At 38.4% G+C, this 72,089-nt stretch overlaps 1 long non-coding RNA gene and 1 pseudogene across 1 annotated transcript; one reads left to right on the forward strand and one right to left on the reverse strand.

The window, feature by feature from the left end:
- Positions 1-31,607: 31,607 nt before the first annotated feature.
- LOC118483760 lies at positions 31,608-38,068 on the reverse strand. The gene is made up of 3 exons (XR_004871407.1): positions 37,575-38,068; positions 36,954-37,477; positions 31,608-35,900 (listed from the first exon to the last, which is right to left on the reverse strand). It is a non-coding gene; the product is annotated as an uncharacterized LOC118483760 (long non-coding RNA).
- A 635-nt stretch (positions 38,069-38,703) lies between these two features.
- On the forward strand, positions 38,704-46,285 carry LOC118484021 (annotated as a pseudogene).
- Positions 46,286-72,089: the final 25,804 nt, after the last annotated feature.

The raw sequence follows: 72,089 nt of genomic DNA on the forward strand, positions 1-72,089 counted from the left end.
TATCGGTCCAGATAAGCGGTTCGAGAAGTTGTCCGGATAAGCGGGCCTGATCCAGTCGGATAAGCGGTTCAGATGTCCGAATAAGCGAGCCTGAACCGGTCGAATGAGCGGTTCAACCGTCCGGATGAGCGATCCAAATACGTACGAATAAGCGATCCGACCAGACGAGCGATCCTTGATTTGGTCCGGATAAGCGATTTCAGAGTAGTCCGATCGAGCGGTCCATAATCAAATCCACATTTCACCCAGTTAAACTTTAAATTTTGATCCGAAACTTTCCAGGATTTGTCACGGTACTATTTTGCACAATCCCTGAGATTTTGAACGAATTCCGACCGTGAAATCTTCCCGAATTAGAAAAAGAAGATGTAGAAGTAAGAAAAAGTGACAAAAACCGGCTGATTTCTGTAGAGAACCTCCTCCTGTGCTCTGATACCAATTGTAGGATCGTGTGCTGACCCGAACGAGTCGTTCAGAGGCTTTCTCCTTGGTTTCAGGTGCGGAATAACAAGAAACTAAGGTAGAAACAGCAGGAAAATCACTTTTAACTACTTGTTTATAGATTTCAAACGTTTACAGCTCAAATCTCGCACCGGCAGAGCTTCGGCACGATTTCTACACTTCGTTACAACTGAGATCGCCTTTTGGACTATATATAGAGTGCTGGGACCGCTTATTGGACATGGTCCAATGAGCGGTCCATGTTGTTGACACTAAAGCGGTCCAACACACAAGCCATATTAGCGGTCCAAGCTGGTTTGCCGTTCGAGCGGTCCAAACATGTCCGCTCGAGCGGTCCAAACTCTTAATGGTCCAATGAGCGATCCATGAACCTAAATTTGACTCTAAGAGCGACCCAACTATCTAAAACCTATACAATCTCACTATTTCTCGTATTTCGAGCCCAGATCAAACGTTCTAAGACAATGACTCGATACAAGACGTAATCAGCAGATGTAGTGCACCAACAAAGGTAATTCCGCACGGAATTACCAGTGGGTAATTCCGCACGAAATTAACTATCCTAATTTCGCTTGGTCATGTAATCTCGTTTGGAACATGTAATTTCGTGTGAATCATATTTCCGCTTGAGTCTGTTCAAGCGGAATTAGTTGTCTATATATAGGTGCTAGATCGTGTCATTTCGTACGGAATTAGTTCCGGTGAGCCGAAGTGCTGCCGAAGTGTCTACAGAGTTGTAAACCGTGTGTTTTCAATAAAATAGACAGTTAATAGTGATTCTGGTGTTACACAAGCTAAATGAAGACTATTTCAATGAATTCCGCCTCTGATATAGTCTGAGAACACTTCTGATCGACTCGTTTGGTCGGCAACTCGGTCCTACAGATTTCTTACAAATACTAATACAAGTACCTATATAAACAAGTCAAGCTTATATGTATGTTAAAATTGAATATTAAAATAGAATATTATTATTCATCATCATCTTTATCATTGCATTAAAGCACATCCAAACAATCCGTAAGTTTTATTTCATAATTAGATTCAAAAAGCACATTTAAAAAGCACAATGAGATATAATATCATCCATTCTTAAGTAAATAAAGACTCCATCAACAATCAAAGTTTAAGGTTAAAATCAAAACCCTTTGAACCAACAAAGAAAAATTAACCAATCTTGTTTTTTATCCTTTTCTTCTTGATTGTAACACAGAATTAAAAGAACTTATGCTTGACTTTTTTTGTTTCTTTCCTTTATCATGAAAAATAAATGAACTCCTTTTGCTTTTTATCAAGCAATTTTGTAATTTCAATTCAAAACTAATTCTACCAACTTAGCTTTTGGAAACCATGCACATGACCACCTATGTTTCAACACACAATTTAATCCATGCAAACCCACTTGATTGTCTTCAAGTTCGACCAGATACAACGATCGACCTACTAAATATTTAGTCGAATTTTCCTTTAAATATCCGTCTAAAATCGGGCCGGTCTAAGTCTGTTGTATAAATTTCCGATCGGAAAACCCGTTCTTGGTTCCCCAATCCTACGTATGAGATAAAGAAAGCACATCCAAACAATCAGATTCAGAAAGTCTATTCTGGCATTCTCTTTATTATCAAACATTCTTATCAAGTTATCATACAGAATGGTTATCAAATATTATCAACATCAAATAAAATCAAATCAAATACATATGAATCAAATACCTTTTATACCGAGCAAATGTGCTCTAACCCTAGAATATGATCCTTGTCTCGTATCACCGCAAAGGTTGCACTGGAATTTCCATTTTCCTCCGACGGCACCATATTTTTTTATTTTAGTGACATATGTCCACAGCGGAGGTTCTTCTACAGTAGATGATGATCCATGTGTTGTAGAGATGATGATCAGACTTGTTTCTTCGTGAATGATCAGACTTGTTGTACACTAGTATGTGAATGTTTAGAAAGTTGAATTAAAAGGCCGTTGCGTATATAATTATAAAGGCCGACCTTATGTATTTTGAAGTTAAAAGGGTTAAAACCCTAAATATTTTAGGAAATGTCCCCGATACTCTATTTTGGAAGTACCCAATATCAGGTACGGTTTTGTAGAAGTCCCCAATATCCGGGTACGTTTAGGAAACGTCCCCGAGCCATCCCCGGGACGGTTACTCGATGCAATATGCCGTCCTCGTGCTTCATAGGGTACCGAGGCCCATTTTTCATGTTTATTAACAACCTCCCACGCCTCAACATGATGAAAACCACTCGGATATTTTGATTGGTAATCTTTTAAAGCCCTTGTCATGACTTCAATGTCATCACACCCGCTACCACGTATACAATCCTCCATAATATAATAAATAAAAACTAAATTATGAAAAAAATTTAATGTTATAAAAATATATTATAAAGTAAAAAAAAATAAAAATTATACCGCTTGATGCCAAAGGCCGTTGACGTAGTTCAAAGGAACCATTTTGAATGTACTTGATAAACGATTCGTGTACTTCCGCCAACCGTTGCGTTGTAACGCTCGAGAACTTTTCTCCAAAGACTGTCTGATTTTTTGTTAGTTGCCTTTTTGGATGTTTAAAAAGCAATAAACCCATGCCTAGGCTAAGGCCTCTTCTTGTTTTTTCAATCAAGATTGACGCTCCACCTTTCCTCCCTTTTCTTTCGGCTCATTTGTTTTACCAACATCTTCGTCTTCCACCTCATATATATTCTTCTTCGTCTTCGCCAACTTCTTCATCCAAATGTAGTGTTTCGGGGACAACCTGTACATCTTGGTCTTCATTGTCATCGTAGATCGAAAGCGAGCGCTCGACATTCTCTCTTAGTGATTGAATTGGTGGGCTCCTAAATACAAACAAGTTGAATGAATTTTACGCTTCCATGGAATATTTATACATGCCGGGTGCGACCATTGTTGTACCGCGTGGGTGTGAAAATAATTGTGGCGGAAAATTAGGTTGGGACTGGTTTTGTAAAAAGTCGGTTGTGAAGCTTGGGGGTAAAAAAATTGAGGTTGAGAGTGTCACACCCCAATCGATGGCGGAAACATCGGAGTGAGACGAAAACTAGATTGCAAGAGGCTTCATAACGCTATTTGTGTCAAGTATTTAATAAATTATTTTTTTACATTGCTTGAACTAGAATAAAACAAATTCGAATTTACGTCCAGTATAAAAAGAAATAAAATTTCATTTCATTAATGACGGTTTAATACAAAGTTTGGAAACAAAATACAACATGTTTGAAAACAAGGTACGATACATCAAGTATTAAAGTTTAAGTGCGTTTCTAGGAAATCCTACCAGATTCCTTTCATCATCAATCCTGCAACATGTATTAAAAGCATAGATCAATACAAAAGTATTAGCGAGCATACAAGTTTGAATAAAAGTATAAGTACAAAAGTTTGTTTCAATCCAACATGGCAACTTGTATTCACGTCCTAACTAGCACACATAGACAATCTAAACATAACGAATAGCATGGATACACAAATTAAAAATTGACATGCATAAACAATCTAAACACATCAAATGGCATGGAAATACAAGTTGAAGCTATCATGCATAAACCTCCTAAGTATAACGAGTAACGTGTTCGTTGGAATGCACAATTGCGTATGTTTGATTGTACAAAGTGGATTTGTTAATTAATACATGTTACACCCAAAAGTGCATAAAGCGTAAAAAGGGGTCGAGTATGCTCACAGTTTCGCAACGCATTCCATGTCTCGTGGAGAGTTGAAGAGTTTAAGGATGGGACACCGAGGAAACCTTTCAATTCTTGAAGAACACGAGTCTTGTTTTCGCATAAGTAAAGAATTAGAGCGTTAGAAGTTATAAAAGTGTCGACATAAAATAACATATTCGTTTATATTTACTTTATAAACTTCATTAGAGTTTCGATACATTTTATTGGTGTTTTGGCTATAATATATATATATATATATATATATATATTCATGAAAATCGGGCAGAGTTTCCTCTGTTTGTGGAGGATCCCGACAACACAAGTTGTCGCTTATGTTTGTCAAACCACAACAATAATCAACGCAATATCAAAATATATAAAATTTCCATCGATGTATCAAAACATAATTAATCAATAAGTGTATCGTATCGAACTCGGTTTTAACCTAGATAACATATACAAACAATATAAATAACTTAATAAAATTTACGTCATTAAAAGTTTACCGAGCTCGCGTTGACTGTGTTTGACCTCAGCTGTCCGGAGTTGACTGAGCGTGTAACAACTCTCACTAAAATTAATACTTAGGATAATAATTATCTATTAAGGAAACCCTAATTGAAAAACCCAAGTAATTCCGCATAAACCCTAAAATTTTCATAACAATCGGAATCAGGATCAGGGCCCCTAAAACTCAAGGGGGGGGGGGGGGTAAACCCTAGCTGATAATTATCTTAAAATTCTTGCTGTAGAAGTAAAATTCGTTTTGTTTGTCAACTCATCTAGGCTATCTGGGACACGAAACACCCTAGGCTAGAAAATAGACCCGTCGCGCCACGCGACGGGTGCCCTTGTTCCTGTCGCGACACGCGAGGGGGGGCATTTTTCAGATATAAATAGGGGATGTTGGCACTTGAAATTTTCTGTTACTTCGACGTCCAAATTCCCATCAGACGCTGAGTTATAGTTCGATTACTACACAACACACACTAATCACGAATCACTGCTGCCGCAATCAGGGTAATAACTCGATCGCTATTACGATTCAACGTCCGATCGATTATAACTATCCAACGATTGTTTAAGTGCCGCTCAAATTGAGTTCATACTTTGTTATTCATCGTGATTTCGACTTGAATGTTTGAGTGTTGTTCAAATTTGGACTATACTCTGTCATTCGTTGTGAATCCGCTGAATTGTTAAGTATTGCACTTATAAATTGTTGTGAGGGTTTAATCTCGTGAATTGTCGTAACTGCTGTATTAGTTACTAACCCGTTTGTGTGTGCATTGTTATTTAAATTAGGTTAATCAATGCTAATCAGTAGGCTTATACTCTGCTCGTAAATCTACAAAGTGAGTCATTCTCTTTTTATCAACTGTTTTACAATACTCCAAATTATTTTCCCAAAGTTATAATTACAGGGATTAAGTCTTTGTAATCACCAAATTACAGCCGGTATGTGGGGTATTGTGCACATTACTAGTGTTATCAGTTTAGGTGAGCGTACCTAATTCATGAAACGTCACTTTTAGGTGAACGGACCTAATAGTGATTGACGTCACTTGTGGGTGAACGGACCCAACAGTGATATGACCACAATCACCGAAACGAGTCGAGTGACAAATACTGTGGGTAGTTGGTTGATATCAGAAACATTGTAGTCGCTCTTAATACTGTAAATTATAACTAACTATGATTTTACATAAACAAGAATGATTCACTCAGTATTTCCCCGCTGACAAAACCTTTTTCAAACATGTTTCAGGTGATCTGTTGTGATCCAAGAAAAGTGCCGTGAAGCACTACAAGCTCAGAGAAGTGGCTCAATGTGAATAAATAAAGAAACATGTTTTGAGAAATAAAGATTTCCCTGTGAAATCATCTTATTGTAAAGTATGGGATTTTATCCCTAGAACTTTATATAATATATTAAACGGGCAGTTTTAGTATTAAAAGATCCTGTATTAAAAGACTTCTGCTGTCACCTGAATTAGATACCACGGGATTCCTGCCTCGCGGCTCTTGAACCGGGTTAAACTAGGGTCGAGGGCCGTGACAGGAAAAGGTGGTATCAGAGCCACCGATCGAGCCACTGATTTAAGCCTATTACTAATTTAAAGTAAAGTATTTAACAAAATACTTAATTTTATTAATTGCCATTCTGTGATTATGTGTTTTATTAACTGGTTGTTTGTTAGCTACAGTATGGGTAAACAAAAGCTTTCTGCTATCTACCACAAATTAGACACTACACCCACAGAAAAAGGAACCTCTCCCTCCAAACCCCCAGCATATCTAAAAGAAGGAATTTTTGTCCGTAAAGCAAATTATGAAAATCCTCTTACCCCAAAGAAAAGAAATTCAATTCTTAGGAAGGGTCAGGAGAAAATAAAGAAACCCCAAGCTAAGAAAGTGAGGTTTAATCTGGAAATCCAGGAATTTGTTACTAGTCCACCTTGGGAGGACGAATTAGATGAAAAATGGGAAAATCTTTATATGCTAGCTACCGTAGCAGAAAATGCAAACCTCTAAAATACCAATAGGCCTAATCTAGTAGAAAATCACTACTCCGTAAATAAATAAATCAAATCCTAGTGTGTTCTTTTTCCTGATTATCCTTTGTATAAATTGGTATGCAATAAAACTTCAATGTTTATTTGTTAAACTTTGTTCCAAAGTTTTAACTTAACATTTTTGTGCATTTTTCATATATGCTATCCAGCATAAATGAGATATCGGAAGCATTTCAGAATCTCAACCTCTACCCAGTACCAATTGAAGTCTCCCACGACTTTACTGGTTATATTGCTGACATAGAGGAACCTCTGGAATTCCAAGCTCCACCGCTGGAAAAAGCCAAACCTAAAAAGAAAAGAAGATATGTAGGATGGAGAAAAGTGCGCAGGAGGAAGCCAGCCACTAGGAGACTTCCCAAAATAGAAAATCCCATAGACAAAGGAAAAGGAATTGAGACCGGAGAGATTTCTAAACCAGTAGAGATAGAAATAAGACAAGACATTAAGCAAAAGAGAATAGAGATCGGAGAGAGTTCGAAACAACCGGAAGAAATCACATTTCAAGACGAAATAGACCGTCTACTACCGAATTGTGATGTCATAGAACCTATCAACAATAATCTCTACTCTTACCCTGCCACAGCCCAATTTCCAATAAACTTAGAACCAACTATTCCAGACCCACTAATCCACACACGACCTTTAGGCCAAATGGAAGAATGGTGGACAAATGACTGGCAATTCCAAAATATGATCAATAGTCCCTATACTTTACTTCCTCAATTTGATCCAGAACCTATCCCCAACCCGCCAATGAGCTATGAAAACCTGGCTGAACTTCATCAGTTTGGTGAAGAACTGATAGGTACAGGGAATAGGATCCGGGAAATAGGGGAACAAATCTCCTGGAAGTACGACGAGAGGGAGCGTCACTACTGAACTGCCAGTTGATTAAAGAATAGTGGGGTTGGAAAGTCTGTCTGTGTAATAATAGTAATAGTGAAATCTAACTTTGTAAAATGGGAAATAAAACATTGTAAGAAAGATAGTGTGTATTGACGCCTATATAATCTATCAAACAAAGTAGAAGTCGAGAAAATCGACAATTTTGGTTATAGATATGTGTTGTAAGGTTTTATGTGTTTATGTGTAATTGCTTTGTTATATCTAACTAGCAATTATTTGACACTAATAAATTACACTTATACTAATTATCAGATGGAAAACGCTAGTAATGAACCAGTTAATGAAGAGAATCAATCTGAGCAAAATCAGGAAAACCAGTATATGACTAAACAAGATATTGAAAATATCATCACTCAAGGGATAGCTAATGTTATTCCTGCAATCATGGCTGCTGCTCAGAAACCTGTTGAACCGCAACAAATCATTCCTAGTAAACGTACCCAGGAGGACAATTTTAGCCATAGTGTAAATGGAGGCGGCAATCATGACAACAATAATCCACGACAGGCTCCACCTCCTAAGAAAATGAAAGCTGCAACGTCTGGTTGCACTTACAAAGAATTTCTTGCTTGCAAACCTGTTGAATTTGCAGGTAACGAAGGAGCAACTGTAGTACTGCGTTGGTTAGAGAAAACCGAAGCATTAATTGCAATAAGTAAATGTACCGAAGAAGATCAAGTTATGTATGTGTCGAATTTGTTCAAAGAAGGGGCGTTAGAGTGGTTGAACACTGTATTGCAAGCAAAAGGAAGAAAGGTGGCCTATGCAATAAACTGGGAAGAATTTAAGAGTCTGGTAGAAAGAAAATTCTGTCCCGAATACGAAAAGAAACAAATGGCAAACAAGTTCCTGAGTCATCGTATGATAGGCGTAGATTGTCGGGGATATACTTCAACATTCTTCGAATATGCGAGAGTGGTACCTACCCTGGCTTCACCAGAACCGGTACTCATTTCCCGTTATATTTGGGGATTAATCGGAGAAATCCGTAACATCGTTAAAGCTGCGAGACCACGCACTATTGACGATGCTGTGGAGTTAGCTAATACCTTAACCGATGAACTGGTACGCACAAGAGAAGAAGATCGAAAGAAAGAATTGGCTCAAAAGATTACCCAAGGATTTCGTGTGGGTAATAATAATAATAAGTTTAAGAAGAAAGGAATGAGGCAATCCGCAAATCCGCCTTTTTGCAGAAATTGCAAAAAGAACCATTTTGGAAGATGCAATGTAATCTGCAACTTTTGTAAAGTTACAGGACATCGTGAAGAAAATTGTAGAAAGAAGACAACAGTCTGTTTTAACTGCGGAGAAACCGGACATTTTAGACCAGAATGTCCTAAGTTAGTTAAACCAACAGACAATAAAGCCAAACAAGCCGACGGAGCTACTAAGAAGAATGCACGAGCATTCCAGTTGACCACTCAAGAAGCTGAACTCATCCCAGATGTGATAGCTGGTACGTTCTTAGTTCATGACGTATTTGCAAAAGTATTATTTGACTCTGGTGCAAACCAAAGTTTTATCAATACTTCATTCTGCCAAGCTTTTAACTTACCCTTAACTACCCTTAGGCAGATCTTTACAGTCGAAACGGCAGACGGAAATTCTATTAACATAGATAAAGTTTTGCAAGAAGGAAAATTAGAACTTTTAGGCTATAAGTTTTCTGCAAACCTGTTACCTATGAAATTAGCCGGATTCGATGTGGTATTAGGAATGGATTGGTTAATAGCCAACCATGCTCGAATCCTTTGTGATAAGAATTCCGTAGAAATCCGTACTCCCACAGGAGAGGTAATTTTGGTTACAGGTGATAGACCTCGAAAGCCACTGAAATTCATTTCAGTAATGAAGTTGGCTAGTTATTCAAGAAAACAAGAAATGGTGTATATGATTTCTGTAATCATTAACACTAAAAGTAAGGAACTCCAGGACATCCCTATAGTCTCAGAATACCCAGATGTCTTTCCAGAAGAATTACCTGGGTTACCACCCGATAGAGAAGTAGAATTTAGAATCCATCTAATTCCAGGAACTACACCAATAGCCAAGGCACCTTATCGATTAGCACCCACTGAAATGCTAGAACTGAAAAAACAGTTAGATGAATTACTAAGCAAAGGGTTTATACAACCTAGTTCATCCCCATGGGGAGCTCCAGTGTTGTTAGTTAAGAAAAAGGACGGATCCATGAGAATGTGTATCGATTATAGGGAACTAAATAAAGTTACAATTAAGAATCGATATCCATTACCTAGGATTGACGATCTCTTTGATCAACTTCAAGGCGCTAGGTATTTTTCTAAGATAGACTTGCGCTCTGGATATCATCAATTGAAGATACAAGAGGAAGACATACCTAAAATTGCTTTTAGAACTAGGTATGGACATTATGAGTTTACAGTTATGCCCTTTGGACTAACAAATGCTCCAGCATCATTTATGGACATGATGAATCGGATCTGTAAACCATACTTGGATAAATTTGTAATCGTTTTCATTGACGATATAATTATTTATTCCAAAAGTCAGGAAGAACATTGTAAGCACCTACATGCACTCTTAACTTTGTTAAGAAAAGAAAAGCTTTATGCCAAATTCTCAAAATGTGAATTTTGGCTACAAGAAGTGCAATTTTTAGGTCACATGGTGAATCGCGAAGGAATTCACGTAGATCCTGCTAAAATAGAAGCAATCATCAAATGGAAGGTCCCGCAAACAGCTATGGAAATTAGAAGTTTTCTAGGCTTAGCTGGATACTACAGGCGATTTATTAAGGATTTCTCTAAGATAGCTGTACCTTTGACTAAGCTGACCTGTAAAGCCGTTAAGTTTAAATGGGGACCTAGACAAGAAGAAGCTTTTAAAATTTTAAAGCACCGATTGACAAATGCTCCAATTTTAGCTTTACCCGAAGGAACAGAAGATTTTGAAGTATATTGTGATGCTTCAAAATTAGGATTCGGATGTGTGTTGATGCAACGCAAAAAAGGTAATTGCATATTGTAACACCTCGAAAATTTACGTCCAATAATGTATTGACACGTGTCATAGACTTTGCATATGCAAAAACAAACTTTAGAGGGACTAAAGTTGACAAACGGTGAAAACTATGGAACGTAAGGGTCCAAAGTGTCAACAATGGATAAATAGACTCTATAATAACCCTACATAATGTTTATAACCTTAAACGGATGGATCATGGATCATACGAAGCGGAAATTGCACAAAAGTGAGGAATTACAAACTATAGGGGCTAAAAGTGTCAACATGTTGAATTTATACCTCTGAGTGAACTTTTGGCAGACCCGAAGCTTTGTAATGCTAAAATATACTCACTAGAATATGTGGTAAAAATTTCATGAAGTTTCGTTATCGTATGAGAAAGTTATGGCCAAAACCGTACTTGAGGGGTTAAAAGCGTCAACGTCGAATTTCATGGCTTTTCGGGTGAGCGCAAAGTTATCCGAGGACATTACCATGTTGGTAAATGTCCCAAGGTTCTTAAAAACCAGATTTGAGGGTTTACGAGTCAAGATTCATAGCCAAAACCTCGCGTGCAAAGACAGGGACCAAAGCTGCCATTTTTAATCAAAGTTTGGCAGCCCAGGTGCAACTTTTTGCGATCAGCTGCTGTTGAGTCCAAATTCTGAGTGCTTGACAGCTGGTATCACCTCCATTTCCCCCCAATAGATGGACATGCAATATGGGACACTTGGTAGCCTCTCATAACCTCTAAAACTCCTTAAAATCTGATCAAAGGCATCACATTTTGAGTTCTTGTAATAGTAACAAGAACACTCACAACTTCAAGAATTCACAAGGCTTCTCCAGGGATAATCTAATCGACAAGGCAGCCTCCTAGTGTTATCTAAGCTTCATTAGAACCTTTGTAAGCCTTCATATCATCCTCTAATCCGTTCTAGCATAGATTATTAGTTAAAAGTCAAACCGTTGTTCATATAGTTTGACTTTTCGATTAAACGAGTTTGGCTCTGTCATTTCTCAAATTGAAACCACTTATAAGTTGGTATTTATGTGGGAAACAAACCCTCAAAAGGGTATTCTCTGATTCCCACTCTAAGCATGCTATTTGTCGAGTCAAAGGTGTTCTTAAAAAGTCAACAGAAATCGTTTTTGCGAAATATAGCATAAATGGTAATGTGGATGACATGCAATCAGTTTGATCATCAAAAATAAATTATAATGAATATAAGAATGTGTTTTATCATAATCAACTCGACAATCTTTAGTATGAACACGAATCGGAACCGAAAGTCTTGCAAAACGACTTTTTCGTTGACTCTCGATTCGGATCCGTGCATGCATGTTTGAGATCTGTATTAGAGTTTATTTTTGACCATTTTTATTTAAGTTCAACTCTCTGGAATTTTTACAACTTAAGTCTATGCTTAACCGATCCATATGCATGTTTCCGATTATGCTTAAAAGTTGACTATTTTGCCCTTTTTGATATAAAACGTGATTTTTGGAAAAGTGAAAGAGTAGAAATCTTTATTATTAATTTATAAACTTGCACCGAAAATTTGAGGTCAGTTGGTGGTCCAGATTTTGAGTTATGGCCGATAGCGTAAAACTATATCTTTATGTTTAATAAACGGCGCATTTAGCGTATAACCTATTTAAGGCCACTTTTCGATATAAAACTTTTTACCCACTGATGTTATATAATATTCTGGGATTTTTGAAGATTTTTAATTAATTTTTGGCTGATCGGATCATACGTCGCTAAGTCGATTCGGTTAATGCCGGTTTTGACCGTTTAAGCCATAAAATGAGTTTTATACATTCTTTTGACCCCAAACCTTTTTCTACTGATTTTATTTGTTAAATAAATTATTTTGAGCATTCTGAAAATATAAAAATCTCAGCTTTCTTTTAAAAACCCGGAAACGGCTCTAAATCGCATTTTTAGCGTTTTTAGCGCATTGTAAGCGTTATACTCATATTAAACATATAAGACTCATACCTACTGATGTATTTAGCATATTTTCATATAATAACAGTAAGTATAAGATTTTGAACTCAGATTTCCAGTTTTGTCGTTTTTAGCCCTTGTGAAATTACTAAAATACCCCTACGGTGCATAGTTTGATTTTAAATGATAAGTTTTGTCTACGGGTCATACCCTACTGTTATAACATGACAAATTAAGTATATTTACTGTATAATTCAGACCCGTAACTCAGATTTCCAAATTGACTCTTTTATAATCTTTTAAATGACCAAAATGCCCTTATGAGGCATAAATTGAGTTTAAATTTGTTCGGGGCATAATAGAACATAACTTGCTGATATTATATCATATTTAAAGCATATTATCTCAGGGAACTTGCATATGACTCCTATACCTACCCGTAACGCTCTTTTAGCGCTCGGTTCGGTTTATGTAACTAGTTTGCATAAATTGACCGAAGCGGGTCAAACGTTATCATTTCTGTCTCAAAATCCAGAGTGTATTTAGTATACCCATATTATACAAGTATTCAAACTTGTCGGGTCTAAATCACGTTCTATCCGGTCTTCGCTTAATCATGCGCTTGAACCGTATATTTCCTTAAAACTAACCGGTCTAAGCTTAGGCTTAATTAAAGACCCGTTAGTATTCTAATTGGTTATTTATACCATCGTTCCAGACTAGAGCCTTCCGGTAAATCGTACCTACGCTTACTTAAGTGAATACGGCTGAGTTATTATAATTCTTGCTATTTAAGACAGGAGCTAGCTCAGGTAAATACTCTTAACTTATTTTCCCTATTACGGGCTTGGGATACGGTAATATAAATACCGCATGGTCAGGTATGGGATTCGAAGACCAATGTGTCGGGAAATCCAAATAACCTGTTTTAATTCGTATTGCTTGACTGAAACATTGGGGGTTAATGCGACCGTGTCCTGGATATCCTTGACTCATTAATTACAATGGCCACGACCTAAGCACGGGGCGTAGGCATACACCTGACAGATGCTTTATGCTTATTAATTGATTATACCCAATACGGGATTCCCAATAGGGGAATAGTGGTGTGTCGGTTAATCTTGAACCGGCATAGGACCGGGCCCCGCATGTAGAGCAAGTTATGTAAAACTGATAACATGAGATATAGTTTGTCCCAAGTATAAAAGATTAATCTTGCCTTGTGCATCTTAATCGAGTGTCAAAATAGTTTTGTGCTTTGTGCGCCTAAACCAATTTTCATAAACTCTTTTCAAATGAGTCAGTTGAGTGTATTTACCAGTGAAAACTGACGTATTTTCCAAAGTCTAAGTGACAGGTACAAGTACGTAATAGGCTGGAAGCTGCTCAGGGCGTTAATAAGGAATCTTGCAAGTTCTAGGCGTCTAAAGTCTGTTGAACAATATTTAAGTTTTAAGATCCGCCTGTGGATCCTCTACTTTCCGTTGTAATACTTGATATTACTTTATATTCGGATCGTATTATATTTATCTTTTGCTTCCGCTGTGCATTCATATATTGTGTTGTTTAACTATGATGTTATCAACTACGTCACGATACCCCCCACCGGGCCCACCGGTGACACGTGGAGATCGGGGTGTGACACATATGCCTCCAGACATTTGAAGAAGCACGAGGAAAATTATGCGACTCACGACTTAGAATTAGGAGCTATAATTTTTGCCCTTAAGATTTGGAGACATTATCTGTATGGAAGTAAGTTTGCTATTTATACAGATCATAAAAGTTTAAGATACATATTTGGGCAAAAAGAGCTAAATATGAGGCAAAGAAGATGGATGGAAATCCTAAGCGATTACGACTGTGATATTCAATATCACGAAGGAAAGGCGAACGTAGTTGCAGATGCCTTAAGTCGTAAGTATCATGAAAAGCAAAAGCGAGTCTGTGCCCTTAGATTAAATCTACAAATAGATTTAATGAAACAATTGAATAACGTTCAGGAAACAGCAATCAAGGACGATTCTGAAGGAATGAAAGGTTACCTAAAGGAATTAGAGCAAGGAAAGGATGGAATTTGGAGATTCCACAAGAAACGAATTTGGGTACCTAAGCAGGGAGAATTAAGAAATAAGATTTTAGAAGAAGCTCATAAATCTAGGTATACTGTACACCCAGGAAACAATAAGATGTATCAGAATTTAAGGAATAATTTCTGGTGGATAGGAATGAAAAAGGATATAGCTGAATACGTATCTAAGTGTCTTACTTGTTCACAAGTTAAGGCTGAACACCAGACACCTTCAGGATTACTACAACAGTTAGAAATGCCTATATGGAAATGGGAACTCATAACAATGGATTTTGTTACTAAGTTACCCAAAACCAGAAAAAGTAATGATGCGATTTGGGTAATTGTGGATCGATTAACCAAATCAGCTCACTTTCTACCAATGAAAGAAACCTTTAGCATGGAAAGATTGGCCAAGTTGTACGTAGATGAAGTAGTATCCTTACATGGAGTTCCACTCTCCATTATCTCAGATAGGGATAGTCGTTTCACTTCCCATTTCTGGACTAGTTTTCAGAAAGCAATGGGAACCCGACTAAATCTGAGTACCGCATATCATCCACAAACCGACGGACAAAGTGAAAGGACAATACAAACTTTGGAAGACATGCTCAGAGCATGTGTAATAGATTTTGGTGGTAGTTGGGATAACCATTTACCTTTAATTGAATTCTCCTATAACAATAGTTATCATTCAAGCATTGAAACTGCTCCATTCGAAGCACTGTATGGACGCAAGTGCAGAACTCCAGTTTGTTGGGCAGAAATAGGAGAAAGTCAATTATCAGGTCCTGAGATTGTACAAGAAACTACTGACAAGATAACTCAGATCAAGGAAAGACTGAAAACGGTTCGAGATCGTCAGAAAAGCTATGCAGACAATCGTCGCAAATCATTAGAATTTCAAGTCGGAGACAAAGTACTATTGAAAGTTTCCCCTTGGAAAGGAGTAGTACGATTTGGTAAGAAAGGGAAGCTGAGTCCAAGCTCAGTCAAAGTCAAATGGAATTCAAAGAGAAGACCGGAATACACTTGGGAGCTAGAATCAGAAATGAAGCGCAAATATCCTTATCTATTCCAGTAAATCTCGAGGACGAGATTTTTCTTAAGGTGGGGAGGATGTAACAACTCTCACTAAAATTAATACTTAGGATAATAATTATCTATTAAGGAAACCCTAATTGAAAAACCCAAGTAATTCCTCATAAACCCTAAAATTTTCATAACAATCGGAATCAGGATCAGGGCCCCTAAAACTCAAGGGGGGGTAAACCCTAGCTGATAATTATCTTAAAATTCTTGCTGTAGAAGTAACATTCGTTTTGTTTGTCAACTCATCTAGGCTATCTGGGACACAAAACACCCTAGGCTAGAAAATAGACCCGTCGCGCCACGCGACGGGTGCCCTTGTTCCTGTCGCGACACGCGAGGGGGGCATTTTTCAGATATAAATAGGGGATGTTGGCACTTGAAATTTTCTGTTACTTCGACGTCCAAATTCCCATCAGACGCTGAGTTATAGTTCGATTACTACACAACACACACTAATCACGAATCACTGCTGCCGCAATCAGGGTAATAACTCGATCGCTATTACGATTCAACGTCCGATCGATTATAACTATCCAACGATTGTTTAAGTGCCGCTCAAATTGAGTTCATACTTTGTTATTCATCGTGATTTTGACTTGAATGTTTGAGTGCTATTCAAATTTGGACTATACTTTGTCATTCGTTGTGAATCCGCTGAATTGTTAAGTATTGCACTTATAAATTGTTGTGAGGGTTTAATCTCGTGAATTGTCGTAACTGCTGTATTAGTTACTAACCCGTTTGTGTGTGCATTGTTATTTAAATTAGGTTAATCAAGGCTAATCAGTAGGCTTATACTCTGCTCGTAAATCTACAAAGTGAGTCATTCTCTTTTTATCAACTATTTTACAATACTCCAAATTATTTTACCAAAGTTATAATTACAGGGATTAAGTCTTTGTAATCACCAAATTACAGCCGGTATGTGGGGTATTGTGCACATTACTAGTGTTATCAGTTTAGGTGAGCGTACCTAATTCATGAAACGTCACTTTTAGGTGAACGGACCTAATAGTGATTGACGTCACTTGTGGGTGAATGGACCCAACAGTGATATGACCACAGTCACCGAAACGAGTCGAGTGACAAATACTGTGGGTAGTTGGTTGATATCAGAAACATTGTAATCGCTCTTAATACTGGAAATTATAACTAACTATGATTTTACATAAACAAGAATGATTCACTCAGTATTTCCCCGCTGAGAAAACCTTTTTCAAACATGTTTCAGGTGATATGTTGTGATCCAAGAAAAGTGCCGTGAAGCACTACAAGCTCAGAGAAGTGGCTCAATGTGAATAAATAAAGAAACATGTTTTGAGAAATAAAGATTTCCCTGTGAAATCATCTTATTGTAAAGTATGGGATTTTATCCCTAGAACTTTATATAATATATTAAACGGGCATTTTTAGTATTAAAAGATCCTGTATTAAAAGACTTCCGCTGTCACCTGAATTAGATACCACAGGATTCCTGCCTCGCGGCTCTTGAACCGGGTTAAACTAGGGTCGAGGGCCGTGACAGAGCGGGAACCGACATGCCTCGAATCTGTCCGTTGACCTGCTTTGACCGTGACTGACCAGTTGACCGGGTCTGACCCGAACTGACTGAACCGAGACTGAAACTGACCTGATCCGAACAACCTAACTTTGAATCATCTCGAACCAAACCATCCGAAGCACCCTAAGGTTGACCCAAGTCGGACCGTGCCGCAAAACCCGACCCGAAACAGATCTGCTGGAACATAATCACCACCGTTACATCATCAACACGCCATCATCGCCGTCGTTGCCATTTCATCGTGACTACACACCATTCAAACCACTTACCGAAATCCATTAGGTACCGGCGGTGGTATGCCTGCGCGGTAAACCCAAATCCCAACTCCCTTTTCCGTGCACACCCCTCCCACCATGAATAAGCATGGAACAGGGATGCAGTCGGTATTGTACTGAAAAATACCGGTACTAGTATTGAAGTGCTGTACCGATCAAATTTTGGTACCAATTCGGTATTTGTTTTGATGTTTGTCAAAATTGGTGCTGGTTTGGTTTGGTTTGGTATGGTCGGTATTTCACTCACATTTTACTATCAAATATCGTATTGGTATCCACATTATAATGTATTGTATTGAACACTTTTTGTACCGCTACCTTGGTTTAAAACAGATGTTAGTGCATAATGTTTGCAGCCTACGTCAGCGTATCGTGTCATGTATATATGTAATAGGTTAGCATGTCAGAGTAACGGATTTGTAATGTAAAACCCCCTTCGTACGAAGGAGTCCTTCGCACGAAGGGAGTTAGTCACACTCGCACGAAATGTCTCAGTCGCATCTAGCTCACTCGTATGAATGGGAATGCCTATAAATAGGTGAGTGGGTGTTGGCATTTGAGAACTTTTGGCAACTTGTAGCGAAGCTCTGCCAAACGGATTTCAGGATTTGTACTTAAACTTTTTCTAATGAAATCAATGTTTATGATTGATATCTTGTGTATGTCTACTTTCCAATTGGATTCCACACAATATGGAGAGCTAAATTGAGTCGGCCGGAGCATAAACGAGATCGAAACTGTAACGCCCTGCGTTTTCATATTTTCTATATTTGGAATCCCTTGCTTAAAATCCTATTTTTGGAAACTTTGTACTCTTGTATGCCGCCTTTCGTTGCAATCGATATATTATCCAAGACTCTTGGCTCGTTATTACACAATGAAACTCGATGCTCGTTAAACTAGTCAAAACTCTTAAAATAATGAGATTCGGAAGCTTCGTGAAATGAATAATCGTTTAAAGTTTTTTTTATCCTAATTTAAATTCGTTATTTATCGAACCTATTTTGTTTAGATTAATTAAATTAACTAATATTATTATAAAAAAGTTTATTTTATTAATAATCTAGTAAGTTGAAGGAGAGTGTGAAACATGGGTGTTTAAGTGCTTATCTTACATGTTTTTTTCGGTTTGATGTGATTATATGCTTGGAATTAGATTATTGCGAGTGCTTGTATGCTTGCAGGTAAAATACGTAATTTGATGAAGTTACGGAGTTTAACGATTAAGTGGAACATGTAATATAATAAAGGCGGCCAACGAAAGCACTCGGGAATGTTCAGATCGAATAACAATTTGGTTATGCGAGAAATACGAAATGATGAAGTTTAGGGGCCAAATTGTCATTATTGTTGAATATGCAGCCAATACATGTTGGACTTCAGAAGAAGCAGACTTTGTGGATTTTTTTTTTGATGTGAGTGTGGCGCACATGTTGGAGACATAAGTTGACATTAAGGACTTTGGAGATGAACATTAATGTACATCATATCATCATTAACAGCAACTTTACATGTGAACGTTGAAGGAATTTAATATATTTGTCAACATCAAAAGATCACTCTTCATCATCATACATACATGCGCAGATCATTGAAAAAGGGGATGATTTGATTGGCTGCCAAGAACTCACGTGAAAAAGCAGACAAAAAGGAATTCGTTATCAATATGTTTTTTTCTTTGGGGCACTCAACAAAGTGTATGGGCTTCATAAAAAGAAACAGAAAGATTCACTTAGAGGTGTGTGGTGTTTTTAAAATATGAAGAGTATAAAAAATGGTTGTGAGTGGATGAGAGAGAAAATGTTACTGTTCATCTGTATATTTGGGGGGACACTCTTCCCACCCTATAATCTACTACTTCTAATAAAGCAAAACAAGCTTAAGCCACATGGCATTAGCTTAAGTCATTACTTGCCACGTGGCATTTGCTTAGACCACTTTTTTTTTGCTTTTTCCGCCAAAACCATCCTCCTTAGCTTCTTTAATACGATTCACATCACTCCAAAACCCTAATACCCATCTCCTGTATCCAGTTCTTTCTTCTTCATCGATTGATCTTCAAAAAACATAGGTATGTTATTTTTCTTTTCCCTCTTTGATTTTTCTTTGTCATTGTTAAAACTATCTATTTCTTCCTTAAACCCTAGATATCATCTATCGATCTTTAATATGTTATTTGCAATCTCCTGAACCCTAGATTTCTTCATCTTCAATCGCGAGTGGAAGCAACCAGTCCTTGTTACGCCGTCGCCTCTTCTTAGGGTTTCAGTGGTTTCTAACTTATGCATTCATCAATACCTATATTCATTTTTTGAGTGCTTCTGTGATATTTTTCAAAATTTTGGTGCTTTTTGAAAGATGGGATCCATCACTGTCTTCTCCAAACGATTCAACAAATAGGTAACAATTTTTCAAATATCAATTCATGTTTGATAATGTCGCTTCCTGATTGATGTTCTCTATCATATGTTCATCTTTAGGTTTTCCGATTAAATTCACGTATTGAAGTAGATTTTGAGCAATTGTCAGAGGTGACGTTGTTTGCTGACACTATTACAGTTCAACAACTGGGAGTGATGATTTGGCATCCGAGAAAGGTTATAGTACAGATTATTGTTTAAGCTTAAGCAATGTTTCATCCATCATTCTCTATCTAAATCCTTAAAATTGTGATGTCTTTGTTGACAACAGGTCCTTTAGAGAGCTGATCATTCTTCCAATCGATTGCAAGCAGATTCGTTTTCCATAGATTTGATGTTATTTTGAGTCTTCTTTATCGTTCTTTAGGTAAATTGTTTTGACTGATTATTTCAAAATTTGAATTTTTGAAATTTATATCAATTATGGATACTTATCAAAGTTGTCTAAATTATAACGTATTTCCAAATTTATCAAGATAACTTATATCAAAGTTTTAATTGCTTCCAAATTTTGTGTTAGTTTCTATAATTTTCGACAATCATATTAATTTTCAAGTTTCTCAGAATTTGTTCTTCTTCTTTTTTTGTAGATCATTACACTTATTCTGCAGGTATGTAAACTAGATTAGATTGTTATGTATTTTAAATGCTTAATCGCACTTTTCTTAATCATTTTTCTGTATTTTTTGTGATTGATTTTTTTTTCACAATCATTTAGATATTGATTATATTATGAACATATTAACCTTATTGGTTTTGAATTTAAGTTTAAATGATATTTCAAAATTTGAATTTTTGAAATTTATATCAGTTATGGATACTTATCAAAGTTGTCTAAATTGTAACGTATTTCCAAATTTATCAAGATAGATTATACTAAAGTTTTAACTGCTTCCAAAGTTTGTGTTAGTTTCCATAATTTTCGACAATTGCATTGATTTTCAAGTTTCTCAGAATTTGTTCTTCTTCTTTTTTTTATAGATCATTCCATTTATTCTGCAGGTTTATAAACTAGATTAGATTGTTATGTATTTTAAATGCTTAATCACACTTTTTTAATCATTTTTCTGTATTTTTTGTGACTGATTTTTTTCACAATCATTTAGATATTGATTATAATATGAATATATTAACCTCATTGGTTTTGAATTTAAGTTTGAATAATATTTAACTATTTAGGTAAATTGTTTTGACTTTTTATTTCAAAATTTGAATTTTCGAAATTTATATCAATTATGGATACTTATCAAAATTGTATAAATTGTAACGTATTTCCAAATTTATCAAGATAACTTATATTAAAGTTTTAATTGCTTCCAAATTTTGTGTTAGTTTCCATAATTTTCGACAATCACATTAATTTTCAAGTTTCTCAGAATTTGGTCTTCTTCTTTTTTTGTAGATCATTCCACTTATTCTGCAGGTATGTAAACTAGATTAGATTGTTATGTATTTTAAATGCTTAATCGCATTTTTTTAATCATTTTTCTGTATTTTTGTGTTGCTGATGATGATTTAAATTTTTTGAATCTAATCTTATTAATGGATCTATTCTTGATGTCTCTGAAAGAGTGATGCTCTTACTGATTTTTTTTATTTTATTTTTTGTTTTTTCATGATAAACCCTAATTTTTATGCAATTGCAGGAGTCTGAATCTTCTTCGAACACAAGAGGTAAGTTTAATGTTATCGTTTTTTTGGTGTTTTTTGATCCGGTATAATAATAGTTTTCATCATTTATGCTAATCTCTATAATTTTTAAGTTATTTTGTTTTGTTTTTTTTTTTTTTGCAAATTAAACTATGATATTTTGTGAAATTTGAAAATCTTTGTTTTTTTACTAATAAATTTTGTATTGTATTAATATGTATTAATGATTCTTTTGTTTTTTTTTCATGGTTAACCCTAAATTTTATGTCATTGTCGGACTATTAAACTTCGTCGGACATGTTAATCAAAAATTTCAGTTTTATTGTTTTTTCCTATTTTTTATCTGGTATAATGTTTGGTTTCATACTTTATGCTCATTTAATTTTGGCTGTATTTTTTAGTTACTAATAAATTTGGTATTGTATTAATTTCCGGAAAATTTGTAGTGTTTCTACAAATAAATTCATTTACGATTTTTGAAACCTCTCTTTTTGTTTGTTTTATATTTTTTCCCTCTCTTATGAGTTTGTTTCTATGTCGGTTGGTTTTGCTTGGCAAGGTTAGACTTTCTTAATAAGTTTGCTTGATTTACGGGATTGGATATTAGTGATTTGATTTTCAGATTTTAAATTTTAAATTTTGAAGTCAATCATTATTTTAAATTTAAATTTTGAAGTAAACCATTATTGTGTTTGATTTTAAATTTTCAATTTCGAAGTCAATTATTATTTTAAATTTAAATTTGAAAGTTTGCCATTAATGTGTTTGATTTTAAATTTCGAATCTGTAAATTGAATTTAAATTTGAAAAGTTAGACTTTCCTAATAAGTTTCCTTGATTTACGAGATTGGATATTAGTGATTTGATTTTCAGATTTTAAATTTTAAAATTTGAAGTCAATCATTATTTTAAATTTAAATTTTGAAGTAAACCATTATTGTGTTTGATTTTAAATTTTGAACGCTTTGAAATCTTGATGTTTTTTTATGAGATGCTTTGACTATATTATTTGTAATTTTAGGGATGCTTCGAGTCTTCTTTGACTATTGTTTTTGTACTCGAGTTGCATATCTAATTCAAATCGTGTTTTGTAATTTTAGGTGATGAGTTTCTTTCAGACTCCTTCCCCTACAAGGAACTCTTGAATGGGATCCTATGAGAAGTTGAAGGAAAGGTATATCTTGCATCGTTCTTTATCTATATCTATATATCTATATATCTTAAATGGGATCCTATGGGAAATTGATCTCTATTCGATTCACTGATGTATATTCTTCTCCTCACCATTTTGTTCCATTAATCAACTCATGTGTGCTCTTATGTTTGATACCCGATCTTATTCCAGTGATTAATATCCGCTTGAGTAACCCAATCTGAGTCTGATTTTTTTCGTTAACGATTCAGGTAAACTTTCCCGATCAGGGTTTTCTGCAAGGCTAATCATCTAAATTAATTTGTTATTTTTATGGTTTACATACTAAACCCCAGTTTTACAGTATCTCATGATAATCTTTCTTCGTTTTTTAGAATCTGATCAAATTGGGCCATAATCTGAAGAAATGTGTTTAAGCTACGACAAGGTGTGTATAGCAGCATTATGATTGATATTATAAAAAAAAATAACTATAACAGTTTCTCTTCCTGTAATTTTGTATAGCATTATTTATAAAATGATTACATATATGATAAAAAAAATATAAAAGCTGCTCTTCCTGTCTTTTGTTCGCTTCACGTATCTTCGCTAAATCAATATGTTGGAAGGTTTGTGTATGTAGAATTAGTCTGGATACGCCCACGAAAAAAAAATGTCGATTTAAATTGTATTTCTCATGACAGTACGAAGGCTATGGTTAAGGATAAATGATAAGATCTTCAAAGGGGTCGATGCTTTTCAAACTAAAATAGTGCAAGACATTAAGGAGGCTACTCTCTGGTGGATGATTAACAGATCGATAGGCGTCAATCTCTCAATCTGGTCCACTTTCTCTGGTTTAGACTTTGGTTAGTGTATGTGCTTAGATAATTTTTTTAAAGTGATTGGATGTGTAATGGGGTAAGAGTATTTTGGATGTATCTTAGTGTTTTTTTGGAAGCTTAATTGTTTTTTGTATGCCTCTTTTGGTGATTAATAAAGTTTGGTTTACTGAAAAAAAAAAAAAACGCAATTTCAACCGGTTTTACCTAACGGATGATTTGCTTTATATTTATCTCTAATGCTCAAGTAGGTAAACTTTGAAAAATTGTTTAAAGACGGACTTATGATTAGTTTGTTTGTATTTATTTTATATATAGATGTCAAAAGATATTTAGAGGATAACCTGTGATTAACTCGATTAAAACAGGTTGTGATGAATGAGTCTTTTTTTAAAAATGGGTCTTTTCAAAATTGGCGAGGCTGTGGTATAAATGAACTTTTTTAAAATCATATTAGATATTACACACTCAGAATAATAATATTGAGGGTTGAATGTATGTGGCCCTATAAATATAGAGGTGTACTTTACTTTATTTTTTTTCTATTATAAAAATTCCAATGTGATGGTATTTTTGTTGTTTCCTCTATTATTTTCTCTATATAATATAGAATAGAGGTTCCAATGTAAATGCTCTAAATATAGACGTTTACTTTACATTCTTGCTTTTGTATGTTTTTATGGCTCTTTACAACAAGAAAAAGTTTAAGAAACCAATTAAAAATTTATGATGGAGAAAAGGGAAAGATGATACTTTAGATGTTAAAGTGTTATTTTTATACTTTTATTTGTTATAAATTAAATTTTCCTACCCGGAAAATTTCCGGGTTATAACCTTATTTTTTTCTATAACAGTAAAAGGGATCTATAGCAAATCAAGTGTTGGAGGGTAGCCAACCAGTTGATATCTCTAAGAACCCGTTTGAGTTGTTCTTACACTTAAGTAAGAATCTATTTTTTTCAAATTAATTTCATGTATATAAAACAGTCATTAACTCTTTTGAGTTAATTACTGTTTCGTCCTGTGGTTTGTTAAAAATCACTATTTCAGTCCATTAGTTTAAAAATTGTGATTTCAGTCCGTGTGGTTTCACTTTCGTGACCATTTTCAGTCCCTGTGGTTTCACTTTCGTAACCATTTCAATCCATTTATTCTGTAAGTGTAGGGACTGAAATGGATACGAGGTGGACTGAAATGGTTACGAAAGTGAAACCACAAGTACTGAAATCGCAATTTTTAAACTAATGGACTGAAATAGTGATTTTTGACAAACCACATGGACCAAAACAGTAATTAACTCTTTTTAATAATCTAGAAATAGAGCTTTAAATTCTAAGTCGTCCTGATTGGAATTGATAATGTCAGAGGATGAATGCGATAGTGGAGTTAAAGAAGACATCATGAAGGTTTAGTTGACAAAAACTTAATTTGTAACGAACATTATGTAGATGTACTATTGGGACGTGCTCAACTGTCTCAAAATATTAGGCTTAACAAATCACACTTTAACGCTTCTACGTTTAAATTATTTTATGTGTTTAGCCACCCGCGAAGCTCGCGGGGTCTTAGGCTAGTTTTTTAATATATTTTGAAAGTGGTTGTGAGTGGAGGAGAGAAAAAAGGTAATGATAAAGGTATAAAAAAATATTATTTAATTGAAAAGGAGAGAGAAAATGCAGTGTTTTTTAGAATAATTTAGGGTGAAAATATAGTGGGATGGATGTGAATGCTCTTATGGCTTACATTTGGATGATGGGGCTTATGGACTTCACGTGGCTTACGGAATTAAAACGTAACCTACGGTGGTTTGTATGGTTTCATAAAAAGGAACAGCAGGTATAACTTGGGGTTTACGGTTGGAACGAGCAAGCTGCACGCGGTCAAGTTTTGGTGGATTTAAGATTTTAAAAAAATCTACTTCGTGACTTCTCCTGGACTCACGAAAGTTGGGCAGCCATATATAGTATAATCTTGGGCTCTCAAAAATCAACTTAACATTCATGAAAGATGGGGCAGCAATACATTATTTTGGGCAGCCCTAAAACATCTCCATTATTCTTAATTTTTGGCAGCCTTCATTAAAGACTTCGGGTGATGGGGCTTATGGACTTCACGTGGCTTACAACATCATCAATATACAGGATCGATTGAGCAGCCATAAACAATTCTTAGGGGGCTCTAATCACTGATCAGTATCATCATCGATCGTCCGAAAATACCGGTTCGACCATGTCTTCATCACTATCTCAAGCTTTTGATCGGACGAGTATCATGAGCGGCTAAATCTCTCGTGGACACTTCGGGTGAACGATTCTTGTGAGACACTTTTAGTTCTAGTTTCTGTTTTGTATTGAGATTTGGATTTGTAGTCGGGTGACAACCGACTATTTGCGTGATTATATAATTTGTGTGACAGACAAATCCTGAGTGACAGTCAGAGTTATAATTATGTTTTGAATCCAATTATGCTTTTGTTGATTGAATGATTCCTTTGTATGCTTGTTTTAATATTTATCTGATCAATTAATATTAAGATCTTGAACTGCATAGGTAATTGGTAGATGTGACAGATTTACTATTCAATCAATAGCATCCAACAAAAATCAGAACTAGGTTATTAGTAATTATAGAATCAAAAATCCCGGAGTGATCACGTTTTCTTATCATTATTTTTACAACCCCAAAGTCATTGTTTATGGTTTTTTAGCAAGCTCTCAAAGTAATTCAAATATTTACAAACAAATAGCAATTAGCATTAACCATAGACTCCTCAGTGGAATACGATACCTACTTACCATTGTAATAGTTTAAGTGTTTTTAGTAGGTTTTTGCACAGACCCCGACAACAGTCCGTCAAAATGGCGCCGTTGCCGTGGAGTCGTGCGCTTAGTGCGAGTTTAGTTTAGTTTAGTTTTGTTTTGTTTGCTTGCTTTCAGTTTACATAATAAAAACTCAAAAATAAAAAAAATTGCTTTTTCTAGTTAGTTTTTCTTTCAATTTTGTCTTTGTTTCCTTTTTGTTCCGTACTGCTTTTCGTTTGCTATATGTGCAGGAATTATGAGCTGGGAATATAAAGAATACGCTTCATGCACAAGGTGTGGGTGCCAAGGACACTGGGTATATGAATGCCCAATGTTTGAGAGTAAGGATGAATTTGATGAGTGGGTATGGTCCCAACGCATGCAAAGACAAGAAGATGCGGGTTACCAAGGTTATTCTTATCAAGATAGATATCAAGAAGAGATCGATTATGGACTACCATCATGATCTAAATTGGGAGTACAATGGTTATGAGATGGATGATGGTCACCGGTACAAGCCAGATTGGGGTTGTAATGGAAAATCAGAATATTTTGAGGACTATGGTTATGGAGGCAATGGTCATTTTAATGAATATGACTCATCATGTTACGCCCAAGATATCACCGACGATAGTAATAGGTTATTGGATGCACTCAATGCCCTCCATGATGCAATGAAGGAGATGAACCAAAGTTCTGATAGGATATATCAGATTTATGAAGATGTAGTCAAGCTAGGTGAATTAATAAATGCACTATGCAATGAGCGGGTTAAAAGAGAGTCCGAAAGGTTAGGAAGCAACAATCAAGTGGACTCACTCAATCGTGGATTCCCAAGATGAGGTTTGTATTGAAGAACCAGATGTAGAGGCAATGACTCCTGTACGGGTAATAGTTGATGATAATGATTCACCCATCCGTTTAAATATGACCATTAGTGCAATCCGTTTGGTTGCAAGTGTTGAAGATGAAGAGGAGAATGGACCTATGATCCCAGTCCAGTTGGGTGAGTTCAAGACTGAGAGGGCATTGGTAGATCATGGGGCAAGCATAAGCATATTGGCGGGTCAAGTGTTTGATGAATATGATTTTGGTGAGCTTGAAAAGGTGGACACCACGGTTGTGCTTGCAGACGGGTCAAGGAAACCATCTAGAGGGATGTTGAGAGGAATTGTTGTAAGAGTAGGGGATTGTTATTACCCCAAAGATTTCCTAGTTGTGGACCATGTCACACCCCGAAGTTGAATCTCCGTTTCCATTTCATCTGGAGGGACCCTAATTCAAGGTAACCATAAGCTAGTTTGTTATAACTTGATGAAATTTATGAACGATCTTTGTTTCATTGTTTCATTGATTGCTCACGTGTGAATTGGTTGGATGAATTCCAGGCTGCACCTTCAAGCAGTTTCTCGACTGCAAGCCAATGAATTACGACGGCACTGGAGGTGCAGTGGCTTTCGTGCGCTGGACGGAGAAGACTGATTCCATGATCCACATGAGCAAGTGCACCACGGACCAGCAAGTCACTTTTGTTACTGGATTGTTTGTCGATGAAGCTTTGACTTGGTGGAATTTGCTGTCACACCCCGAAATATCAGAGCATTGGTGTGACTGGACCGGTATCTTCATTGCACAGCGGAAGCAAATAAGCTAAGACTTCTAGAAAATGAACGCCACTAAGTACTCGAATCTCCATTGGGTTCTCCTATTCCAACCGTTCCATAGTTTTGAAAATGCAACCTGAGAAAGAACATGCGGAAAAAGTCAACATAAAGTTGAGCGAGTTCATAGTTTGTTTTGAAAAGATTTAAAAGAAATCTTTTTGATAACCGGTTTTAAAGTTTTTGAGAAAGTATAGTAAAATTATTTTCTTGGCATGATATATGAAAAACTGTGAGTCTAGCCCACAATAGTCTTTGTGCATTGCACGAGAGAGAGTGGGCCGAGCCCAAACGAAAGTCTTTGTAAGCAGGACCAACACGTCCTCTTACTTGTACATAAGTTGAAAACGTTACCCAAGTTTGTAAATCCATGTATTTGTGAGTTTACATCAAATGAACCTTAAAAACATTTGAAAGTTCAGTTTATAAGTAGGTATGTAATGCGTATATGAACATGTTGATCATTAATGTATAGCTAAGACATTAATATGTGTGCCGACATAGGAAGCACTCAACCCGGTAGACGATTTAAGTGTCGATTCACTTCGACAGGGAAACAGAAGCACTCTAAGTGGCCGCACAAGGACCGTGAGTGGGGCTCGCCCGTACCCGATAGATCTACCCCCTGTTCCGTGGTCCTTAAAAGGATTAATGGTGCCTAAGTTAGCGCCTATTCGCACGTGATCCAAGAGTTCATTCCATAGCTTAATCATACCCTAGTTAATATGTATTTCAAAAGAAAAAGGGGGACATAAACCCATTGGGTTGTCTCGTTGTTCGTACGCAGAACAACCCAGTCCCGTTGTAGTAACTAGGACATTCCTGTCACTAGTCATGAAAATCATGCACGTTTGTGAAAATACGCGTTTGTTTTGTAAAACCGGTATGTTTAGTATAAACCGTTCGTAAACCATTTGAGTTCCTTGAAATCCATTCGCAATATGGTTTAGAAATATGAGGTTTTCGCTTATCGAAAAATTGTTTACTTTTGCAAAACTTGCATGTCTTTCCACCCCCGAAAACATTTATAAAAATGTAAAACAGTAAAAAGTGGGGGTTATGAACTCACCTTGACATTCCTGTGCAAAGCTAGCCTAGCGTGATTCCGTAGTGTCGTTCCAAGAACGTGCATTAGCTAGCGTGCAACTATAGTATTCCTAACATGGAATAACTTATCAGTTTCTAATATGAGGACGTAGTTAAACTACGTGTCCGAGCTCTACCGAATCGTTAACTAAACGACTCTAAGGTGGTGTTATCTTGACTTAGAATAACCAATCTATGGTTATTTGATCCGGTTATAATCGGGATAAAACAAAGTCTCGGAAACGACTTAGTTTCCGAGTGATGTAGGATATATATTTATATCTATGAAATAAATATACTTATACGGGGCCGTGTTAGTCGTCGCGAATAGAAGGCGTAGGTGGATAGCGATTCTTGTCGTCGTAGTTATCGTAAGGTGGAAATAAAAGTGTATATGTATATGTATATATACATATATTTTAAGTCGTGGCGGTTGAAATATAAACTTAGAATTCAGTCGTTTGAAATAGTGTAAAAACTATATTTAGTTTGTATAAGAAAGTTTTAAGTCGACGTTTAAAATAAATATAAACCGTTATAATTATTTCATAAGAGTGTACAAAAGTCGATGTTTGAAATAAACATAACTAATTATATTTATTTTAGAAAGGAATTCCGTGCCTTTGTTGTTTGGAAATTATTATATGCGAGGTTTATCTTGCAAAAAGTTTACGAGTTTTAAACGCTTGAAATAAATATAATCTTTTTTTTTATATTTATTTTATATAAGTTTCAAATTTCGTTAATTATAACTCGTGTGTGGTCGAAGTGTTATAACTTTGCTTTATAACTCATAAAACGTCGTCAAAATAAATACGTATTTGTATTTATTTTATAAGAAGTATTTAGAATCGGACAAGTGTCGTTTTAGATCATAAATAAGTGTCGTGTTTTGGGTTTTTAACGAAAATCGGGCAGAGTTTCCCCTGTTTTTAGGTTGCCCCGACAATCAAAGTTGTCGTTATTTGTCAAAAGTTCAACAACAATTCAATCACTTCAAACGCTATGTGCTAAAATTTTACGAAATACGACAAAATAAAACGTAACTAATTACTAATCGATTCGGTCGAGCTCGGTTTCGCGTTGTATAAAAATCTATATAAATCTCGCGTAGTTAAACTTTACCGTGTCGTGTGTTGATTGGTTTCGACCGGCTGACCAAGTTGACTGTTGACCCGAGTTGACCAGCGTTGACTGAGTTGACCGAGTCCACTGGGTTGACTGGTTGAGTTGACCGAGTCGACTCGTCGAGTTGACCAGTTTTGACCGAGTTGACTCGGTTTGACCGAGTCAAGCGAACCAAACCGTCTGACCTTGTTAACCGCCTTACTCGAACCCGCTGACCTGAACCCAAACCGCACCAGGTCTGACCCGTTGACCCGAGCCGTTGACCAGCTTTGACTGAACCAAATCTGTACCATAACTCGAACCGCAGACTTGTGGTTGACAGAACCGAAGCTAACCCGAAAATAATATCCGAATCCAAGTGGAACTAAAGCTCTCGAACCGAAACCGACTCGTGACTAAACTAACTCAAATCTTCTCAAGTCTGACCCGACCAAACCCGTGGGTGACCCGAAGCAAACACCCGGTTCCCGAAATCGCAGCCATCGTTGCCGGACAAAAAACTGTCGTCGCCTTTTTGGTTCCAACCATCATCACTTCCATCTTCATCCTCATCAGCCAAAACATCAACAATACATCATCTTCATCAATTTAGAAAACAAATGAAAGGAAACGGAGGGGAACAGAGACAAATGTTTACCGATGTGTTGTCGGAAACAAGAAGTGTCACCGTTCAAACCCCAACCGCCGTTATTCCGTCGCCGTTGTCGGCATCGTCGCCGTTTCCGGCGAGTCTGGTCGTCGTGACGACTCCGTCGTCAGTCACCGTCGCGAAATTTCACTACCGTCGCCGCCGTGAGCGTTGCATTGGTACCCCCGGCTCTGCCGGTTTTCTGTTGTTGTCACCGCACCGCCACCGGCTTCACCGGTGGCCGGCCGTTCATGAACACACAGAGAGAAAGAGGGCACGGTATAAGATGAAAGGGGTGAGGGGTGTTTGCCGGTAAAGACGTCGATGCCCAGCTGGAACTCTTCGGTCACCGGTGATGGAGGTAAGCAGAGAAAGAAGGGGTCTGAGTTTTGAGTTTTGGAAATTTTGAAATGCCAGTTCTTGAGTTGTTGGAGTTTTTATGGTCAAAGTAGGTTTTAGAGATTTTTTTTTTCATATAGCTGACCATACCTCATAAATGCTTGGACAATTCCAACAAGAAAAGAAAACATGATTTTGAGACAAAGCCACGTGATGTGCACTGATGTGCACTGCCATAAGAGTTGGTATTTTTTTTTATATATCTTTTTTTTTACTTCCATTTATCTAATTAATTCACCTACATCTCCATTTTTTTTTTATATGAATGTAGGCAATTTAAGTGTGTATATATTAATCTAAGTGTATATGTATAGGTTACAAGTTCATTTATATACACACATATTTAAGATGTATAGTGTACGTTTGGGTTTTCTATGTAGGAGCTATACATGATAATTAATTTTTTTTTGGGGTCTCGCAAATAACTGCATAAACTAGTTGGGTATTTGATATGTGCGAGTGTATACCACATACGCGAGTTGTCTGATGCCGCCCGCCTAAATAATAATAATTTCATTGTATTCACGCTTTAGATATTTATTTAGTTTAAGCCGTTCGCGTAACGTGAATCAAGTAGACGCTCCTAGGCTTTCCAATGGCCTAATTAAGTTAATTTACGTCTAATTACGCTACTTATGATTGTATTAATGTTCGTTATGCACGTAATTAAAACTCGGAAATTACCGGTTGTCACATTCTCCCCCTGTTGCAGAAATTTCGTCCTCGAAATTTAGTCCATGTTATCTCCTCAGAGTTGTGTCGTTCCTAGGTAAGTCCGAATAATACCAAAGTGAATGAATGCGTAATCGAATCAAAACTTATTCAGATTACGTGAATGTAAGGACATTTTGCATCAATAAGAACCCAACGGTTCAACTGAGTTTATTCCATAAATCGATATCAAGTAAACGAGGCATAGTGATACTATCACCAATGTGTGTAAATTTACAGGGTTCAACAAAAGGTGAATTTCGACCAATAGAATTCCAAATGAACGTTCACAATTCGCAATTAAATTTTTGAAACAATAGAACTCACTACCAACGGAAACTGGCATTGGTTGTTGTATGATTGAACTCGGATTTAACAAGTTCAAATAAAAAGAGTCATAAAAATGATTTATCAACAATTAAACCGTTAAATGAATAAAATCAACGTGTTGACATTATTGAGCTGCAAGGATACACCAAAACGAAATACAACTGAACCTGGTGTATCATCGTCTTAATACATAATTGCATTAAGACTATTTAAACGATGTGTGAGACGAAAAGCATATATAGTTTCGCATGAAACGGCTGATCGTGATTAGCACAAGCTACAAGTTTATACCGACACCACAAGGCGTCGTAGTGAATGAAATAATCAATAATAGTGGTGATCGAACAAGTATCACCGTGTTTTGCATGAAACGCTCGATCATGATTAGCCCAAGCTACAAGTTCATACCGACACCACAAGGTGTCGTAGTGATTGAAACAATTCAATAATAGCAGTGACCGAACAAGTTCACCGTGTTTGAAATCTGATGAAAGGTTCAATGAAGTAGATCTGAATATTCGGTTCAAACAAATCTCATAGGATTTTCAATTGAAAATGAAACAAATAAACAATGTTTTCGAGCGAAGATGAAAAACAATGAATATCATAAATGTTCGCTCGATGGTGAAAGAACCGTTAAAAGGTACACCGAAATATGACATAAATTTGTGTACCATTATCTTAACACACGATTGTGTTAAGATTGCTTTAATATGAAAATTAACAAAGAGGATTTAATATCAATAAAAAAAATAAATAATTAAATCCGTACATGAGGTGAGCAACGAGATTAGCGCAAGCTTCAGATTTGTGAAAAACGCCACCACAAGGTGGTCGTGCTCAAAGAAATGATTCATTGAAGTCGAGGACCAAACAAGCATGTTATGGTTCAAAGCAAATGAAGTGTTTGTCGGGATTATTTCGAATATGATGGCCTCAATCCATCATATGGAATTTAGAATCGAATATATATTAAGAGCAAGTTCAATCAATTGAAATTGGTTGAAACACAATCCAACAATGAATTCATGTATCAATAAGAAAGCTTCGACATGGCCACAACGAAAAACCATGTATGCCACTCAAAAGAAAATAAGTTTTCCAAGAAATCCGTTGACTCGATACCAAGGAGTCAACATTTTGCAATAATACGGGTCGTCTGTAATACAATGCAAAGATTTAGTATAGCGAAAAAAATATATATATATATATGAGATGTTGATAAAACAACCATTCGAAGTGAAACCACATGCGTAGCAAACAATGTATGTGTAGAGTACGAATTTGTCAAGAATAAGCAACGAGTGTTCATTATCATGAAATAAAATCTTGGTGATGCAATGACCATTAGGCGGAGTAGAAATGCAAAAATCTACTCACTATATGCAAGAAGTCGAAATTTCAACAAAAGAAATTTAAGGACTTTACCTGGAAGTTCGTGTGAGGACTAGTTGTTAGGTGACATTACCATGGAATGTCGAACACAGCGTATTTGCCATAAATGAAATAGGGGGAATGCGAAGACGTGTGACTTCTTTTGCAGCGCCAACCATTGTAAGTCTCTTCAGACTAAGTATCGACTGTTGTGAAATCTTGTTTTAACGTACCTCAGCATGACTCGTGTCATTTGCAGGATCACGTTGCAAAGTGCTGCATTTCGGTTGGTAGCTCTCCCGCTGACAGGATTAGCATCGTTGTTGTCATGGCCATTTGTGTTTTCCCCAAGGCCTTGCCTCGAAAGTCGTGTGTAATGTACTCCGACGTCCGCTGACGTATAGTTTAAGTTTCATGTATACTTGTGCATTAGCATTTCGTTCCGCGTAGAATGTGATGTGCTCCGACATCCGTTGACGTATAATTTGAGTTTCATGTATTCGTGTCCACTAGCGTTTTGTTCCACGTAGATTACCTACTAGGGCAACATAGACTATAGATAATGGTACTTGCCCGAGTTGTTAGTCACGGTTTCTAAGTGAGGACCGTTAATGAGTGTTGACACAAGCTTTCCAAAGGTCCTAAATGCATGTTATTCAAAACTCTCAAAGTCTTGCTTAATGTATGAATTTGTTTCGTGAACCATGTATTAACACAACACTTGTGTATAATTAAAACCAAAATTGTTGACTCATTGTTTTCGGCAACGGTTGGAACCCATATTCGAGTCCTAGGCGTTCTGTACGTATTCAAAGTCTTAAAAATCTAAGTCCCCAGAGGAAAGTGGGGTTAGAGCCTAGGTATCTCTACAGAAACCTAATTCGCTGAAACCTATAGCTCTGATACCAATCTGTCACACCCCGAAATATCAGAGCATTGGTGTGACTGGACCGGTATCTTCATTGCACAGCGGAAGCAAATAAGCTAAGACTTCTAGAAAATGAACGCCACTAAGTACTCGAATCTCCATTGGGTTCTCCTATTCCAACCGTTCCATAGTTTTGAAAATGCAACCTGAGAAAGAACATGCGGAAAAAGTCAACATAAAGTTGAGCGAGTTCATAGTTTGTTTTGAAAAGATTTAAAAGAAATCTTTTTGATAACCGGTTTTAAAGTTTTTGAGAAAGTATAGTAAAATTATTTTCTTGGCATGATATATGAAAAACTGTGAGTCTAGCCCACAATAGTCTTTGTGCATTGCACGAGAGAGAGTGGGCCGAGCCCAAACGAAAGTCTTTGTAAGCAGGACCAACACGTCCTCTTACTTGTACATAAGTTGAAAACGTTACCCAAGTTTGTAAATCCATGTATTTGTGAGTTTACATCAAATGAACCTTAAAAACATTTGAAAGGTCAGTTTATAAGTAGGTATGTAATGCGTCTATGAACATGTTGATCATTAATGTGTAGCTAAGACATTAATATGTGTGCCGACATAGGAAGCACTCAACCCGGTAGACGATTTAAGTGTCGATTCACTTCGACAGGGACACAAAAGCACTCTAAGTGGCCGCACAAGGACCGTGAGTGGGGCTCGCCCGTACCCGATAGATCTACCCCCTGTTCCGTGGTCCTTAAAAGGATTAATGGTGCCTAAGTTAGCGCCTATTCGCACGTGATCCAAGAGTTCATTCCATAGCTTAATCATACCCTAGTTAATATGTATTTCAAAAGAAAAAGGGGGACATAAACCCATTGGGTTGTCTCGTTGTTCGTACGCAGAACAACCCAGTCCCGTTGTAGAAACTAGGACATTCCTGTCACTAGTCATGAAAATCATGCACGTTTGTGAAAATACGCGTTTGTTTTGTAAAACCGGTATGTTTAGTATAAATCGTTCGTAAACCATTTGAGTTCCTTGAAATCCATTCGCAATATGGTTTAGAAATATGAGGTTTTCGCTTATCGAAAAATTGTTTACTTTTGCAAAACTTGCATGTCTTTCCACCCCCGAAAATATTTATAAAAATGTAAAACAGTAAAAAGTGGGGGTTATGAACTCACCTTGACATTCCTGTGCAAAGCTAGCCTAGCGTGATTCCGTAGTGTCGTTCCAAGAACGTGCATTAGCTAGCGTGCAACTATAGTATTCCTAACATGGAATAACTTATCAGTTTCTAATATGAGGACGTAGTTAAACTACGTGTCCGAGCTCTACCGAATCGTTAACTAAACGACTCTAAGGTGGTGTTATCTTGACTTAGAATAACCAATCTATGGTTATTTGATCCGGTTATAATCGGGATAAAACAAAGTCTCGGAAACGACTTAGTTTCCGAGTGATGTAGGATATATATTTATATCTATGAAATAAATATACTTATACGGGGTCGTGTTAGTCGTCGCGAATAGAAGGCGTAGGTGGATAGCGATTCTTGTCGTCGTAGTTGTCGTAAGGTGGAAATAAAAGTGTATATGTATATGTATATATACATATATTTTAAGTCGTGGCGGTTGAAATATAAACTTAGAATTCAGTCGTTTGAAATAGTGTAAAAACTGTATTTAGTTTGTATAAGAAAGTTTTAAGTCGACGGTTAAAATAAATATAAACCGTTATAATTATTTCATAAGAGTGTACAAAAGTCGATGTTTGAAATAAACATAACTAATTATATTTATTTTAGAAAGGAATTCCGTGTCTTTGTTGTTTGGAAATTATTATATGCGAGGTTTATCTCGCAAAAAGTTTACGAGTTTTAAACGCTTGAAATAAATATAATCTTTTTTTTTATATTTATTTTATATAAGTTTCAAATTTCGTTAATTATAACGTGTGTGTGGTCGAAGTGTTATAACTTTGCTTTATAACTCATAAAACGTCGTCAAAATAAATACGTATTTGTATTTATTTTATAAGAAGTATTTAGAATCGGATAAGTGTCGTTTTAGATCATAAATAAGTGTCGTGTTTTGGGTTTTAACGAAAATCGGGCAGAGTTTCCCCTGTTTTTAGGTTGCCCCGACAATCAAAGTTGTCGTTATTTGTCAAAAGTTCAACAACAATTCAATCACTTCAAACGCTATGTGCTAAAATTTTACGAAATACGACAAAATAAAACGTAACTAATTACTAATCGATTCGGTCGAGCTCGGTTTCGCGTTGTATAAAAATCTATATAAATCTCGCGTAGTTAAACTTTACCGTGTCGTGTGTTGACTGGTTTCGACCGGCTGACCAAGTTGACTGTTGACCCGAGTTGACCGAGTCCACTGCGTTGACTGGTTGAGTTGACCGAGTCGACTCGCCGAGTTGACCAGTTTTGACCGAGTTGACTCGGTTTGACCGAGTCAACCGAACCAAACCGTCTGACCTTGTTAACCGCCTTACTCGAACCCGCTGACCTGAACCCGAACCGCACCAGGTCTGACCCGTTGACCCGAGCCGTTGACCTGCTTTGACTGAACCAAATCTGTACCATAACTCGAACCGCAGACTTATGGTTGACAGAACCAAAGCTAACCCGAAAATAATATCCGAATCCAAGTGGAACTAAAGCTCTCGAACCGAAACCGACTCGTGACTAAACTAACTCAAATCTTCTCAAGTCTGACCCGAACAAACCCGTGGGTGACCCGAAGCAAACACCCGGTTCCCGAAATCGCAGCCATCGTTGCCGGACAAAAAACTGTCGTCGCCTTTTTGGTTCCAACCATCATCACTTCCATCTTCATCCTCATCAGCCAAAACATCAACAATACATCATCTTCATCAATTTAGAAAACAAATGAAAGGAAACGGAGGGGAACAGAGACAAATGCTTACCGATGTGTTGTCGGAAACAAGAAGTATCACCGTTCAAACCCCAACCGCCGTTATTCCGTCGCCGTTGTCGGCGTCGTCGCCGTTTCCGGCGAGTCTGGTCGTCGTGACGACTCCGTCGTCAGTCACCGTCGCGAAATTTCACTACCGTCGCCGCCGTGAGCGTTGCATTGGTACCCCCGGCTCTGCCGGTTTTCTGTTGTTGTCACCGCACCGCCACCGGCTTCACCGGTGGCCGGCCGTTCATGAACACACAGAGAGAAAGAGGGCACGGTATAAGATGAAAGGGGTGAGGGGTGTTTGCCGGTAAAGACGTCGATGCCCAGCTGGAACTCTTCGGTCACCGGTGATGGAGGTAAGCAGAGAAAGAAGGGGTCTGAGTTTTGAGTTTTGGAAATTTTGAAATGCCAGTTCTTGAGTTGTTGGAGTTTTTATGGTCAAAGTAGGTTTTAGAGATTTTTTTTTTCATATAGCTGACCATACCTCATAAATGCTTGGACAATTCCAACAAGAAAAGAAAACATGATTTTGAGACAAAGCCACGTGATGTGCACTGATGTGCACTGCCATAAGAGTTGGTATTATTTATTTTTTTTTATATATCTTTTTTTTTACTTCCATTTATCTAATTAATTCACCTACATCTCCATTTTTTTATATGAATGTAGGCAATTTAAGTGTGTATATATTAATCTAAGTGTATATGTATAGGTTACAAGTTCATTTATATACACACATATTTAAGATGTATAGTGTACGTTTGGGTTTTCTATGTAGGAGCTATACATGATAATTAATTTTTTTTTGGGGTCTCGCAAATAACTGCATAAACTAGTTGGGTATTTGATATGTGCGAGTGTATACCACATACGCGAGTTGTTTGATGCCGCCCACCTAAATAATAATAATTTCATTGTATTCACGCTTTAGATATTTATTTAGTTTAAGCCGTTCGCGTAACGTGAATCAAGTAGACGCTCCTAGGCTTTCCAATGGCCTAATTAAGTTAATTTACGTCTAATTACGCTACTTATGATTGTATTAATGTTCGTTATGCACGTAATTAAAACTCGGAAATTACCGGTTGTCACATTTGCAAGTCCAAACTCTGGGTGAGGATGCCGCGTATGGTATGACTTGGGATGAATTGAAGGAAAGAATGAGGGAAAAGTATTATTCTAGTGCTAAACTTCAAAAACTGGAAACAGAATTTTGGAATCTGTCCATGGTTGGTGCGGACGTTGTTGGTTATACTTAGAGATTCCATGATCTGTCAAGAGTGATCCCCTATCTGGTGACTCCTGAATTTAAGCGCATTGAGCGCCACATCTGGGGATTGGCTCCGGAATTTCGCAGTTTGGTGACTGCGGCGGAACCAGCAACGATCACACATGCTGTAACTCTAGCTGTCAGCCTTACCGAAGATGATGTTCGTAAGAATAAGTTATCGTTAAAACCTACTGAGAAAACTGAGACGTATGCTGAGTCGTCTGGTGACAAGAAGAGAAAGCATTCAAATCTGAATCAAGCGACCCGCAGCAACAACAAGGGTTCAAACAATAAGAAACGTGATACAAACCCGCCCAAGGAGACAAAAAACTTTGTAGCTGCAAATGATACTGTAGCCAGAGGATACCAAGGCACTCTGCCTAAATGCCAAAAGTGTAAGTATCATCTTGAAGGAGCCTGTTGCATTCCAAGATGCGACAAATGTGGTAGGTTGGGTCATCGAACGGAAGATTGTTGGGGAAGAGGAAACGGAGGCAACAATAGGAATGGGAACAGAAACAGAAATGGAAATAGGAATGGAAATGGTACTGGCAACGGAAATGGAAATCGTAATGACAACGGTACTGGAAACCGAAATGGCACTGGGCAGAATCAAGGATGTTTTGGTTGTGGTAGCAAAGAGCATTTCAAGAAAGACTACCCAAAAGAAAACAACACTCAAGCTCGAGCATTCGTGATAGGAGCAAGGAACACACGCGAGGACCCTAATGTGGTCACCGATACGTTTCTCGTTAACAACCACTTTGCATCCATACTATTTGACACTGGTGCCGATTATAGTTTCATATCTGTGGAATTTAAACGTATGCTTGGAATGGAATCTAGTAGATTAGATATTCCTTATTCCATAGAACTAGCCGATGGTAAACTGGTTGAATCGGGCGAAGTTGTTAGGGGATGTACATTAGAACTTGGTGAGCGAAGGTTTAGTATCGACCTCTTGCCTGTTCAATTGGGTAGCTTCGATGTGGTAGTCGGAATGGACTGGCTGTCCAAGAATAAAGCCGAAGTTGTTTGTCACGAGAAAATCATTCGTATCCCTCTTGCGAATGATGAGACGCTCATAGTTCATGGAGAGAAAAGAGACACGCCCTTGCGGATCATCAACTGTATGAAGGCGCAGAAATGCTTGCGAAAAGGATGTGTTGCATTCTTGGCGCACGTAGTAGATAAGAATGCCGAGGAGCTCCGAAACTCGAAGACATTCATGTGGTAAAGTGATGTGTGTAAAATGCAACATATAAAACACATCAATTAAGGCATAAAACTAACCCTTTTTAAGTACTAATGTTGGAAAAAGAGTGTTTTTGTCTTCCTTTTGTATTTTCAGGATGAAATGAGCTCAAAATCACAAAAGAAGCAAAAAGACCCCTAATTCTATCATAATTACAAGAAAAGGAACAAAAGCAAACTGCCCGGACCCTCAACGGCACCTCCCAAGACAAAGAGAAGAGAACAGATGTCTGAACACGCCCCGTGTCCAGTGAACACGGGGGCGTGCCCAGGAAGCAGCAGAAAAGACAAACCAGTAGAAGCTTCCATTGCTCACCACGGGGCCGTGCCCAGCGGACACGGGGGCGTGTTGAAAGTACAGCAGGCGCATTAATTGTAATTCGCAATTACAATTAATGAAGAGAGAGAATGTCAGACGGGCACGGGGCCGTGTTCAGCGAACACGGGGCCGTGTCCAGCGTTCTGTTCAGCCTATAAATAGAGGAGCTTGGCTTCATTCTCTCTCATCCCTTGGCACACCACCTCTCTCACACTTCATCCACCACCCACCACCACCATAACACCATCATCCACCACCATCATCCATTGTCCATCATAGAGTGTGTGAGTCGTCTCGGGATCCAAGATTGATCGTAAGAGTTCTTGACAATCAAGGCCATGTTTGCCTAAGTCTCTTACATCACTTGGTGAAGACAAGTGTTTAGTATAATACTTTTTATTTTTAATCTTTTGCACTTTTTATTTGGTTTTGTATTAATGACTTTAATAACTAGTTACTTATGTTGAAGGTGATCTTTCCTTATCGTTTGTCCGTGGTGTCTTGGCATTATTTTACTGTCTATATAAAATAAAAGATTTTCACCATTCATATCTCCACGGTCTATATGGAGGTATGTTGGCTACCTGGTCGGGGGTTAAGGGAACGGTTTGGTAAAGGTCTTGCCCTTGTTCAGCGTTTAGAGGTCCTGCTTGGGACCTGGGTCAAATTTAGTAGGATCTCCTTCAATGCCCATAGGTATTGGATGGCGGGGATCCAAACTCTTTGACCCCCTCATAAGCTAACTACTATTAATACTATAACCCGGCTATTTAGGACTGTATCCCTGCTGACTCAGACTACTTAGCCGAGGGTAACGTCACCGCCAAAAGCGGGGCCTACCATAATTTGCATTAATAACTTAATTCATTATCTTTCAATAATCCAACCCTTTAGGATTGTATCCTTGCTGACTCAAACTACTGGGTTGAGGGTAACGTCACCTCCGAAAAAGGGGCCTACTACAATAACTAAGATAATCTCTTAAACAAGTGCAAAAGTGCGAAAATAATCAAAGGTTATACTAATACACGTGTCGGATCCAAGTGATTCATCTTGTCTATCTGTTTTTATTTTATTTTATTTTTCAGCATTTAGTTAGTTTTTATTTTTCTTAGTTTAAAACATTTTTCTAACTTTTTGATTTGATTAGACGTTGAGGATAAACCGGTATTAAAAGCTCTTGTGTCCTTGGACGACCTCGGTATCTTACCAACACTATACTACGTCCACGATGGGTGCACTTGCCCATATGTGTGTTTAGTGTTAGTAAATATCGTGTTTTATAAATTTAAAACTTGGCTAAAAGTGTAAAAAGGGCTTAAATATATATCTAAAATTATATTACACTACACGCACATCAAGTTTTTGGCGCCGCTGCCGGGGACACAAGGATTTTAAGAAAGCTTAAAATCGACGGCCTAATCAGTTTTTCAAAACGCGCGCATTTTTCTGCATTTTAGTTTAGTTTTTGCATTTACAGTAGCTTGAACACGGGGCCGTGCTCGCTGAACACGCCCCCGTGCTGCATATTTTAGAGTAGATACCCAGATACAGAGTCTGACCACGGGGCCGTGTTCACTCAACACGCCCCCGTGCTCAAAGTGACCAGTTAATTTAATTAAAACACCCAGATACAGTCCCTGAACACGGGGCCGTGTTCACCCAACACGGGGCCGTGTCCAGCTTCTGTTTCCGTCTTATTTTTGTTTTCTGGTCCCGAGACTCAGTTGTAGTCTGTTGAGTGATTCCTATGGATCAATACTCAAGAGATTACAACTACACCTATGATGAGGATGATTATAGGGGTAATTATTGCACTAATTGTCGTAATGCACACTCGGTTCAATATAATACTTCATATCAACCATCCAATTCATACAACCATTATGAGGAGCCCAGGTACGAGCCATCGACTTCATACACATCCTATGAAGACCAAAGGTATGAACCTCCTCCCTCATACTCGTATTTTGATGAACCAAGGTATGAGCCTTCATACTCATACTTTGAAGATTCAACATATGAGCCACCACCTTCATACACTTATTATGAGGAACCATGGCGTGAACAACCCACCTCATATGAGTACTATGAAGAACAAAGTTTCGACCCTTATCCATCATATACTTACAATGAAGAACAATGGTATGAACCATCTACTTCATATGAGTACTATGAGGAACCAAGGATCGAACAACCAGATTCAAGCTTAGAGGATCCAAATTCTTTCAATCTCACCGAAGTAACCAATAGGATATTAGAACACATTAAAACTATCGAACGTTGCATAAAAGAATCTCGCGCAAGGGAAGAGGAATCCCGCGCGAGAGAAGAGTTAAAAAGTAATAATAACGTAGAGATAGTTGAAAATGTAAAAATGGAAGAACAAGAAAGTGAAAAACAGACACATGAGTTAAACAACGAAAATGGTGAGTCCGATAATGTTAAAATTCAAGAAGAGTCTAATTTAGAGGAAATTATTCTCTTGTCACCTACTTTCGAAAACAATTGTTTAATAACCCCTCATGCTAAGTTTTTAAAAGAGTTAAACACTAGTGCTAAAATTGAAGAAAGGGAAAGTGTTAAGTTAACTAATGATCAAACCTCGCTAATAAAAGAAGATCCTTTTGAAATTAACATCACACCGGTTCCATGTTTCTTTCAAAATTCGTTTATTAGTAATGTCACTATTGATAAAGATCTTTGTGTTAACATAATGCCCAACTACATTTTTGAAAAGTTAAGTATTAGTGATTTTACTCCACTTCAAATACCCATTTTTCTATCCGACCGAAAAGTAATGAAATCAATCGGTGTAGTCGAAGATATTTTGGTTCGAACAAATCAAATGGTAATCCCAACCGACTTCGTCATCTTAGATGATGCCCCCCTAGTCTTGGGAAAACCTTTTGTACAAACTCACAAAGCTTTGAAAAACCGGAAATTCAACAATCTAACTCTTCAATTAGGGGCATTCAAAAGGAGCATAGATCTTGAGCGCTCAATGAAATATCCTTTTGGCAACAATGACCCCCTAATTGAAGATGAAGCTGAACCACCTGATACAAACCACGAGGAAGACCACTTTGTCGACGAAGAGGTAGCCATAGAACAAACTTTTAAAGTTCTTGATCTAGATGAACCACAAAATAAGGTGTCTCCTAAAGACCCACCCATCGAGCTCAAAGAACTCCCTAAAGGTTTGGAATATGCTTTTCTAGGCAAAGATGGTAGTTTACCTGTAATTATTTCGTCTAAATTAACTAGCGTAGAAAAAGAAAAATTAGTTAACCTACTTAAAAAACACAAAAATGCGATCGCTTGGAAGCTTGTAGATATTAAGGGAATAAGTCCTTCCATGTGCACGCACAAAATTTTAATGAATGATGACTACAAAACAGTAATTCAACCACAACGAAGAGTGAACCCCAATGTTCAAGAAGTGGTTAAAAATGAAGTCATCAAACTACTCGACGCCGGACTAATCTACCCTATCTCCGATAGCCCGTGGGTAAGTCCCGTCCAAGTAGTCCCAAAGAAAGGAGGTATGACGGTAATAACTAACGAGAAAAATGAATTAATACCCACAAGAACCGTCACAGGATGGAGAGTCTGTATAGACTATAGGAGATTAAATGAAGCAACAAGGAAAGACCACTTTCCTTTGCCCTTCATTGATCAAATGTTAGAAAGATTATCCGGTCATAAATTTTATTGTTTCTTAGATGGTTTTTCAGGTTACTTTCAAATACCGATAGCACCAGAAGACCAAGAGAAAACAACTTTCACATGCCCCTACGGAACTTTTGCATATCGACGCATGCCATTCGGTCTATGTAATGCGCCTGCAACATTCCAACGTTGTATGGTCGCCATTTTCCATGATATGATTGAAAAAACCATGGAAGTCTTCATGGATGACTTTTCCATCTTTGGAGACTCATATGATCAATGCCTCGATAATCTTGAACGAATGCTATCCCGATGTGAGGAAACTAACCTCGCCCTTAATTGGGAAAAATGCCATTTCATGGTAACAGAGGGAATAGTACTCGGACATAAAATCTCAAGCGAAGGAATGGAAGTTGATCGAGCAAAAATCGAGACCATATCTCGATTACCTCCTCCATCCTCCGTGCGAGCAATCAGAAGTTTCCTAGGGCATGCCGGATTCTATAGAAGGTTTATCAAAGACTTTTCGAAAATTTCAAGACCTCTAACAAAATTGCTTGAAAAAGATGCACCCTTCATCTTTGACAAGGAATGCAATCAAGCATTTCTGACCCTCAAGGAAATGCTAGTCAATGCACCTATCATGATAGCGCCAGATTGGAAATTTCCTTTCGAAATCATGTGCGATGCAAGCGACTTTGCTGTTGGAGCAGTCTTGGGACAAAGAAAAGAAAAACATTTCCACCCAATCTATTATGCTAGTAAAACTCTAAATGATGCACAAGAAAATTATACAACTACAGAGAAAGAGTTACTAGCGGTGGTCTTTGCTTTTGATAAATTTCGTTCTTATCTTGTTCTTTCTAAAACAATAGTTTATACAGACCATGCAGCCATCAGGTACCTCTTCAAGAAGCAAGACGCAAAACCCCGTTTGATAAGGTGGATTCTACTCCTCCAGGAATTCGACATCGAAATCAAGGACAAAAGAGGAGCAGAAAACACTGCTGCAGATCACCTCTCACGCTTAGAAGACCCAGCTTTGGAGACAACCAGGGACGAGCAAATCAACGAAAAATTTCCCACGGAGTCCCTGGAAATGATGGAAAGCAGACAAGAACCATGGTATGCCGACTACGCTAATTTCTTAGCCAGCGGTATAGTCACCAAAGGATGGCCACATCATCAAAGAAAAAAATTCTTTGCTGATGTAAAGCATTACTTTTGGGAAGACCCCTATCTTTTCAAAATGTGTGCTGATCAACTCATCCGAAGGTGTGTCCATGGTAATGAAGCACAAAGAATACTCCGTCATTGTCATGAAGGTCCATACGGAGGACATCATGGTGCCTCAAGTACCGCAAGAAAGGTATTTGATTCTGGATTTTACTGGCCAACCATTTACAAGGATGCACAAAACCTTGTAAAGACATGTGATGCCTGCCAAAGATCGGGTAATATTTCTTCCAAAAACGAAATGCCTCAAAATGGCATTCTCGTTTGTGAAATCTTTGATGTGTGGGGACTCGATTTCATGGGACCTTTCCCGCCTTCAAAAGGAAACAAATATATACTTGTGGCGGTCGATTACTTGTCTAAATGGGCAGAGGCCGAAGCTCTTCCAACAAATGATGGAAGAGTAGTAGTAAAATTCCTAAAAAAATTGTTCTCACGTTTCGGCACACCAAAGGCATTAATAAGTGATAGAGGTACCCATTTTTGTAATCATCAACTCGAAAAAATCTTAACAAGATATGGGGTCTATCACCGGGTCTCAACAGCATATCATCCTCAAACAAACGGGCAAGCCGAAGTGACTAATCGAGGTTTAAAACGAATACTTGAGAAAACCGTAGGGATAAATAAAAAAGAATGGGCTGACAAACTAGATGACGCTTTATGGGCTTTTCGCACCGCTTATAAAACCACTATAGGCACAACCCCATATAAACTCGTCTATGGAAAAAGTTGTCACTTGCCAGTAGAAATTGCTCACAAAGCCTACTGGGCAATTAAAAACGTAAACTTAGATTTGGAAGTTGCCGGTAAGAATCGATTTTGTCAAATAAACGAATTAGAAGAACTTAGGAATTATGCATATTCTAACTCCGAAATTTATAAAGAAAGAATGAAAAATTTGCATGATAAATATATTAAATCTAATGAATTTCGGGTTGGAGACCAAGTTCTATTGTTCAATTCGCGACTTCGGTTGTTTCCTGGTAAGTTAAAATCTAGGTGGTCGGGACCTTTTTCAGTCACCCATGTTTTTCCACACGGTGCAGTAGAAATTAAAACTCGAAATGGGACACCATTTAAAGTCAATGGCCAACGGCTGAAACCCTACAGAGGATCCATTGAGGATGAGGAAGAGGAAATCGCACTTCAAACGGTCAACGAATAAACTCATACCAGACATGTCACAGGTAAGTATACATTCGGAACTGGTAAAAAAATCATCTAACCATTATTCGGAGATAAGGGGCATGCACACAAGCACATAAAAAAAAAAAAAAAAAAAAAATTTTCAAAAAATTTCACCCGGCACGGGGCCGTGTTCGCTGAACACGGGGCCGTGTCGAGGCGACTGTCGGGATAAAACCCATTTGTTCTATCAGTTACACCATTCCACACGCCCCGTTTCGCCGAAAACTCTCTGGTTAGAGGCGATTTTCTGCCAATTTCGAACGTTACCACCAAGCCTAACAACGTCAAGGTATGATTCTATCCTTCTTAGTAGTTAGATTAGTTACTTGCATGTAGTTAAAACATCAAAAATTGGGGGAAATCTAGGGTTCTTCATGTCCATCCGGATCGAACTCAAAATTTTTGATGAAAATTGTTAGTAGTAGTTTAGAGTAGAGTAATAGGAAGTAAATAGCCATGTATTGTTGATAGATTTGTCCGATTTCCAACTAAAAACACAAACCCTTGTTCTTGAACCGAAAAACACAAAATCGAAGGGGTAAATGGTTTGATTTTGGAAAAATGACACTTAGGGTTTCATTTTCGGGGGAAACCGCTGCTATTAGGCTAAAAATTTTCAGGTTTTCGAAACCGGGACGAAAAAATGAAAATTAGGTGTTACAGACGACTGAACACGGGGCCGTGTTCGCTGAACACGGGGCCGTGTCCAGCCCACTGTCTGCAGTTTTCAACCCGAATTTCCATGTTTCGCACTAACTTTTGTTGTATTCTTTTCAGATGTCCAAATTCACACGGTTCAATGCCAGCGAACTTGATGCAAGGGCTCGCTATGAGGTCCTACAAACAAGGCCCGAAGAATATCCAAGGCGGGCATGCACCGATCTGCTGACAATGGTAAACCAACTGGACCGCTTCAACAACATAGTGACGGGTCCGCTGCACGTTGCATTGACTACCCGACTTCGGTCGGTCCACCAATGCACATTGGAGTTCTATAGTACGTTTATCTTCAACTCGAGACGCGACCCGTTTGATCACGATGCGGTCGAGTTTCGATGTGGGGGTACGACCTATAGAACCTCCATGGCGCAGTTCGGATCAATCATTGGGCTGTACAAAGATGAAGAAGCAGGGAACGAAGAGAATACCGGGGGGTTGCGAGATTTGGACGCAAGTGAACGTCAAGCAGCATGGGCACAAATCGGTGAAGGGATCTATAACTCCAGCAGCACAAAGAGTACCAAACTGAGGGACCCGCTATACCGTTACATTCACAGGCTCCTCACGTACTCGTTGAACCAACGCCATGACAGTAGTGGCGTTGTTGGGGTTAGAGATTTGGTTGTCCTCCACTGCATCCATAACCGGAAGCCTCTCGATGTTTCTTACCTCCTACTGCGGAACATGCACTTAAACCGCCTTGCCACTGCTCCTACACCAATCTTCTTCGGGGGATGGGTGTACCGTCTTTTCAAGCACTTCGCGAACATCCCGAAGTCCTTCGAAAGGAGCCCATGGTCGGGACGGGTTGATTACCATATCTGCCGGGCCATGAACTTGCTCTATGAAGCGGAGGACGGGACGGTGAGCTTTCAAAGGACGCAAGGCTACGCATGGAACCCGCAAGAGGCTCTAGTTCTTCACGCACCACCTCCACATTTCCAATACCCTCCCCAAGGCGATCCGGGTCAATCCTCCTCTCAAGGAGGCGGTTTTCCTAATTTCCAAAGTTTGCATGATCTTTTGCAGGAAAACCTCATGTGCACTCGGAACACCTACAACCTTGCCAACAACACACATCTCCGGGTGGGAGCTATCGAACGCAGCGTCAACGACATACAAGATGACATCGGTAGCATCCGGGAGTACATGGCGAGGCAGGGAGGCGGAGGTGAAGACAGTGATGAAGATATGGAGTAGGAGGCCGGGAGGAGCAAAGGGCTAGCTGGTTATGAGCCCACAGGTTTGATCACCCTTTCCTATCGAACAATTCATGGCCTGCGTGCCATTTGTCAAGACAATTTACTTTCCTTAACTCTTTTCTTTTTATTTTTACTTTGTTTTTACTTTGTGTTGGATAATGTTTAACTATGGTAAGATTAGGATGTTTGGTGCTTGGTTGGATGGTATTGAATGCTTGAACAGGTGTAATGCAAGGGTTAGAATGCTAAACATTAGCACTCGCAGCCCTAGGAGGAAGAAACCGGGAGAAAACCATATTTTTCTGGCTAACAGACTGTCCACACGGGGACGTGTTCAGCCGACACGCCCCCGTGTCCATCTCCCAGATCTGCTGTTTGGCTACTGACCTGCAGATTTTTGTCCAACACGTGGCCGTGTTCACCCAACACGCCCCCGTGTTCACCCTCTGTAAGTTCTTCGTTACTGGCAGTTCTCCACGGGGCCGTGTTCGATGAACACGGGGCCGTGTCCAGAGTGCCAGTAACACAAATCTTTGTTTTTAAACACACTTTTACATATTCTAATCAACCAAAAACTCTATTTTTGGACACATTGAGGACAATGTGTAATTTAAGTGTGGGGGGGATGCTAAAACCTTGGAATTTTGCAAAATCCTAAAACAAGCCTTACACAAAACTCTATTGGAACCGCTAAACACCCCAAATTTTTTCAAAAACTTTTTCATTTTTTTTATTTATTTACTTGTCTTAGTTTAAGTTGGGAATAACAAGTTATAAAAGGGTTATATTTTTACAAACTTACAACCGATAGCGTCGTGATAAAAAGAACTAACATAAGAAAATTATGAAACGGTATAACAAGTCTAGCTAAAATTCGATTATATATGCTTGTTCACATTAAAAAAAAAACCCATTCCCACAAAAAGTGAGTTTTGAGCCTTTATTGAGCATAAAAATACACATATTTTAGATTAAATGCTCATTTTTCGTTTCTTGTGTGAATAGCCGCTCGGTTTTTACAAATCTAGAACTTGCCACGACGATACATTCCCGGTCCTTACCAACTTAAACCCAAGTAAGTAAATGATGGAGGCATTAGGACTAACTATTTTTCTTTCAAAACCATTATTTTTCATTTTTTTTTTACCTACCCAAAATCCCCCTAGAAAACCCCTTTGAGCCTAAACCTTTCATTTCATTACCCCCAAAACAATTTTTTTTACCCACCAAAAACCTTTTTCATTTTTTCACCTTTATTTTAGTAACATACTCGGTTTTTCATAAACATACCCTTTACGTGACGAAAAAAAAAAAAAAAAAAAAAATGTTGAAGTCAAAAACAAACATAAGCTACAAAAAGCTTGTTTGGAGAAATACTTCAAAAATAAATGTCACCAAAAATAAGGTATTTCACGAAAAACCGACACTTGTTACAATTTTCGCCCTTTTTACTAACCACTAACCAACCACCCACCTTTAAACCCAAGCCTTCACCCCAAAAGACCTCTTGATATTTACAAAGGTAAAAGTTAAAAAGGAGGAGGATTGATCGCTTGGCAAGCATATGGAAAATGTAAATCCGTGCCGCTCTCGAGCGATTCACTTAAATATACACCTTCGGCCGAGTGATTGAGTGATCTCCCGTGAGGTATGTGAACTTGTATATAAATGGAATTTTAATAAGGCATGCTATGCCAAATTAAGTAGTTTATCTTATGAAAAGTTCAAAATAAACCATGACGAATAAGATTGTAAATAAAATAAAAATAGAACCTATACAAACCTTGGATTCCCGACACTCTAGGACAAGTTAAAAAAAAAACTTCTCTTCTACCTATTCCATTTGGGAGTGTAAGCCACATTAAAAGAGTTTTGCTTGAGGACAAGCAAAAGTTCAAGTGTGGGGGTATTTGATGTGTGTAAAATGCAACATATAAAACACATCAATTAAGGCATAAAACTAACCCTTTTTAAGTACTAATGTTGGAAAAAGAGTGTTTTTGTCTTCCTTTTGTATTTTCAGGATGAAATGAGCTCAAAATCACAAAAGAAGCAAAAAGACCCCTAATTCTATCATAATTACAAGAAAAGGAACAAAAGCAAACTGCCCGGACCCTCAACGGCACCTCCCAAGACAAAGAGAAGAGAACAGATGTCTGAACACGCCCCGTGTCCAGTGAACACGGGGGCGTGCCCAGGAAGCAGCAGAAAAGACAAACCAGTAGAAGCTTCCATTGCTCACCACGGGGCCGTGCCCAGCGGACACGGGGGCGTGTTGAAAGTACAGCAGGCGCATTAATTGTAATTCGCAATTACAATTAATGAAGAGAGAGAATGTCAGACGGGCACGGGGCCGTGTTCAGCGAACACGGGGCCGTGTCCAGCGTTCTGTTCAGCCTATAAATAGAGGAGCTTGGCTTCATTCTCTCTCATCCCTTGGCACACCACCTCTCTCACACTTCATCCACCACCCACCACCACCATAACACCATCATCCACCACCATCATCCATTGTCCATCATAGAGTGTGTGAGTCGTCTCGGGATCCAAGATTGATCGTAAGAGTTCTTGACAATCAAGGCCATGTTTGCCTAAGTCTCTTACATCACTTGGTGAAGACAAGTGTTTAGTATAATACTTTTTATTTTTAATCTTTTGCACTTTTTATTTGGTTTTGTATTAATGACTTTAATAACTAGTTACTTATGTTGAAGGTGATCTTTCCTTATCGTTTGTCCGTGGTGTCTTGGCATTATTTTACTGTCTATATAAAATAAAAGATTTTCACCATTCATATCTCCACGGTCTATATGGAGGTATGTTGGCTACCTGGTCGGGGGTTAAGGGAACGGTTTGGTAAAGGTCTTGCCCTTGTTCAGCGTTTAGAGGTCCTGCTTGGGACCTGGGTCAAATTTAGTAGGATCTCCTTCAATGCCCATAGGTATTGGATGGCGGGGATCCAAACTCTTTGACCCCCTCATAAGCTAACTACTATTAATACTATAACCCGGCTATTTAGGACTGTATCCCTGCTGACTCAGACTACTTAGCCGAGGGTAACGTCACCGCCAAAAGCGGGGCCTACCATAATTTGCATTAATAACTTAATTCATTATCTTTCAATAATCCAACCCTTTAGGATTGTATCCTTGCTGACTCAAACTACTGGGTTGAGGGTAACGTCACCTCCGAAAAAGGGGCCTACTACAATAACTAAGATAATCTCTTAAACAAGTGCAAAAGTGCGAAAATAATCAAAGGTTATACTAATACACGTGTCGGATCCAAGTGATTCATCTTGTCTATCTGTTTTTATTTTATTTTATTTTTCAGCATTTAGTTAGTTTTTATTTTTCTTAGTTTAAAACATTTTTCTAACTTTTTGATTTGATTAGACGTTGAGGATAAACCGGTATTAAAAGCTCTTGTGTCCTTGGACGACCTCGGTATCTTACCAACACTATACTACGTCCACGATGGGTGCACTTGCCCATATGTGTGTTTAGTGTTAGTAAATATCGTGTTTTATAAATTTAAAACTTGGCTAAAAGTGTAAAAAGGGCTTAAATATATATCTAAAATTATATTACACTACACGCACATCATAAAGGAATTCCCTGATGTTTTTCCCAAAGACTTGCCAGGATTACCCCCGCAAAGACAAGTCGAATTCCATATTGACTTGGTTCCAGGCGCCGCTCCTGTAGCCAAGGCACCCTATCTGTGACAACCCTTACAATTATAGGTACTGTAGCCAAGGCACCCTATCTGTGACAACCCTCTATTCTAGAAAATACCCTTAATCTCCTAATTATTTACCCACTAATTATCAAATTTTACAATTTACCCCCCCTAGCAAATCTCGGCCATCATCATCACCATATATTTTGTTTGGATTTTATTTTTATTCCCTTAATTGTGGTTGGCCAAGATCAAGGTAATCATTTCTCTAGGTTTAGTTAGAGTGGCCATGTGAGTTCCAAGGAACTCTATATCATCACCACCTTCAATTCACTCTCACTCCTCATTCACTCTCTCTCTCATTTTCGTCTCCCCCAAACCAAAATCACCACCACCACTTCACATCACCATCTTCTCATTATCAAGTCCCATTCAAAGCTTTAAAGGTGATCCATGGAGGTTGCAAGTTGAAGGGCATTCAAAGGAGCTTTGTTCTAGTCTTTTTCATCATCTTTTCTCATCATCTTCACACTAGAATTTCTACCCTAGCCTTGTGCTAGTAGTAAGTCTTACACCTTGCTTCATTTTGTTCTTAGTCAAGATATGTAGTATGATGAAATTTACAAGAACACTAAAAAGTTTAAACAAGAAATATGAACAAGAAACATGTTGATTTACATTTTTAGCCGATTTCAACAGGCTGTAACTGGACCATTATAAATCGAAAAACTGATTTTCTGAAGCCTAAGTTATGTATTTTTGAACAACCGATCAAATGGCACTGGAATCGTAACTTTTCGAGGTTGTTTACTATTTTTAAAGGACTGTTTTTGGACAGCAGCTCAAGCTGTGTTTTTACTGCAGAAAAAGTGTGTTGTATTCGGAGTCATAACTTGAAACCTGAGTAGAATCAGCTCATGGGATTTTTACTGTAGGTGGTCACTGTTGTGTCCGTGATCCTCCAACTGGAATTTCGTCAATCGGACTTACGATTAATTTTTAGTGAATTATTCCGTAGACTGCAAGCAGAAAGTAACAAATCTGATTGCAGTCGGGTAAATGAATTTCTATAAAATATTGGTGATTAATTGGACCCCGATATTTTTACATAATAAAATTTAGATCGTGTGAGATATTATGTAAAAATTTGGGAATTTTTGGAGAAGGTTAACTATTTTATAAAAATCCTCGAAAACAGTCCAGTTTTGATTAATAAAGCTGAAACAACATAAGTAATGCTTTGCATGTCTAAATGTCGGGTTGGTTATTTGAGAACGATCTACGGGATATATGTAAAAGAAAATGATATGCTATTAAGCATGGACACCTCCATTTACAAAGGAGACCATGGCGAAATTTTCTGAAAATCCAACACTTGGTAAATATTTTGTAGACAAGAGTTTACTAGAACATTGAACGAACAAATATCCCAACATGACATATGATTAAGTTAAAATATTAACTATTTTGACAAATAATTATCACGCGGAACAATTTAAGAAACGTGACTCAAAATACTAAACTCTAAGCCAAGGCACGGCCCGTTCGTCTAATAGACATTAGTACGTTGTAGGTTGTCGTGTAGCGGACAGAGTTTGAGATTCGATTCAAGACGCACTACTGTGAGTTCATGTCCCCTTTTTCTTTTAACTGTTTTCAGTTTTATACTTCGGCGGTGAAATACATGTTACAATTTACAGACGCTTTTATAAATGGTATGGTTAGCTTAAGGAGGGTTTAGACGCTTAGATCATGTGAAAGGTGGGTACAACACTTAAGACCATTAATCCTCGTCGTTGGACCGAGGGACATGAGTGATAGATCTATTTGGGTGTAGCGAGCCCACACCCATGAGGCCAGGGAGGCCCATAGTAGTGACTGTGTCTTACAGCCGGAGGCCCGGTACAAATTTGCTAGGTTTGAGTACTTCCTGCACCGTTTCACACATACTAGTGGCTTTGCAACCCATTGGTGATCTCTTTTATTTTATGTTTCCTTAATTGCTATATACCAGGGTTTTCATACATACAGACGCATTTCAACGGTTTATATAGACTCACATACACATGAACTCGCTCAACTTTTGTTGACTTTTCAAACTACATGTATTTCAGGAAACTAAGGGATCTGGCAAGTGTCTGCAAGCATGTTAAGCTGCATTGAATAAAGATGTCATCCGGGGTAGTTGGTTTAGGAGGCGTAAACCCTTACCTGGGCGGGTTACATATCTTTAAACCGTGTTTTTATCTAAGTCTTTTGTTGTGTCATGTGAACACGCTTTAGTTATGTCATGGTTGTAACTTATTTTATGTGTCGTCATTTTCAAACAATGTTGTTATGGTATTTTCAACTTAATTGAATGGATGAACATCTTATGTTTTTATCATATAGCATTGTTATGAATGTTGCTATGGTATTAAGAAGTCACACCAAATAAATCCACGCTTCCGCAAAAGACAGGGTGTGACAGCTTGGTATCAGAGCCTCGATCATAGCGAACTAAGATTCCTTCTCGAGTCTAGACTATGATCACTAGGGCTCTCACAAAAATGTTTTCAAAACATTTTTACATTGCATACACTAAATGTCCAAATCCACGATACAAAACATTTTTACAAACAAAAAGGCACAAATACACATTTCAAAGGCTATAATTCAGTCTTAGAGACTGAGGGAGTTCAGCCTTAGAGGCTGGGGAAAGGTTTGGTCTTAGAGACCAGGGATGTAGTCTGAGAGACTAGGGAGTTCAGTCTTAGAGATTGGGAGGGATAGTCTGGGAAGACTAGGATGCATACATGATTACATTGCTATTTGTTTACATGCTTACCTGATTTATGTGCATATGTTGTGGCTGTGTTACAGACACCATGGCATCTTCTGATAGTGGAGTGTCCAACACGATCGACCCGATGGTCATTACCTCTGATGACGAGATAGCCTCAGACCCGGAGGTCTACACATCGGACACGAACAGTACGGACGATGACGAATTTCAGCCATTCGCGCTACCAGATTTCGGTGACGACATACAGCTAGCTGATGGCATTCCAGCTGGGGGTCTACCTCTTGCGGAGATCCCTGCTCCTATTCCACTCGCTGCATTTCCTGTCGAGGATTTGCCTCTTGATGTAGTGGCAGATGACGATGTCGATCTTTTCGAGGGTCCCCCTGAGGGCAACCATGAGGGCGGGGCCCCGATGGCGGATGACGTCGCTCTTCCGTTAGTTGAGATTCCTGATATGGAGGTTCATTCTGATTCGTCAGTCTCAGGTTCTTTTGAGCCGGTAGCTTCCTCTATTCCACCGTTAGGATTCGGTTTCTTCCCTCGTATATTCGATGATGAGGATGTAGAGATGGAGGACGAGTTGGTCCTCGAGGAGCAGCCTGTTGAGGCTCCTGTTCTCCTGGATGATCAGATTCCTGTTATGCCTGCTGATCATCAGCCTGCTCCTGTCGATCCAGAGCCCGACATAGTTCCAGAGCCCGTTCTTGCTCTTGACCCTGTTCATGCAGATGCTCCTGTTTTTGTACCACCAGTTATTGATGCTCCTTCCATACCACCACCAGTCGTGGAGATTCCAGTTATGGCACCTCTGCCTGACCCCGTCTTTGCTGAGTTACCCGTCATTGCACCATTATTTCCCGATTCAGCCCCTGTGCATGCTGATCATGCACCTTTTGCTACCCAGATAGACCCTCGATATGCGGACACCCATAATGGGTGGATCTAGGAGGATGACTACCCTCCGTATGTGATACCAGTCACTCCCCCTACCGCACCTGTTACTGCACCACCTGTTATCCCATCTGATACCCATCGTACCGATCTTCCGATTACTTTTCTCCAGGACATTCCTCCGCCACGACCTGGGGAGGGATCGTTGAGGCAGCCTTTTGGCCACACACCGCTTATGTCAGGAGATGGCCAGTTTATACTGCAGATTCCTTATCCTGGTTTTGTTCCACCCATGTCGTCTTCTGTACCTGTCACGTCTCAGTTTCCCCATACTACTATACCGTTTACATCTACCCCACACACTACTTATCCAGTTTTAGCTCCGATGAGCGAGCCATTTCTATGGTCATCGCCCCATGTTATGCCATTATCCGACCCTTATCACCCATTTCACGTCGGATACTCTTCTGAGGACATACTTACGTCACTGCAGCTACAGCAGGACGCCATGAGTCGACGTATTCTGGAGTTGGAGAGAGCTCCACGTCCTCCATGCCACTGCCAGACCTCGTTTGCAGCACCACACGCTCCTTTTCCATCACTCCTTGATTCAGATATTCGTTTCCTTCCTCTTGACTAGCAGGTTGCTTACTTGTTGCGTTTCGCCTATGCTCTCGAGGAGGACTTGGTGCATTTGTGCTGGTTACTTTTCTCTCGCTTTCCACCTCCTCCGCCGCCATCAGCATAGCTACTTTTGGTTTATTGCAGGTATTGATTACTTTTGACAAGAAGACAGCGATCGAGCCAGACTATACAACATTTTGAAGACCACCTTTGACATCATGACTTTGGATATTTGATTTCTGTTAGTTGTATTTGTCTAGACAGTTCAGACAAGGGCATTGTGACCCTTAGTCTCTTTTGGGTTATATGACACATTTGGAAAAACTTGTAAACATTGTATTATGGTCTTGATGATATGAAAGCTCAATCGCATTATTCTCATCTCATGCTTTGATAAAATTATTTGTTTTATGATTATAACACGAGATGTTATGTGGATGATGAATGTTACTATATATATGTATGATTATTGTACTTACTATGACCTGACCAATATGAAACATCCTCTAGAAAATGCCCCCACGACGCGAAGCACGCATGCCTACTACCCAGGCGGAACTACAAGGGATAATTGCCGCAACTATAGCGCAGTACGCGGCCTCCCAAAATGACACAAGTACCTCCAACAACAATAACAACCCTCCAAATGGTAATGATAAGTCATTGGAGACACATTACACTATATTTGGACAATTCATGTGCGACTGCTAATAATTCCTGTAAATGACATTGCTTGTACAGGGTGTACTTTCAAGCAATTCTTAGATTGCAAGCCGCAAAACTTTGATGGCACTGGAGGTACCGTGGCTTTTACCCGTTGGACTGAAAAGACGGAAACGACAATAAGAATGAGCAAATGTGCGTCGGGACAACAAGTTACATACATCTCTGGGCTTTTTACTGATGGTGCCCTATCATGGTGGAACCTCCAAGTTCAAACCTTAGGAGAGGCTGCAGCATACGCCATAACTTGGACTGAACTGAAAGAGCTGATGCGCAAGAAGTATTGCTCCAGAGCTGAGATCCAGAAATTAGAAACAAAATTTTGGAACTTAAAGATGGAAGGCCCAAAAATCGCTGAGTATGTTCAAAGGTTCCATGATCTGTCCCATGTAGTGCCGTACATGGTCACGCCCGAATTCAAGTGCGTGGAATGTTTCATCTAGGGATTAGCACCTCAGATTATGAGCATGGTTACGGCGTCGAAACCGGCAACCATTACTGAAGCCATCGATCTGAGCATATCACTGACTGAAGAAGCCATCAGGCCAAACAAGTTTTCGAATGATGATTAGAAAAAGAAAGAGACTCATGTGGAGTCGTCTGGTGAAAACAAACGGAAGTTTTCCAACTTCAAGCAAGGAACCAACAACGTGAGCAAGAAAGGTGAATCAAACACACCGGCCAGGGCCAAAACTGGTGTCGAAAGCAAAGGGAAGGGTTACATGGGCGCTTTGCCCAAATGTGACGTATGCCTGTACCATCACTCAGGCCAGTGCAAGTTGAGGAGATGCGAGTCTTGTGGTAAGGAGGGCCATTCGAAGAATACTTGCTGGGCTGGCACAGGTGCTGGTCGTGGAAACAATGGTCATAGAAGTTTTGGTAACAACAATCATGGTGGGAACGGAAATGGGAACCGCAATGGTGGAAATGGTAATCGAGGAAATGTTGGAAACCAAACTGGGAATCGGGGAGCAAACAATGCTCAAGGTGGTAATGGTAACATGCTAGGACCGGGATGTTTCAACTGCGGAGAAGTTGGACACTTTAAAAAGGAATGCCCTAAGCTCAACCAAGCTCGTGGAAGGGTATTCAACATTGGAGCTAGGGAAGCACGCCAGGACCCGAATGTTGTCACTAGTACGTTCCCTATAAACCAACGCTATGCATCTGTTCTGTTTGATACTGGTGCCGATTATAGCTTTGTATCGTTAGAATTTAAGAGTATGCTTGGGTTAACTGCTAGTAAGTTAGACGTTCCGTACTCGATCGAATTGGCGAATGGGAAACTAGTTGAAACGGGTGAAGTCATCAGGGGATGCATGATAGAACTGGGAGGACACGAATTTACACTAGACCTACTGCCAGTCGAGTTGGGAAGCTTCGACGTGGTAATAGGGATGGATTGGCTGTCTAGCAACAAAGCCGAGGTGGTTTGTCACGAAAAGACCATCCGCATCCCAATGGCCGATGGAGAGATGATTGTAGTTCATGGAGAAAAGCGCGATACGCCATTGAGGATCATTAGCTGCTTGAAAGCTAGGAAGTGTTTGAAGAAAGGATGCGTTGCCTTCTTGGCACATATCGTTGATAAAGAAGCCGTTGAACCAAAGATCAAAGACATCCCAGTCGTAAAGGAATATCCCGAAGTCTTCCCAGAAGACTTGCCAGGATTGCCGCCTCCAAGACAAGTCGAATTTCACATTGACTTAGTTCCAGTCGCCGCGCCTGTGGCTAAGGCACCTTATCGGCTTGCACCTTCAGAGATGCAAGAGCTGTCAACACAACTCCAAGAGCTGTTAGACAAGGGATTCATCAGACCAAGCTTCTCACCTTGGGGAGCTCCAGTTTTGTTTGTTAAGAAGAAGGATGGTAGTTTTCGTATGTGTATAGACTACCGCGAGCTTAATAAGTTGACTATCAAAAACAGATATCCTTTGCCAAGGATCGATGACCTGTTCGATCAACTACAAGGTTCAAGTTTCTACTCAAAGATCGATCTACGATCAGGTTACCATCAACTGAGGATACAAGAGGAAAGTATTCCCAAGACTGCTTTTAGAACTCGATATGGACATTATGAGTTCCTGGTTATGCCGTTTGGGCTAACAAACGCACCAGCAGTTTTCATGGACTTGATGAACAGAGTCTGCAAGCCGTACCTCGACAAGTTCGTAATCGTATTCATTGATGATATTTTGATCTACTCGAAGACTAAGGATGAGCACGAACAACATTTAAGAGCTATTTTAGAGCTACTTAAAAAGGAGAGGCTGTACGCTAAGTTCTCGAAATGTGAGTTTTGGTTACACGAAGTCCAGTTTCTTGGACATGTGGTTAATGGAAAGGGAATCCATGTGGATCCTACAAAGATTGAAGCAATCAAAAGTTGGGAGACTCCAAAGACGCCAACCGAGATTCGACAGTTCTTAGGGTTGGCTGGTTATTATCGAATGTTCATTGAGGATTTTTCTAAAATCGCTCAACCTCTGACCGCACTCACTCAGAAAGACAAGAAGTTTGATTGGAGTGACAAGCAAGAAGAAGCGTTTCAGTTGTTGAAAAACAAGCTTTGTGACACACCGATTTTAGCTCTACCCGAAGGCACAGACGACTTCGTGGTATATTGTGACGCCTCGCGTCAAGGTTTGGGCTGCGTGTTGATGCAGCGACAAAAAGTTATAGCTTATGCTTCGCGCCAGCTGAAGGTTCATGAGAAAAACTACACCACACATGACTTGGAGTTAGGTGCCGTGGTGTTTGCATTGAAGATCTAGCGACACTATTTGTATGGCACGAGATATACAATCTTCACTGATCACAAGAGCCTACATCACATTTTTGATCAAAAAGAACTTAACATGAGACAGAGACGCTGGGTTGAATTGTTAAACGACTACGATGGTGAGATCAAATATCACCCAGGAAAGGCGAATGTAGTCGCTGATGCCTTAAGTCGGAAGGAAAGAATCAAGCCCATCAGGGTTAGGGCTTTAGAAATGATTGTCCAGACAGACCTCTCGTTGCGCATTCATGCCGTGCAGAGAGAAGCTCTCAAGGAAAGGAATATCGAGAATGAATACCTCCGTGGGATGGAGAAGCAGTTGGTACCAAACGGGAAAGGAGCCTTGTGTTTCATGAAACAAATTTGGGTTCCTCTGTTTGGTGGATTGAGAAAGGTTGTTTTCGATGAGGCTCACAAGTCACGATACTCGATTCATCCAGGAGCGGATAAAATGTACCAAGATCTTAAGGATTTCTATTGGTGGCCCAGGATGAAAGGCGATGTTGCAGTATATGTCAGCAAGTGTATAACTTGCGCCAAGGTAAAGGTTGAATACCAGAAGCCTCCAAGTCTCCTGCAACAACCTTAAATACCCCAATGGAAATGGGAACAGATCTCCTTGGACTTCATAACGAAATTGCCAAAGACGCCCAAGGGCCATGATACAATTTGGGTAATAGTATACCGTCTAACAAAGTCTGCGCACTTCCTACCAATCAAGGAGAAGGACAACACGAGTAAACTTGCTGAAATATACATGAGGGAGATCGTTGCACACCATGGAGTGCCCCTCTCGATTATCTCTGATAGAGATGGACGCTTCGTATCAAGGATTTGGCAGTCCTTCCAAGAAGCATTTGGTTCTCAGTTAAATCCGAGTACAGCATTTCACCCACAAACGGATGGCCAGAGTGAACGAACAATTCAAACATTGGAAGATATGCTGAGAGCATGTGTAATGGACCTGGGTGGTAGTTGGGACAATCACTTACCATTGGTAGAATTTTCGTACAACAACAGCTACCACACAAGCATTGGAGTAGCACCATTTGAAGCTCTTTACGGACACAAGTGTCGATCACCGCTATGCTGGGCTGATGTGGGTGATAGACAGCTGGTTGGCTCCGAAATGATTCAAGAAACAACAGACAAGATCTTTCAAATTCAAGAGGGCATCAAGGCTGCCCGCGACAGACAGAAAGGCTATGCAAACCAAAGGAGGAAACCCTTAGAGTTTCAAGTTGGGGATATGGTTTTGTTAAAGGTTTCACCCTGGAAGGGTGTGGCACGCTTTGGGAAGCGTGGGAAGTTGAATCCACATTACATTGGCCCTTTTAGAATCCTGCAAAGGATTGGGCTTGTAGCATACAAATTGGACTTACCTGCTAAACTTAATGGCGTTCATGATACATTCCACGTATCGAACCTGAAAAAGAGTCCAACTCAAGAGACAGTTGTCATTCCTGCTGACGAGGTTCATATCGACGACACACTCCACTTTGTTGAAGAACCGGTTGAGGTTACGGATTGGAAAGTTAACAAGACACGCCGGAGTAGTGTCAAACTCGTCATAGTTCGATGGAATGCACGACACGGCCCAGAATTCACATGGGAACATGAGGATACTATGAAGGCCAAGTACCCCCATTTATTCCCCAAGACCCCTACAACTAGAAGTAGAACTTAAAATTTCAGGACGAAATTTTCTTAACGGGGGGAGAATGTGACAACCCTCACAATTCCAGGTACTGTACAAATTAATTAACTTTAATTATGTGCTTAATGACTATGCTTGATTACAACTGACACTTTAAACTGCTTACTGATTTATGTTACATATATACATGTGCATCCCTTCACATGCAGTCACTCCACTTATTTCATACAGATTCTTAGTGACAAACCTGATGCACAAAGCACAGTTAGCATAGTGAGCAGATGACTCAGACACGTGCTGACAATGCCAGCACATAGACAGACACTATATTGAGGCCAGTATGAGCCAGGGACATGGTACTATACGAGTATGGAGTGTAGGGAAGTGAGGACCATAAGACTGTGTCACTAGGTGATAGTTTGAGTGCCGGAAAGTGCCTAAAACTCATTTTAAGTACAGAATTCTGCATTTTCAGCAACAATTCAGCTTTTAACACACTCGTATTATACAGAGAATCAACTAAATGGTCCTGAACGCTTTCCTAAGTGTTGGAAATTAAATTCGTTACAAAAAGATGCATAAAAGACACAATGCGGCACAACTTAACACTTTAACGGAACGATACTTAACCGAACAACCGGACATTACCCGGGACACCAAAATTTTGGCAGAAACATTACTTCATTATTCTTAAATAATTATGGTCACAAGAATCCCCACACACTATAGGAACATGACATACACTCTCTATTCTAGAAAATACCCTTAACCTCCTAACTATTTACCCACTAATTATCAAATTTTACAATTTACCCCCCCCCCCTAGCAAATCTCGGCCATCATCATCATCACCATATATTTTGTTTGGATTTTATTTTTATTCCCTTAATTGTGGTTGGCCAAGATCAAGGTAATCATTTCTCTAGGTTTAGTTAGAGTGGCCATGTGAACAACCGATCAAATGGCACTGGAATCGTAATTTTTTGAAGCCTAAATTATATATTTTTGAACAAGCGATCAAATGGCACTGGAATCGTAATTTTTTGAGGTCGTTTACTATTTTCAAAGGACTGTTTTTGGACAACAGCTCAAACTGTGTTTTTACTGCAGAAAAAGTGTGTTGTATTCGGAGTCATAACTTGAAACCTGAGTAGAATCAGCTCATGGGATTTTTTACTGTAGGTGGTCACTGTTGTCGCCGTGATCCTCCAATTGGAATTTCGTCAATCGGACTTACGATTAATTTTTAGTGAATTATTCCGTAGACTGCAATCAGAAAGTAACAAATCTGATTGCAGTCGGGTAAATGAATTTCTATAAAATATTGGTGATGAACTGGACCCCGATATTTTTACATAATAAAATTTGGATTGTGTGAGATATTAAGTAAAAATTTGGGAATTTTTGGAGAAGGTTAACTATTTTATAAAAATCCTCGAAAACATTCTAGTTTTGATTAATAAAGCTGAAACAACATAAGTAATGCTTTGCATGTCTAAATGTCGGGTTGGTTATTTGAAAACGATCTACGGGATATATGTAAAAGAAAATGATATGCTATTAAGCATGGACACCTCCATTTACAAAGGAGACCATGGCGAAATTTTCCGAAAATCCAACACTTAGTAAATATTTTCTAGACAAGAGTTTACTAGAACATTGAACGAACAAATATCCCAACATGACATATGATTAAGTTAAAATATTAACTATTTTGACAAATAATTATCACGCGGAACAATATCAGAAACGTGACTCAAAATACTAAACTCTAAGCCAAGGCACGGCCCGTTCGTCTAATAGACATTACTACGTTGTAGGTTGTCGTGTAGCGGACAGAGTTTGAGATTCGATTCAAGACGCACTACTGTGAGTTCATGTCCCCCTTTTCTTTTAACTGTTTTCAGTTTTATACTTTGGGGGTGAAATACATGTTACAATTTACAGACGCTTTTATAAATGGTATGGTTAGCTTAAGGAGGGTTTAGACGCTTAGATCATGTGAAAGGTGGGTACAACACTTAAGACAATTAATCCTCGTTGTTGGACCGAGGGACATGAGTGATAGATCTATTTGGGTGTAGCGAGCCCACACCCATGAGGTCGGGGAGGCCCATAGTGGTGACTGTGTCTTACAGCCGGAGGCCCGGTACAAATTTGCTAGGTTTGAGTACTTCCTGCACTGTTTCACACATATTAGTGGTTTTGCAACCCATTGGTGATCTCTTTTATTTTATGTTTCCTTAATTGCTATATACCAGGGTTTTCATACATACAGACGCATTTCAACGGTTTATACAGACTCACATACACATGAACTCGCTCAACTTTTGTTGACTTTTCAAACTACATGTATTTCAGGAAACTAAGGGATCTGGCAAGTGTCTGCAAGCATGTTAAGCTGCGTTGAATTAAGATGTCATCCAGGGTAGTTGGTTTAGGAGGCGTAAACCCTTACCTGGGCGGGTTACATATCTTTAAACCGTGTTTTTATCTAAGTCTTTTGTTGTGACATGTGAACACGCTGTAGTTATGTCATGGTTGTAACTTATTTTATGTGTCGTCATTTTCAAACAATGTAGTTATGGTATTTTCAACTTAATTGAATGGATGAACATCTTATGTTTTTATCATATAGCATTGTTATGATTGTTGCTATGGTATTAACAAGTCACACCAAATAAATCCACGCTTCCGCAAAAGCCAGGGTGTGACATTATCGACTTGCGCCATCCGAGATGCAAGAATTATCTACACAACTCCAGGAGTTGTTAGATAAAGGATTCATAAGGCCGAGCTTCTCGCCTTGGGGAGCTCCAGTATTGTTCGTAAAGAAGAAGGATGGAACCTTACGGATGTGTATTGATTACAGGGAGTTGAATAAGCTCACTGTTAAGAATCGGTATCCATTACCGAGGATTGACGACTTATTCGACCAATTGCAAGGATCGAGCTATTACTCCAAGATTGACCTTCGGTCTGGCTATCATCAGTTAAGAATTCAAGAGGAGAGCATACCAAAGACTACGTTCAGGACTCGTTATGGGCATTACGAGTTCCATGTGATGCCATTTGGATTGACGAACGCACCAGCAGTGTTTATGGATCTGATGAATCGTGTATGCAAGCCATATCTCGATAAATTCGTGATTGTATTTATCGATGATATTCTGATTTATTCACGAACGAAAGAATAGCACGAGCAACATCTCCGAATCATTCTGGAACTACGGAAGAAAGAAAAACTTTATGCAAAGTTTTCAAAGTGCGAATTTTGGATTTGCGAAGTACATTTCTTGGTCATGTTGTGAACGAGAATGGTATCCATGTAGATCCAGCGAAGATTGAAGCAATAATGAATTGGGAAGCTCCTAAGACGCCGATTGAAGTTCGACAATTTTTGGAGTTAGCGGGCTATTACCGCAGATTTATCGAGAATTTCTCCAAGATAGCTCAACTGATGACTTCCCTTACTCAGAAAGACAAGAAGTGTGATTGGGGAGACAAGCAGGAAGAAGCCTTCCAGCTACTAAAAAACAAGCTATGCGATGCACCGATACTATCTCTACCCGAAGTGTAACATTCCCATTTTTATCATATAAGAATTACATGTTTTGTTAAATTTATTAACCACTAGTAACTAGTAACTAGTTTATTATTAATATAAATAGTCAACCCAAATAGTTTTAAACACTATTTTATATAGTTGGTTGAAATATTATATTAATCAATTGGCCTATATATGGGTGACCTGTCTAAATAGAATAAAAGTATATAAAAACTCATATAATTAAACGGGTAGATTGCGGGTAAGTCGACTGTTAGAAAAGAAGTAACTAGACGGACCCATGAACCGTCTAATAATAAAATTATAAAAATATATGATATTTGAACCTACTCCGTTTTTAATAAAACTTAGACCCAAATGTAGACAAAAATATACTCGTTCTAGTGACATATTTATTATTTTCTGGAACGTCATATTTTACAAGTTATACACGCCAAATAAGTAAAGCAGTTAAATTAATTATAATATATAAATTAATAAAAATAATAATAATAATAAAAATAATAAATTAACTAAAGATGTACGTGTCCAACATCTTTCAATAAAATAATAAAATAATTTCCTAAAATGACATGTATGCATTAATATTAGTGTATGTGGAAGTGAGATTTAATGAAACAAAAGGGACGTGTCTGTTTGAAGGTATACGTGCCTTTCTAAGGTGAGCTCCAACGAATTTTGAGTTGCTATAAATAGGATCACCTCAAACATTTGAGAATTACTCATTTTCTCGGTCTGTGTCGCCCCACTCTTCTTTACATACATACATATATATTTTTTTATTTTTAGTAATTCATCCCATAAATAATAATAAAGCCGTGCCTCGTTTTAAGTATTTTAACTCCCGATCACCGCTACCCTTTCCGATTGATCTGAGTCACATAACGCATGTCAAGGCTCTGCCCGACTAAGTTCGTTTGGATTCTATCTCGGGACTTCGGGACAAGGTTGAATTAGGGGTACTATACTTAACACGAGTGCATTATATTTTTAAATAGCTTAAAAGTTATACCCAAAATTTATACCAGGAGTCCTTCTAGTTGAACCCTAAAGTTACACAGTGGGTCCATTCCTTTTTCTCACCATTTTATTCTCTTTTTGTGAATTATCCAAAACTATTATTTTTATTTTGTAAACAACTCTCATCAAAAGTCATATCTATTATTTTATTTACCCAATAGGAAACCCTAATTGAGACACCCAAGTAATCCTGCACAAACTCCTAAAATTTTCATAACAATCAGAATCAGGATCAGGGCCCCTAAATTGAGACACGCGACAGATCCCGGGGATCCTGTCGCGACACGCGGGCGGTTCCAAATCAGGCTATAAATAGAGGGCAGTAGGACTTGATTTCTGGCTTCAGTTCGACGTTAAAACTCAAGTCATGCGCCAATATATCTTCTGTTTACTATAAACACACACATAGCTCAAATGCTGCTACGATACAGGGTATTAACTCAATCGCTATTGCGATTCATTTTCCGACCGATCAATATATCCAATGGATGTTTAAGTGCCGCCCACATTAGGGTTATACTTTGTCGTTCGTCGTTAAATCGATGGATGTTTAAGTATCGCACTTTGTCGTTCGTTGTGAGAATTTGATCTCGTGAGTTATCGTAATTGCTGTATTAAGTTATCTACCTAGTTCGTGTACACTAGGTTACAAGGCTAAATCAATAGGCTAAGCTCTGCCTGTATAAATCTGCAATATATCAAGGCTTACCTGTAAACTAAACTTTGGCCGTATAAATCTGCATGATTATAATGTGAGTCATTCTCTTTTTATCAAATGTTTTACAATACTCCAAGTTATTTTCAGAATTAAAAATTACAGTGATTAAGTTTATGTAATCACCAAATTACAGCCAGTATGTGGGGTATTGTGCACATTACTACTGTTTTAATCACGTTAGGTGGGCGAACCTAAAATTAAGTGATATACGTCATTCATTGGGGCAGCCAATGGTGATATGACCACAGTCACAGATCCGGTCGAGTGACAAATACTGTGGGTAGTTGGTAGATATCAGAAACATATGTAAAAACTCTTAATACTGTAAATTATAATAAACAAGTCATTTTAATAAATAGAATGATTCACTCAGTATTTCCCGCTGACAAAACCTGTTTAAAACGCATTTCAGGTAATTACAGTAGGTTGGAGTAAGGATTGGATCCGACACTAAAAGACTTCAAGAAGTGGCTCATTTTGTTAATTAAAATTTAGAAATATTGTTTTTATTAAAAGCTACCTTTGTAAAAATGGAATTTATTCCATCTATTTAAATAAAATCCGGTGTTTGCTAAACTCTGATATTTTTCCTAACTCACGGTCCTGATGAAATTTCCGCTGCAATGTTTTTCAAAAATAATCACCGGTACCACTGGACTGCTCGCGGCTTCCAATTCCGGCCAGGATGGGGTCAGTGGTCGTGACAGGAAAGGTGGTATCAGAGCTAAGCCACTGCTTTAAGCCTATAAGTGTTGTGATAATAATACTTAAGCTTAAATAAAAAGAGTTAGGAGATTACTGTTAAATGGTAGCACAACCGATAGCATTTAGACTTAACATAAGAAAAGATGCCTTAGTATAAGCTAAGCCACTTGTTTAAGAAATTAGGTGTTATAATAATACCTAAGTTTAAACAGAGAATTAGGAACTTAATATTATAACACTCAGGATGATATTTAGACTTGAATTTAAGAATTTTGCCTTAATATAAACTCCAAGATAAATTACTCATATAAATATAATGTAATGGATATTGGTATGCCATAAGAATGACGATTAGCAGGCAATAGCACTTAATTGCTATTTATTCTTGCCTATTGATATTACTTGGTCTAGGATAAGAAATGTTATGGGAATATAAATTTCCTTGCTTCTGGATAAAGGCCCTAACAGAAGAGGCACCTTTAAAATCTTGAAAAGATACTATTTATGGGAAATAGAAAATTTTCTCCGGAAAAACTGGGTATAGAGTAGCCGACTCTCCAGTTTGTCCGGATATACTGAGATTACCTCTCCGGCGAGTACCGGGTAAGAAGGGGTATATGATATGTCAAACGAATGACAAGATTTCCCTAAATAATATCTTGACCGGATTTCTAAATATGAATCTAATAAATACATTGACTTTATAAAGGATATGTATACTCCCGCATGTGAAATATGTGATTATATAGATATGTATATCTATAAGGGAATCAACTATAAGGATTGACAACTTAGAATAAAGCACAAGCATCTGTGTCTAGATTTCTTTATCAGGAATCTATTTTCCGATATCAAACATTATTTCGTTTGATCATTTACCTCGTAACTCGTGTGAAATATAAACAATGGAAACCCATTAGGTTGGGACACCATCAAAAATATAAGAATTACCAATGCGTTACCATAAATTATTAACGCCATAATTATGAACTCAAATAAGAAGCATGTAAAATTTTGTTGGTGCACAAGAAAACACATGAAACTTAAATTATATGTCCACAGACGTTGAAGTTTAGCACACACGACTTTCCAAGGCAAGACTTTCGGAAAATATAAATTGGGCACAATAACACCAATACTAATTCCGTCAGTAGAAGAACTACTAATCAATAAGAAGCACTTTGCCATATGATCCTACAACCGAAATAAATATCGCTGAGGTACGTTGTAACAAGATTTCACAATTATCGATACACAGTATAATCAGAGTCATAATTATCACTGCAAAAGGAGTCATATACCTTTGCAACTCCCCTATTTCATTTTATTTATTTTATTCAACATTCCCTGGTAATGTCACTTAAACAACAGTTATCACACGAAATTCCAGATAAAGTTCTTATATTTCTTTCATAAAAATTCTGACTTCTGCATATCATAAGTAGACTTTCGTGTCTTTACTTTCTCTAATAAGTCATCATATCATGAGGATTTCTTTCCTAGTAGCGAAAATTGATCTATTTCATTTCTTGGTAAATCCACACGTTACATATGCTCTGTTTGTTGCGCATATGATTCGCTTGATTTATGAAAACACTGGAGGACTTCATTCCGAATTATTATTTTATCCAAACTCAAATATCATTTCATTATATTTAATTTTTACTATAAATCGCATTATTGCAAAACGATAATTCTTTGATATCAAGTTAATGAATTTTGTTAAACCATTGAGGTAAAGAATTTATATTCTATATATATAAAAATTATATTGAGATATACTCTCATTTAAATTTATATTTAAGTTATTTATTATTAATAATTTCATTATTAGTAAAAAAAAAGTGTTACTAAAGTTATTATCAGGGGCATGTATTGAATAGCCTAGCCTTAGTTAGGCATGGACTGGCCACCTATGCTTAAACAATGCAGCACTAACCAATATCCAATGTGACACCCCGGGAAAATCAGTGAACAATACAGTTTACCTAGCTTCCTCAGTGAGTGCATACCAAATTTCGGGACGAAATTTCCAATTAGTTGGGGATAATGTGACAACTCGAACTTTAGACTTACCTTGTGTAACGCTACGTGCATATGTGAACTAAATTATATGATTGGATTTAATGAATGTTTTGTTATTAAGTGCATGATGTAACGTATGTATGCATGTATTAACCCGATCGCACAACACACCTACACTTGATCGCACAAAGCCAATTGGGCTTTACACCTTGTACGCGGACCAATAGGGCAGCCCATGTAAGGGCCGGCCCACCCCTCTATACCGTGTAAACACCTTAGGGACTTGGTTTTTTCTCATTTGTTACACAACACAAGAACACACACCAAGAACCCTAGACTTTTCTCTCTCGTTTGCTTAGAACCCGACGGCAAGAGCATCCACTACTCGGATCACCTTGCTTCTACTCATAATCCGGTTAGTGTTTGTATTGTTTTGTTATTGTTGATTACATGATCTCATGCTTAGACTAGAACGATTAGGGATGTTGATTTGATGAAATTATGATCTATGTGTTGATGGCTTGCAAGTAATCAGTTGAATATAAGTTGTCAAATGTTGTTCAGATCATTGCAAATCGCATGCTTGTTAATCGGTTGTGTAATTTCATTAATCGGCTAGTGCATGATAAGAATCGGATGGGCTGTTGTTGATGATTCGGGATCTAGAACACGAAATTAAACTATATGTTCAAACGTTTGAATGTCGTTCATGTTGATGGGATGAGGGTTCATAAGAGTTCTTGATGAAATTGCTATGTTTGATCGGTATTTTGGTTAACCGAATAATAGGAATTTTGTTAATTGATTGAATGTTAAGTTTGGGAACTAATGATTGTTGTAACTGATTGCTTAAATCACGGAATTTGTTCACCAATCGCACAAGGCATCTCGTTCGCACAAGATGCCCACACGAACAAGCAGACCAGTCGCACAACTGACCTGGTTGCACAAGCTAGCTGGACCGCACAAGTGTTGGGTTATTAAGCTGTTGGGCCGAATGACCCAAAACCATCCATCGCACAAGTCTAGCCGATCGTACAATACCTGTCCAGTCGCACAACGCCGGCTGGATCGCACATGTGTTCAACGATTGGGCCTCTAAGCCCAATACGAGTCGCACAAGGCCGGCTTGAGTTGTCTAGGCCGGAAGGTTAATGGGCTGAATTTGATCGCACAAGTTCACTGGATCGCACAAATCATTTATGTGTTATATTTGGGCCGTAATCTGATGGGTTAAATTATTGGGCCGGGTATGTTGGGAAACATGTGGTGGATCGCACAAGACGATTGGACTTGTGCGAGCCCAATCTTGTATTTGATATAACTGTTGAACATGAGGTTGCGTGTTTGCCATGATCCGTGTGTTGTTTCCTATATGCTATTTTATGTGATAACTGTGTGCAATATTTGAGTCGAAACCTGACTTGTGTGGTAACCCTGTTAGGACGTGGTTGACCACCCTTAGTTCAAGAGTCTTTTATTTGTGTATCTGCCGAGCAAACCAAGGTGAGTTCACACAGCCAAGGCATGGGATTCCCGGGTTGGGAATTGGGTTGGATATGTTGGATATGTTGGATATGGAATGATTACTCGTACTTACGTAATCACTAGACTATAGACCATCGTCCTCAGGATAGTCAGGACACGTTACGTAAATCCTGCGTAACCCAGTAATTGCCAATTGTCTCCCGGGTCGGGAGGACACGTTACGTAAATCCTGCGTAACCCAATACCTTCTACTGTCTTCCGGGTCGGAAGGACACGCTGCGTAAATCCTGCGTAGCCCCCCCCACACGTACCACTGTCCTCGGGGAAGGTCACGTCACGTAAATCCTGCGTGACCCTGTACGTATTCCTGTTCTCGGTTTAAGAAGAACACATGGTTGGAAATAGTCTAGTAAGTACCATAATGGGAAGCCCCGTTATAAAAGATAAACGTGAGAATCCCTCACCAATAGAATATTCTTGCTTGGGAAGCCTTATTAGATGAACTTACGCATGATTATTACGAACTTACTTTCTGTGAACTCGCTCAACTAGTTTGTTGATTATTTGCTGCATGCCTTGCAGGACCTTAGGTACTTTATGGAGCTTGCACAAGGAGGAGCAGGTCGTTGTGGACAAGGATTCATGAATGCTTACTAAACACTTTTACATTCACACATTGATACTTATGTTTTGGGTTTTACATTTAAATGCTTCCGCTACATATACGATGTTTGGTTTTGAACATCAATTATGTCTATGATTATTATTAAATGCTATGTTTGATATAATTGGTGGCTTGATCCTGGTCATGTCACGCCTCCAAGCGGTGATACTCCGCAGGTGGATTTTGGGGGTGTGACATCCAACCATGATAATAACTATTTAATATATATAAATTAAGTCGTCATACCTATTTAATTTTAAATATACCTTGTACTGTAAAGAGAAAATATATTATTAGAAGGACAAATAAAATTATATAAAATTT

The sequence above is a fragment of the Helianthus annuus genome, chromosome 11 (genome assembly GCF_002127325.2).
Source record: "Helianthus annuus cultivar XRQ/B chromosome 11, HanXRQr2.0-SUNRISE, whole genome shotgun sequence".
Lineage (NCBI taxonomy): Eukaryota > Viridiplantae > Streptophyta > Magnoliopsida > Asterales > Asteraceae > Helianthus > Helianthus annuus.